The 72089-nt window shown below is 35.0% G+C and overlaps 4 protein-coding genes and 1 long non-coding RNA gene across 11 annotated transcripts in view; 3 read left to right on the plus strand and 2 right to left on the minus strand.

Annotated features, from left to right (window-relative positions):
- Positions 1 to 2464: 2464 nt before the first annotated feature.
- Positions 2465 to 5916, minus strand: LOC147838449 (uncharacterized). Its single transcript, XR_015521726.1, has 3 exons — positions 4270 to 5916; positions 4035 to 4181; positions 2465 to 3827 (listed from the first exon to the last, which is right to left on the minus strand). It is a non-coding gene; the product is annotated as an uncharacterized LOC147838449 (long non-coding RNA).
- On the plus strand, positions 5056 to 21844 carry hyal2b (hyaluronidase 2b). 2 transcript variants are annotated; one of them, XM_087303963.1, is made up of 4 exons: positions 5056 to 5145; positions 10079 to 11066; positions 16341 to 16430; positions 18633 to 21844. In XM_087303963.1, exons 2-4 carry the CDS (start codon positions 10086 to 10088, stop codon positions 19017 to 19019), a joined length of 1458 nt encoding a protein of 485 aa, XP_087160089.1. In that variant the 5' UTR covers positions 5056 to 5145; positions 10079 to 10085; the 3' UTR covers positions 19020 to 21844. The 2 variants fall into 2 exon arrangements, with proteins under 2 accessions (XP_087160089.1, XP_087160088.1); XM_087303962.1 differs by lacking the exon at positions 5056 to 5145 and adding an exon at positions 8660 to 8872.
- Positions 21845 to 27845: 6001 nt separating this feature from the next.
- On the plus strand, positions 27846 to 41544 carry abhd14a (abhydrolase domain containing 14A). 4 transcript variants are annotated; one of them, XR_015521099.1, is made up of 6 exons: positions 29407 to 29516; positions 29790 to 30067; positions 32017 to 32132; positions 34785 to 35020; positions 36763 to 38382; positions 39113 to 41544. XR_015521099.1 is itself a non-coding variant. In XM_087302523.1 (5 exons), exons 1-5 carry the CDS (start codon positions 29060 to 29062, stop codon positions 36943 to 36945), a joined length of 894 nt encoding a protein of 297 aa, XP_087158649.1. In that variant the 5' UTR covers positions 27846 to 29059; the 3' UTR covers positions 36946 to 41544.
- A 2465-nt stretch (positions 41545 to 44009) lies between these two features.
- Positions 44010 to 64884, plus strand: slc71a1-1 (solute carrier family 71 member 1-1). 2 transcript variants are annotated; one of them, NM_213527.2, is given in 12 exon segments: positions 44013 to 44279; positions 47428 to 47523; positions 50486 to 50548; positions 50638 to 50765; positions 52284 to 52398; positions 52472 to 52690; positions 56645 to 56758; positions 56875 to 56946; positions 57647 to 57759; positions 60043 to 60140; positions 60220 to 60374; positions 62885 to 64884. In NM_213527.2, coding segments are annotated over 12 exon segments (1458 nt in total). In that variant the 5' UTR covers positions 44013 to 44201; the 3' UTR covers positions 63092 to 64884.
- Positions 64885 to 65550: 666 nt separating this feature from the next.
- Positions 65551 to 72089, minus strand: part of sass6 (SAS-6 centriolar assembly protein) — a 16971-nt gene continuing 10432 nt past the window's right edge. The window contains exons 13-17 of one of the 2 annotated variants that reach the window (XM_087302563.1): positions 69718 to 69836; positions 69466 to 69603; positions 67160 to 67242; positions 66979 to 67073; positions 65551 to 66800 (exon numbers count right to left, since the gene is read on the minus strand). In XM_087302563.1, the coding sequence (XP_087158689.1) occupies positions 66736 to 66800; positions 66979 to 67073; positions 67160 to 67242; positions 69466 to 69603; positions 69718 to 69836 (500 nt within the window). In that variant the 3' untranslated portion in view covers positions 65551 to 66735. 2 annotated transcript variants of the gene reach the window in all.

The following is a 72089-nucleotide window of genomic DNA, read 5'->3' on the forward strand; positions in this document are numbered from 1 at the left end:
TTAATCCGGTGTCGAAAAAGTGTACGCAATAAACATGAAATGAAAAAGCGTGTGGATGGCAACTACTGTACAGCAAGTGAGTGTCCGATGTTTAAAAATGTACAGCGCCACCTTGTGTACTGGAGCATTTCTGCTTTTCATTTAATGACATTTATTGTCAGAAAGTGATTACATGTGCACATTCGCTCTACTCATCGCCAATAAAAACAGTTTTGGCATGAATGTCGAAAGTATGCTGGAGATACACATCTCTGTTCATTGTTCATAACAAGTCTGCTAAAGACCATAGCCTTCAGCTTCAGTTGCTAGTGTGCACGGTGTGATTCAAACCAATGTCTCTCCAATTGGAGCCAAGTACCCTGACAAGCGTTGTAAGGAACTTAATCTACTTGCAAACTCCTACTAGTTGGTCTCCAACTCCCATCCAAGAAATTGAACCAATGTTAGCCCCTGCTTCAGCTCACAGTTCCCTAAGTAGTATTCAAACTGTTGTCTTTAGAATGGGCGACAAGCACCTTAACAAGGATGCTAAATAACATTGTCTCGAGCTTCAATTATGCTGTGATTTGTGGTCAGGAGAGCGATGTCTATCCACACAGCTCGTGTTCTACTCACCTCAAAATGCTCACTTGCATTTGGGTCAATGCATCAATGTTACCCCTCCAGTTTTAGCTCAGTCATATTTAAATACTTGCTGCCATGCTAACAAGCATGCCAAACACTAGCATTACTAGCATGCCTCTTGAGACTTAGAGAGTTAAGTTTTACCTGCACAGATCCTAGTAGCTTGCCTGATGTACTTTTACAATAAATATTCAATGTTTGCTGCTAAGTACTCCACACTTTTTCAGATGTTTTTTTTAAATATTGTGCAGTACTGTAATAATCCTTCTGAATTTTACAAGTGTGTGCAAGCCCTTTCCATCAACACGGGCTGGTCCTCTAATTGCTTTCAGATGATTCCCAATAATTGAAACCTCAGGCTCATTAAGCAACGACGATCATGTATTTCAAATATTTAGCCGTTCGCAGAGGAATGTTCCAAACTCTCAGTTGTGCCATAAATGTTCTTTTAGCCTATAAATTTTGCTTTATGGTAAGATTGTAACAGAAAATAAACATCCCCCAAATGGCTCCTATTTCATAATGGGTTTGTTTAGACAAATTCAAGCAACACTATTCAATGACGTGTCCTTGGGTATGGGCATTGACGCACAGCAGCCTGATTCTTGCTGTGCCAGGAGTCCATGTCCTGCTGGCACTGCTGACCTTCCTTCCCTTACGAACTGTCCTCTGTACTGTCCAACAGAATCATGAGCCCTGTGAGAGAAACAGGCTGATCAAGGGGAAATATTCGTCCCTGTCCTGTACGCTGAAACCTGGGTCAGTGAAAGTGTGACATTAGCTGACTTAAAGCCCACATTTTAAACCTGAAATATTTGGGCGATGTACTAGAAAAACCTTTTCTCTCTCCCTGGGGCACAAAAGGAGGTAGATTAGTGTGCAGGCTGATATTTTCCTTACTAAAAAAAGATTGAGGTAAATGTATATCTTGAAAGATTTGTTAATAATACCTCATGTCATTCCAATTCTAAAAAAGTCAAATGGAACTTTCTATCAATGTCTTTGGTTCCTTTTTTGGTATTGTTGCTGTCTATGGAGGATGAGGGAGCTTTCTGATTTAATCTAAAATATCTTCATTTGTGTTTAGAAGATAAACAAAGGTCTCGGGATTGGAGCGACATAAGGGTGAGTAATTAATAACAGAATTTTCATTTTTGTGAACTAATACTTTAATTATAGCAACAGCAATGAATTTGATTGATTGAACTATATTTTAATAAAGTATTGTTATTAAAAATGCCAAAAATTGGATCATGGTGGGGCCAAGTAGGAGCGCTCACTCTGATCCCTGAGCTCTGCGAGAGTTGTGGAAATTCCAAATTGAACAAAATCAAACAATTAAAATTGGTTTAAGATTGGCAAGGAAAATTCGGCGCATGCATCCATCAGCAGAACTTGGGAACTAAAAAAATACTAATAATTTAATATTAATAATTCTATAAGGTATACTATGTTTTAAGGAACTAAAACGTCTATTGTTTTTATGTGTCAGTTTCAGAACAGCTTGCGTGCATATAATCGGACTTCAGTGTTTTCCTATTCGTTTTTCAATAACGTAGCATGTTATTGCTGAGCTGTAGGATTTTAAAGATTCGACCTCTTTCCTGTTGTACTTACAGGTCTCTGTTCTTTGCTTTCTCTGCAAAATCCCCAGAAACTAGCTCCTGCGTCAGCAAGAGGAAACTAGAGAGAGGCATCAAGAGCAGCTCAGCTGTGTTTACTGGCTTCGTCAAACATAATGACTGCTTCGCTCAGACATAGGAGGTCCACTATCGATCTTCTGATTAGCAAAGACAGAACTGATTGATTTTTACTCAGGGATTCGTCACTTTAAACAGCCTTTTCCCAGTGATGTCACTGTTTAAACAGTGAGCTACATTTTTATTTTTAGGGGAGCATTTGTGCTACACACTTCAAATATTCAAATTTGATCAGCAATTAATAGCATTAGGGTTTTAACACCTCAAGCACCCCTAGCTATCTCTATTTTATAGCATATTTAATAAAATGTCAGTGTGTTTGATTACATTTCTGGAATTCTAAACTTTTACAGAAAAGTTAGTCTCAACTGGTAGAAGCCTTTAAAATACCATTCGTCTGTGATGGTGAAGATGTGATAGGTGGGTGGGGTTTGAGGCTCTCCCTCCTATTATGTGCAATCTTCTCACTGGTTCATTTCTGTCCATTGAGGGCAGATGTACGCAAATTTAAATATGAACACTAAAAACAGTTAAGCAACTGAATTAAAGTGAGTGTTTATACATACTGGATCAGGTCCAATAATATGTAGCGGACGTGCATGTGCCAACGGTTGTTGCTAGAAATAAGAATTATTTTTATCAGTTATTAAATTACCCATCAGTGCTATTAACGTATACAAAGGGCCAGAGCAAGCTGAACTGGCGCTCTAGGCAAAGGACGATCAAGCAGCCCTCAACCCGAAAGAGAAAACGAAAGGGCAAGGGTTGTCGTGGATGAAAGTGAGGGGTGTGTGGGGGGCGGTGTCATGGATAAAAGTGAGGACCGGGGGGGGTCGTGGACGCTGCCCTCAGCATTCTCTATGGACGCACCAGCCCTGCCTCTACACTAACACAACCCTAAACCCAACCCTCACAGTTATTAATGTCTACACCTACCTTAGCTCTAAACCCAACCATTAGTTATTAATGTCTACATCTACCTAAACTTAACTCTCACAGTTATTATTATCTACACCTACCTCAACTCTAAACCAATCCTGGGTTATTAACTTCTACGGGTACCCAAAATACCTTAAGGCAAGTAATTTCACTCTGTGGCCATCTTTGAAACGCCTCTCGGGCAGTTTGCCTGGGCATTCTGTTTGAATAGGGAAACATCAAATTCTCCAAAACTACTTGACAAGCTTACGATTAAATTCCACATTACAAATAACCAATAAAATGAAACAACGACTGTCTATTTAGTTTCATTTCTGAATTTTTGTATCACACTAAAATCTGCAGAAGCTCACATCTGATTTGAGCCCCTCTCCTGGAAAAATTGTCATTCTATAGCGATCGCTGATTGGCTCCTGTACTAGAAGGCGAGGCTTTATTCGCCATATTGACTGTTACACTTTTCCCCATTCAAAAGTATACAAGTTACATGTCTTGTGTATTCTATAGTCTTTGACGTACCCTAAACCGAACCCTCAGTTATTAAAATCTACACCTATCCCAACCCTCACAGTTATTAACGTCTACACGTACCCAAACCTTAAACCTAACCATCATAGTTATTAATGTCTACACCTACCCTGACTCTAAACCCAACCCTCAGTTATTAACTTCTACACCTACCCCAACCCTAAAACCAAACCTCAGTTATTAACATCTACACCTATCCCAACCCTCACAGTTATTAATGTCTACCTCAACCCTAAACCCAACCCTCACAGTTATTAATGTCTACCCCAACCCTAAACCCAACCCTCACAGTTATTAACATCTACACCTACCTAAACCCAACCATCATAGTTATTAACGTCTACACCTACCCTGACTCTAAACCCAACCCTCAGTTATTAACTTCTACACCTACCCCAACTCTATAACCAAACCTCAGTTATTAAGATCTTCACCTACCCCAACCCTAAAACCAAACCTCAGTTATTAAGATCTTCACCTACCACAACCCTAAACCCAACTGTGTCATTAGCGTTGCAACGTCCACATATTGGACCTGATCCAGTACATCATCATGCTATAGACTGCAGCAAGGACATCTTGCAATTAGCTCCCCCAAATTGTGCTCCTCAAACAAGAATCATTCTTGCAAAGTAGACTCACAAAAAATGGGTACTTCTGCCAATGGTTAAAGGAACTGCCAAAATGTTCTTTGGATGCAAAATCATGTAATGTTGCTGGCTCTTAATCAGCTAAAAGCAAACGATTCAACATACAGACAAGGTGTGGATTATTTTTTCTTCCTACTAATTTCTTCCTAATAATCTCAATAAAAAATAAGTAACAACTAAAATTATCAACCACTTTTTTTCCAAAGCACATTGGTTGTATATTTGTATTTGTGTCCTAAGGAATGAAAGTCTTTGCCTGCTTCATCCCTTATATTGTTTTAACTACTATTATTTTCTTCAGCTTTAAATCATTTTTATTACCTTTATCTCCACTATCTCTTCCAGTGATTTATTAGTCCTGTAATTGAAGTTCTGCTCAGAGGTGGGATTTCAGTGGAACACCTTGGCAACCAGAATCAGGCACTGATCTGAGATCGGTCTAAACTACGCGTATCCAGTCCTTTCAATGACGGTGAGATCAAAAGGCCGGTGGGGCTCTGGGGCTGGCGAGGGGTGGGTGAGACGGGCAGGAATCTGTAGGAGGTACAGGGGTGTGGTTTCTCCGTGATCAACACTGTGAGTCTCTCTTAAAGCAGCTGAGCATTCTGTGACAGGAGAGCTGAAACAGGTGTACATTTACATACAGAGACAGCTGAGGACGTCTGTCTGCTGAGAGAGAGAGAGAGAGATAACGTTTCAGTACGGTGAGTATGAGCTTTAATATTTACGTACGACATAAGACAGGAAGTGTTTATAAAAGTTCTGAAACTTAACTTTGGAGTGTTTTGGAGTAAGCTACACAATGTTGGAGATGGAGATTAGCAAAGGACTGTGTAGTACGTGTCCAAATATGTGTTTAAAAGTACAGCACACCCACATTGCTTTTAATGCACATGAATGAAAAGAAGGTGATTGGTGGAATGTTTAGTGCATTAGTAGTTCACATGACTTGTGCTTTTGAGGTCAGGCAATAGTTTTGTTTGATAGGGAATTTTAATTTACAAGATTCCTACTATGGTGTATTCGTGCCACGTTAAATATATATTCCTTTAAAAGGAGATTAAAGTAATAATGTTTCAAGAATAAAGTTGAAATTATGAGAATAAAATCTAAATATTACAAAGTCAAAGTGATATTTTATTAATAAAGTTGAAAGTATCAATATGAAGTAAAAAAAAATATTACAAGAATAAAGTCTAAATGTTTTGATAATAAAATAAAAAAAATTACAGGAATAAAGTCTAAATGTTTTGATAATAAAGTCAAAATATTACAGGAATAAAGTTATAATGTTTTGATAATAAAATAAAAAAAATTACAGGAATAAAGTCTAAATGTTTTGATAATAAAATAAAAAAATTACAGGAATAAAGTATAAATGTTTTGATAATAGTCAAAATATTACAGGAATAAATTTATAATGTTTTGATAATAAAATAAAAAAAATTACAGGAATAAAGTATAAATGTTTTGATAATAAAATAAAAAAAATACAGGAATAAAGTTATAATGTTTTGATAATAAAATAAAAAAAATTACAGGAATAAAGTATAAATGTTTTGATAATAAAATAAAAAAAATTACAGGAATAAAGTATAAATGTTTTGATAATAAAATAAAAAAAATTACAGGAATAAAGTATAAATGTTTTGATAATAAAGTCAAAATATTACAGGAATAAAGTTGAAATGTTTTGAGAGTAGTCGAAATATTGCAAGAATAAAGTCTAAATATTTCAATAATAAAGTAAAAATATTACAGGAATAAAGTTGAAATGTTTTGATAATAAAGTCAAAATATTACAGGAATAAAGTTGAAATGTTTTGAGAGTAGTCGAAATATTGCAAGAATAAAGTTGAAATACAAGACATAAGTAGAAATATTATTATGAGAGTTATGAAATTCTTAGAATAAAATCTAAATACTACAAAATCTAAGTAATAATTCAATAATAAAGTTGAAATTACAAGAATAAAGTCAGAACATTCCAAGAATACAGTTAAAATTATGAGAATAAAATCCAAATATTTCCAGAAAAAAGTCAAAATATTAGAAGAATAAAGTTCTTTTTTTTAATTTTTTTTTTCTGTACGCATTTTAACTAGAAGGTGGGTGACTTTAAATCTCTTATATGACTTTAGGAAACTTGAACATGGTGCTTAAGTTGTACAGGTCATCTTTTATGATTCCTTTGGGTTGTTTTCAGACCACCACCAGTGCCAGTTTATTTTCCTTGAACAATTTCAGTTTTTGGAGTAAATTTCAGACACCGTTAGAACAACGATACACTGAAAATGAAACTTTTTACTGTTTTGAAAAGTTTTGCGTATAGGTGCTATCTTCGCAAAAAACCTAAAAATGATTCTGTTTCTATGCTGAGCAAGTAGGTGATGATGTTACCATTTTTGCGGGGTAACGTTTTATTTATTTCAATTAATAATAATCATATGTATTGTTTTTTTTAAAAGTTTAAACACCTGTCAGGTGGAGATGTAGAGTGTTTCCTCATTTCTACCTCCCATAATTAGACATTAGCAGTGTAAATCGCTCACAGCTGTGTGATCTGTCCTCTGTTTATGAGACGCAGTACTGGTCTTTTGGCTCTTACAATACTTTATTACTACAAGATGTGTTTTAGGATTGAGGTATTCGGCCCCGGGGCAGAGACTCGGCCGGAATGCCTGCCTCCTGCTGTGGACAGAAGCAAACATACACAACGCATTAGTCATTTGTAGGACTATTGCATTCAAACTACTCACTAAATACTCATACAATTCCACTCTGAATGAAGTATTAAAGCGGTCTTAGTTTCAATATGGATGTTTTTATGACATCTGCCCTTTAAAGGTGACATCAAAGCTGACCTTTTGGCCTGCAGCTGTGGGTGGTTTTCCTCCTGTCCGCCTCCACTTTTCCTCCTGAGGCAGACCTCAGAAATCTATAGCGCTGACCGCAACTTGTCATTACACCCATCTTCGCTGAAACACATGGAAACAAGGGCTTTCTGGGAGGCCTTTATGTTCTCTAGGCGTCCTATAGGGATGTGTCTGAATGAGCTTTTGTTCTTGCGAATGACACCAAACATTAGCTTCCATAAAGAGCTACTCAGTTGATCAGATTTGCATTGTAAAATATGTGTGAAAAAAGTATTGGGGGATTTTATAAAGTGAATTTGTCCATTCAGTGGGTTCATTCACAAGCAGTCATCGGTTTCAGGTGAGTCAGCAAATAGTATGGTTACCAATGCCACAGGAAATAGTACTTCAGAGCAGTACGCTAACTTCCTGTGTGTCAAAGGTTAATGCCAGTTCTGCCAACACTACCGGGTGTTGTGCAATGTCAGTTTTGGCTTATTTTACTGTTTTATAGTACTTCTAAACACATTCTTTTTCAAGGATTGAACTTGACTTAGCTAAACTTAAAAGGATAGATTTATTTCCGTAGTATAGAAAAAAAAAACTAATATTATAGACACCAATCATTACAGGTTTTCAACATTTTTCAGTTTATGGTCTTTTATGAATCTTATTCATCAAATTGTTGTGGAACAAGTAGGCTGATGACAGAATTTTCATTTTTGTGTAAACTACGCTTGTAATCTTTAACAGTGTAGTCTAATAACTGTTTTATTAATGTAATGAAACTCAAAAACAAGCTATTGATATAATATATGTGTAAACAGTGTAGTACTAGCATGGTACCGTGTCAAACACAAAGTTGTATTGTTACCTCAGATCTGTTTGCTAGTCAGTTATGCACTTTTTAGTCATACTCTAGGCTTGTCTTCTCATAATGTGGCAAATAATATATAGAGGAATGGAAAGAAAAGTCAGAAGAGTGAAAATCTGGTCCTCCGCTATGATTTTGGAGTGAAATGTGATCTGTGTGTAATGGCTCTGGACTCCTGTAGGTCTCTCAACTCAGTTCAGTAGAAACGCTTCTTCATCCCCAGCGGAGAAATCTGGACGAAACCAACTAGCCAAGTAGGGGAGGCTCAAAGACACTAACTATAAATACAATGCATTCATTACGAAACACAACCACTTAGGCACTTACAAAGTATAGCTTTAGTTATTTATTAAGCTTGTATATAGCAGTCTAACAATATAGCGTTAAAGCACAGTATAATACGTCAACTATACGAACACGCCTCCCTCTGTCTACAAGTACATTCATCAATCTGTGGGCCGAAATTCATACACATTCAATCACTGATCCAGATGAGCCAGCTGGGTACGAGAGAGACTGTCTGAAAGCGTACGGGGCGTTTTAAAGACCCCGAAAGTATGATAATAAACTGGTTTGTTTTGAAATAGCGATTGGGATTATTAGTTATGAGGTGTTGGAATCCGCTGGATGGATGGACGGACATTACGTGGTTTAGTGTATGAGTGAACGGACCGGTGTGCTGAACGGGTTCAGTCAGATCAGGTCAGTATTTCCTCTAATAGAATACAGTTAGTTTATATGTTGCTAGAATTTAAAGAGGAAGCGGGTTTGTAGAACTGTGTCTGAACCGAAGTGCGAACGTTCCATTGAGTTTTCGAAATTGGAATCTCTATTATTAGAATGTTTGAACTCCAAAGCGGCGTTCTAACGATATAAGTGTCATTGGTTCGAATCCCAGTAAACGCGCACTGTTAAAACGTATATTCAGAGGCATAGTTCACCCAAAAATCAAAATGTACTCACTGTTTACTTACCCTCAACAAAGTGTTTCCAAACCTTTACTAGTTCTTTCTTCTGTTGAACACAGAGAAGAAGATACTTTTAAAATAAGGAGTAGATGATACTAAGGACGTCAGTGGTTAAAGGTTTCCAGCTTTCATCAGAATGTATTTTGTGTTTAACAGAAGAAACTCGTAAAGGTTTAAAACAAGAAAGGAGTAACTAATTGATGACAGAATGTTCAGTTTTGGGTAAACTGTTCTCTGTAACTGTTAACTGTAACCGTAACTTGTGTGCGAAATGTAAGTGTTCTCACTTATTATTAAAGTATGTTTGTAATTTCCTTTGAAAGTTCCTTCTTCTTCTTCTTCTTTTTTTTTTAACTTCTCAACGTTTTTTTGATTATAGCTCAGCTGGTACTAACAAAGATAAGGTTGTGTGAGTTGAGTTCCTGTGGAGCAAGCATTTAAATGTGAACTTTAAGATTCACATTGTTCACAATTGCCAGGTTATCGGTCAAAACAAATACTGGTACCTTTGCTTTTTTTTTAACTGCGGCTCATTTGAATATGCTGAAATGCTGCTGTCTTAATGCTACATTTTTTAGTAGTTTGTATTTTCAAAAGAGCAATTTTTAGTCATGTTTTTGACTCCCTTAAACATTTTATGAGCTCTTCACGAGTTCTCAGCTAATAAAAATAACATGACGCACACAAACAACAACTGCATTTAGCCAACATAAAGTATTTCTTATGTTAAGAGCAGTTACTCAATGTGTTGTAAAAGCTATTTTTTGGCTTCATCTTTAAAAATTATTTTACATTTTTGGTACGAACTAAGTGTGAAAAAATATACAGCTGTACACTTTACTCAGTCTAAATCTATTCATAATAATACAATGACCCAAACAGATTGCAAGACTTCTTACAGTATGAAATGCATTAATTTATTAGTTCTATCCATTTTCAGGTCTGAAATGAAGAATATCACCCATCTCTCTGGAACGACCCGAACTCAACGGGCCTCCTGGCTTCAAGTGTTATTACTGATGCTCTTTTGGACCTGTTTAAAAGCACAACAGTTAAAAAACACTAGATGGCCTCTGTATTCCGGCAAGCCTTTGCTTTTGGCTTGGAATGCTCCTACTGAAGACTGCAGACCTCGACATGATGTCACCTTCCAGCTGGATCAATTCCAGATTGTGGCGTCTCCAAACGAGGGCTTCACCAAGCAAAATCTCACCATCTTCTATCAGGACCGATTAGGTTTGTACCCATACTTTAAACCAGATAGCACTCCAGTCTATGGAGGTCTACCACAGGCTGCCAGTCTCACGCAGCACCTAGAAAAGATGCCAGATGGTCTCAAGAAGTACATAAAAGACCAAGCAGTCAAAGGTCTAGCTGTAATCGACTGGGAAGAGTGGCGGCCCCTTTGGATACGAAACTGGGGACCTAAACTTATTTATCGAGACCGATCGCAACGATCAGTTGCTGAGAAAAACCCAACTTGGCCTCTAGATCAAGTGACCAAAGTGGCCCAGCAAGAGTTCGAGCTCTCTGCACGAAAGTTCATGTTGGAGACTCTTCGATTAGCCAAAAGTTTACGGCCCCAGCAGCTTTGGGGATACTACCTCTTTCCTGACTGTTACAACCACAATTACCAAACTAACCTGCAGAACTACACGGGACAGTGTCCGGACATCGAGGTGGGCCGGAACAATGAACTGAAGTGGCTGTGGACAGAGAGTACAGCTCTTTATCCTTCAGTGTACATGGGGAAAATCCTGAAGGACAACCCGAAAGGACGGCAGTTTGTGAGGAACCGGGTGAAAGAGGGGATGAGATTGGCGTCAGTTGGGGATGGATCTGCTCGACCTGTGTTTGTCTATACACGGCCCACTTACCTAACCAACACGACCAGCAGCAATCCTGCTGAACTCCTGCTGCTGACTGAGGTAAGATTTCTGTCCAGTTGTGCTTCTCTTAGTGTGCAATTTTAGGGCTGGGCCATTAATCAAAATTAAATTGGAAATGCTATTAATCAAAGCTGCGATTGTCATGCGCAAATTGTCAGGGAGGCACAGTTGTGTGATAAACGATAAATGTCCTCTGATGGCTGGAGGACGCTCTTTGTTAAATTTTACTTGATGAAACACGTAGATAACTTCTTTAAATAATTTTTCCAAAAACATCTGTGTGGACCAATATGGAAACTTGTTTGTTGACCATATAAAGTAATGTATAATATAAATTAAGGTAATCTTTATTGTAAGATTCTTGGTCGTTTAGGAGATGTGCAACGTTACAACACAAGAACAAAACAGAACAAAACATAAAATAAAAAAAGATAAAAACATGGCACTTTTCATTAAGATGGTTAGGGTGTTTTAGAATGACTAAAACAACATTTCTGATGTTTTACAATGTGCTCAGTCTGCTGGTTTATCCATTCTCACATATTTTTATTATCACATGATCTCTATGCTGTGTTCACACCAGACGCAGAACGCGAGGATAAATCGCGCTATTCGCACGTAAATAGCCACGTTAACATTTGAGTTTACACGCTTCATTTGCGCATCAAACCCCGCTTTATTCCCGTGTCAAATTCACTTCAGAACAGACCAGACTCGCGTGATGGGCGGGGCTTTTGTCTGCCTGGTGACTCTAGCTTCATAGCTAAATGGCTAACATGGATTTTATTGAGAAAATAACTGTTTATGTGCTTTATGATGATGACTGAAAAACAGCGTTGATACGTTTAGGGCCGTGTCTGAGTTCACTAGATTCTTTCAGAGGTGCATCCAGCTCTGTGAGCTCATAAACTCCTCCAGAAACTGAACCTAGATGATGGAGGCTTTCAGCGGTGGTTCTGACTGAGCCAAGCCGAGTTTGATGAATTTTTTGTCGATGTCGGCTGGAGGCTTTCCCACAGGACTTCAACAACAGGTGTACGTCACCATTACGCTCCCACAAGAGCAAGCCCCTGATTGGTTAACACGGCGGGAATGTCTGCTGAAGTTCAGACTTTAGAACTCAAGCAATTCGCACGTCAAATGTGCAAAACGCTCCATTCGTGCGTATCGCGCAATTCGCACGTATGGCGCCGTAGGATGTCTCTTTAGTTTGCATTGACTTAACATGTAAATCACTCGCGCTTGACGCGCGTTCCGCGTCTGGTGTGAACGCAGCATTATAAAAAAAATCACATGACGTTTTTTTTGTGCGCATACTGGAATTTGTTCTAGAAAGTGTTTCTATTGCAGTTTATGCACATTTTTTTCTTATCGAATAAAAAGTTTATCCTACTCCGTTATGCGCATACGTTATTTTATGTGCATTTTTTCAAAATTTATGTGCATCTTTGCGTTTCCATTAACCGTTTTTTTTTGCGCATATCCAAAATGCACATAAAAATAGGTGGATTGAAACATGGCTATTTACTCTTTGTCAAAATTGTACACTTCTACCAATATGTGAACAGAAATTTTATGCACTACTCTTTAAATCCATCATGAAATGTATAGCAAATAATCATTTAGTCAGCATTTTAACTTTGTAGCTTCCTCTCCTCAAGTAACCTGAGGTAAATTTATGCCAAATGTGAATGTGCAGCCTTTTGGACACTTTCCCAGATCTTTATCCACCGAAAACATTTGCTGCAGAAGCATTTAATATCCGAATCTGAGCAGGAAGCAAGTAGCCGAACAGATCTTTGTGATGGTCTATTGGCGTTTCTGAGATCTCTATGTTTTAGGATCGCCGTGTGTGTGTTTTTCCTGGCATGGAGCGTAATTTGCAGTGGGATGTAGGTGAGGAGAATCCAAACTGACTGATATATGTCGCAGCTTGTCCTCAATATAACACACACATGCTGGATCTTCTCTGCTTTCTGGAGACAAAGACTGGTCTGTGCTCCTCACGGAGTCTCGGTGGAAGAAATCCCACAATGCCATTAGCAGCTCCGATGACACGTGAGGCCTTGAGGTTTACCAGAGCAGACGTATGATGGGGTTTAGTGAAATGTGTTTAAATAGTCTAGCTCTTTGTAAGCACAACAGGTATATTTCAGAATTGATGAAGTAATATACGTGAAAATCTATATTTATTGTGTTATTTATAGCTAATTGTCTTTTTTGGCTAAACAGTGTTATTTTAGAATAACTAAGGCTCTTTTATAGTTTAGTTTTATTTTTTCAGTAGTATTTATTTGATTTTTAAGTACCAAAAGTTTTTGAGTGTTTTTATGTTTAAAATTTTATTCATGTTTAAAGTAATAAAATGATTGTAAAAATATTTTAATTTCTATTTATTTATTTACTTTATTTTATTTATTAAATCACATTTATTTTTTATTTACTTCCAAAAAATAAGGTTTATATATTATTTTCTAACAATATATTTTATTTTTATTTCATTCAAATTGGCATTAACATTTATTTGATGTCAAAAACAGTTGTTTATTTTTTTTATATATATAATTAGAGGCATTATTATTATTATTATTATTGACATTTTCAGATATGTTTCTTTTTAATGTCTTTTTTGTTAAATAAATTTACCAATAAAAAATTAACTGGTAATTTAAATGTTAAATCAATAGAAACTAATTATTTTATTTTAAACGCCACACTTCTGGGTATTTGCTAACTGATTGAAATAATATGGGTGAAAAATCGATATTTGTTATTTGTATCTAATTGTCTTTGTTATTAAACAGTGTTATTTTATAACAACTAAGACTAAACTTTTTTTTTTTTTTTTGTAACTTTTTAGGTCTTTACATTTTCAGTTTTTCATCAGAAATATTTATTTGAATTTGAAGTGCCAAAGCTTTTAATAATTGTTTTTATATTTATTTATTTCATTTTTTCCATTCATCTTTAAAGCAACAAAAAAGTTGTTGACTGTCTGCTTAATATCTGTTGATATGCTCCTTCAACAGACATTTAACTGACGATAAAAAACTTTGCAAGTACATGTCTATTTACACTAACACTAACCCCAACCTAACAGTCTACTTCTAATGTAATAAAATTATTTGACATGTAGATGCAATGCAACTTAAATTCAACAAACGGACCATCAAAATAAAGTGTGACCTTATTATTATTAGTAGTAATAGCATTATTATTGTCCTTATTTTAAATATATTTTATTTAATATCTATTCCATTTAAACAAATTTAGTTATAAAAAATAAATTGCTCATTTAAATGAAAAATTAATAGTAACTAATTATTTTAAATGCCACACTCCAGAAATCTGTGGTTTGTCCGAGTGAGTTAACAGCTTTATATAAGAGCGCGCAGGAGGGAATAAACTCCCTCTCGTCACAGCGCAGATCAAGCCCAGTGTGTTTTATGGCTCTGTGAGTTCAACAAATGAGCACAACATGAGGACTGACTTGAAAATGAAAACTCTGGCAGTGAGACTGTAAACATGAATCAGCAGACCAGAAACTGGAGGAGAATCTAAATGAAGTGCTGCACACTGCGTTTACAAGACTAGTGTTTGAACTTTTGCTAACTATTTATTTTATTTATTTTTTTATGTTATAATTTATTTTATCTACTTGTTATGATTGATTGTTTTTTTATGTTTCTAAGAAATATTTTACTCATTATTAACTTATGTTTATTAGCAATTTTTTTTAATCTACTTGTTATGATTAATTGTTTATTGTTTTTAATTAATACTTTTCTCATGAACTTATTTTAATTAGCATATATATAAATTTTATTTAATTTAGTATTATTTTAGAATATAAATATTAATTAGGTTATGAATGTCATTAATATTTTATTATTATTTTACAATTATGATTAAAAAATTATTTTATCACAAGTAAATTCAATAATAGTAATGTTAGTATTTAAATGTTTTGCATTTTAATATAGATGTTGTTATTATTATTATTATTATTATTATAATTAGCATCAGTATTATTATTATTAGTGTTATTATTATTAATATTATTATTGTTATTAATAATGATATTATTAATTACTTTTGTTATTTATTATAATTATATAATAATACTAATTTTTATTTTTGTTAGCAATGTTGCTATTAATAATGTTATTATTAATATTATATTATTAAATGCTTTTGTTATTTATATAATTACTAATTAGAATCTGATTAATTATTATTAATATTATTGTTGTTAATGTTGCTATTAATAATAATAATAATGAAATTTTTAAATGTTATTGCTATTTATAAAATTAGTAAATACAATTTGATTAATTATTATTTAATAATAATGATAATAGTTGTTGTTGTTATTATTATTGATTTTATTATTAATGTTGCTATTATTTTTAGTAATACCAATATTATTAAATACTATTGCTATTTTTACAATTACTAAATACAAAATGTCCTTTTTTTAATTCTTATTTAAAATGTTGGTATTCAGTTTATACATGTTAATAATGTTTTGATAATAAAATAAATGATCTTATTGTGCACATTTCAAACTTGTTTAAAAAAGAAAAAGAAAAAAGGTGATACTCATGGTGTCTGTCATGGTGAACTATTCATTTATCCAGGAGAAACGGCTGCGTTATCAGTGTGGGACGTCAGTAGTGAATAAGAGGTGAAGGGTTTCAACAAAAGCCAAACAATGAATGAGTGACTGTCAGTGACGCCTTAAACCATCAAGACAGTCAAGTGTGTGCTCAAGAAACAAGCCTCTGTTGTTCATTTCCATGTCACTTTTCACAAACACACACACACATAGTAGACTTACTACTTACTACACCCACTGGAGGCTGAGAGGCCTGTTGCACAAATTTTGCTTCTAATTTGAGCAAACTATAGGCTTTGGTTAGGTTTTGTCATCATGGTAACTTGCACTACATTTCTAACAAGCTCAAAAGTAGGTTTTATTCTAGGTTTGAGCAACCCAAACTAGAGCAAACAGCTCTCAGTAAAGTGACATATGTTCGCTTTATAAAGGGACTTTCACTATACGCATTGGTCAACGTTTGAATTGGGTCAAAAAATAAGTTTATGAAAACTAATGAACACCCATTCCTGTCTTAGGGCTATTATGAAAACTTTTTGGATCATTTTAGTCTCTTTATTACTCTAAATAAAAGCTTTTTACACTAAGAAAAGTGCCTTTTGCTGCCAATAATTCATGCTTAAGCTTCATGGAACAGGCCACAGGACTGTGAGGTTTGATGCTGGTCTAATCTAGATGGTTTCTTTCTCCTGCAGATGGATCTGGTGTCAACTATCGGTGAGAGTGTGGCGTTGGGCGTCGCAGGCGTCATTCTGTGGGGCGACTCCACCTACGCCAGCAGTCAGGTGCGTCTGACACCAAAACACAGCAATAAAGACTTTAGATGATAATCTACTCACACTTACGTCATGAGAGATGGGCTTTTTTCTGTAGAACATTAAAGATTTTTAGCTGAAACTCTGGTTAATTATAAAATAAAAGTTATTTAGGAGTTAAAAAACATACAGTTGAGGTCAGAATTATTTGCCCCCTTTTAATTTTTATTTTTATAGATATTTCCAAAATGATGTTTAACAGAGCAAGAAGATTTTCACAGTATGTCTGATAATATTTTTTCTTCTGGAGACAGTCTTATTTGTTTTATTTCAGCTAGAATAAAAGCTGTTTTAAATTTTCTCAAATATATTTTAAGGTCAAAATTATTAGTTTAACTATGTTTTAAAACTATGTTAAACTAATGTTTTTTTCGATAGTCTACAGAACAAACTATCGTTATACAATAACTTATTAACCTAGTTAAGCCTTTGAATGTCACTTTAAGCTGTATAGAAGTGTCTTGAAAAATATCTAGTCAAATATTTTTTACTGTCATCATGGCAAAGATAAAATAAATCAGTTATTAGAAATGAGTAATTAAACCTGTTATGATTAGAAATGTGTTGGAAAAATCTTCTTTCTGTTAAACAGAAATTGGGGATAAAAATAAACACAGGGGCTAATAACTCTGACTTCAACTGTATAAAGGCAACACAAATTTAATACCGCTGCCTCTAGATGATTCATTGAGGTCTTAGAAAGCAAATCATGAAATTGACAATTATTGACAACATCATTGAGGATGATATTGGGAGATATTCAGAATTTAGTCATTATTATAACATACAGACAGTTTATTGGATCATATTAATTATAGGATGGTTTTTGAGGGAGGTTTTATAGCTTTTATGCATACTCGTTTCCTCTTTTTTACTTTTAGCTGTATGAACTTCTTAAAACTGTAATCATTTAATTAAATAAGTTGAATTAGTTGGTTGAATTATTATTCTTAAGTTTAGACTGAGGGCAAACAAATCCAACAACAGTACTTATTAATATTATTATTATTATTGTAATTATCATTGCTGCTGTTTTTATTGTTGGAATTTAATTTGGATAAAAAGAATACAGAGTTTAATATTTTTATTTTATAAAAAATTTATTTTAAATTTAGTTTTTTTCACATATTCGTTATCAGCCATAGTATTAAAATAACTACAATAATGAGAATGATAGAATTTCTATTACAATAACAGTTTTTTATTTCACAATAAAAAATAATGTTATTATAATTAATTGAGAAGTTATGCATATTAATGATCATTATTAGTATTATTTTTATTCTCTTGTTTATTTAGAAAATCAGTCATATATCAGTTATTTTCAGTTGGATTATAAAATAATATTTATCATTATAGTTTTTTTACTGTATAACAATAATAAAACAGAATTTTACACATAAATGTACATTATTTGCAGACAGAAGCAAAAAACAAATGATTACTTTATTAATACAGTGGTCCCTCGCTATAACGCAGTGCACTTTTTGCGGCCTCGCAGTTTCGAAGATTTTTTTCCGTGCAATTTGACATGATTTTACTACAGCGCATTGTGTTCTGCATCCTCACTGGCTGTAGACCATTGTCATCTATTTCCTCCATGTGGTGTCTCCTGTACAGTACAGAATGGGTTTAGCTTGACAAATTTACTTAAATCTTCGATGGCTTGCAGTGTGACTCTGAAGTGCTGGACTGTATGTTTACAAGTTTTCTCCGCACAACGTTGATGAAACGTTCTGCACCGACAAAGGCATCTGCGGTAGCTCCCAAAAGGCAGAGGAAGATGCTAACCATCGAACAAAAAGTTAACCTTCTGGACATGCTAAAGAAAGGTGGAAGTTACATAGCTGAAGGGTGGCATTACGGAATAAATATAATAGTGGACTTAATTTTCTTCTTAATTTTAACTTTCAGAGTGTTTAAGCAAAAGAGAAAAAGTGTGAAAAACGCCTGTCTGAGAAAAGTGTATAAAATGTGTAGTGGGCAGTTTTACAGCCTTAAAATATCTATTAATAATTGTAAGAAATAAAGCGGACTACTTTAAGGATTTCGCCTATTGCGGAATATTTTGAGAATGTAACCCCCGTGAATAACGAGGGACCAGTGTATTAATAACAATCCCCACAAAAATCATCAAAATATCTTTGTTTTTTCTTCTGTGGTGTTTTACAGGCAACGTGCTCGAGTCTGAACGAGTATCTACGCGGGCCGCTGGGTCGATATCTACTAAACGTGACGTCGGCCGCTGAGCAGTGCAGTCGAAATCTGTGCGGTTTCCGCGGCCGTTGTCTGCGCAAACAGCCCAACACGGACACATACCTGCACTTGAGTGCTAGCACACACCGCATTGAGCGACAGGCTAACACGCTAAAGCTAACGGGACAGATGAGCGAAGAAGAACTGGGACGTCTGCGTGACGACTTCCAGTGTCAGTGTTATAACGGTTACAGCGGCGATGACTGTAGTATAAAGGACAACGGGAATCGAGCGGCGGCGCTCTGGACTAGCGCTTTACAATATTGGGTGTTACCGTTGATTTTGATGGGGTTTCTACACTGAAAGCTGCAACGTGGTCAGACTTTGTGCAGATTTGAACATATGGAGGTCTTTAAAATGTATGCGTGTGGATTTTACGTGTGGCGTAGCGGCGGCTTTTTCCTGCTGCACTGGAGGATGAACTGCACTGGGCGTTATGTGTTGTTTTTTCGGTGTACGCCAATGGTCAAATTTAAAAAATGTTTTAAACGTTTATAATGCTCTCCATGGCTGCTTTTATTTGGTCAAAATTACAGTAAAGTTGTTATTAAATTGTATTGAATGTGTTTTCAAATGTAATTTATTTCTGTGATTTTATTTTTTATGCCAAATTTTCTGGGTCATTTCATCAGTTTTCTGTCACATGATCCTTCAGAAATCATTCTAAAATGATGATGATGCTGATTAAGACACTATTATTATTATTAGTATTATTATTATTATTGGTCCCACTTTATATTAAGTGGCCTTAACTGATATATACTTACACAGGAATTAATAGTTTGTTACAATGTACTTATTGTGTAAATACATGTATTTACTGTGTACTTATGCTTGAATAAATAAATGTATGTATTTACATCTGTAATTAACTTCTGTAATTACATTTGTAAATATACTGTTGACCATCCTTTACACCTTATCCCACCCTTAAACCTACCCATGCCACCAAACCTGTCCATAACTTAACCTCTATCCCAACTTAAAAGCACCACAAGTGTTCTCAAATACATTATGAACACAGTAAGTACATTGTATTTATTTTTTGATACAAGTACATAGTAGTTAAGGACACTTAATATAAAGTGGGACCTTATTATTATTATTGGCATCATCATTATAAGTGTTAAACTTCATGTTTTGTGGAAACTAAAATGGCACCAACCTTTAAAATATCTACTTTTTTCATCAAGGACACTTTACTTTTGTTGTTATCTACTTTAAAGACATTTATTCATTATCATGAAATAATGGTAAAGTTTTCATTAAAATCATGAAGCAGGAAAAAACATTTTGAACTTTGAGTGCCGAAAATAGAGTAAAAGAGCAGCTGATTATCATAAACTAAATCACAGGTGTCAAATCCAGTTCCTGGAAAGCCACAGCTCACCACAGTTTACCTTTTACCCTAATTAAGCACACCTGATCAAACTAATTGAGTCTTTCAGGCTTGAGTCCTACAGGTAAGTGTGTTAAAGCTAGATTGGAACTAAACTCTGCAGTGCTGCGGCGCTCCAGGAACTGGATTTGACAGCTAAAGGATCACGTGACACTGAAGACAGAAGTAAATCTGACGTCAAATCAAAATGATTAAATGAATTTAAACTACCTTGACAAACTAATTTTATTTTATTTTTTTGTTTTTGATCAAATAAATGCAGCCTTATCTAGCAGTATAGACTTGAAGATTAAACTAACATTGGCAGTTAGAGTACAAAATGTTTGTGTGTTTGTAAATGATTGGTTTCTTTTTTTTTTATTAGTGTAAAATGATAGATGTGGTGGTTTTAGCCGTCATTTGAGGCCTTTATTTCTGTCAATCTTTATATCTGCGCAAAAACCAGTTGTGACCTTATTGTTGTCATGTGTCACATGAGCAGCTTTTTAAAACCAACACAAATCATGGTAACACTTTAGCTTAGCCACAGTTCACAATATTAACAAATCATTAACTAACACTACTAGCTTAATTTACTGCTAATTAGCTGTTTATTAATGGTTAGTAAGGTAGAAGTTGGGTTTGGGTGGGATTAGGGATGCAGAATAAGATCATTCTTAATAGCTACTAATAAACAATTCATAGCTTAATTATAGACGGGTAATAAGACAGTATTTAATAAGATGAATTGTGGCCTAAACTAAAGTGTTAGCCAAGTTGTTATTATTTTCAACACTGCTGCCTCATCAAAACCTCGGATAGCAATTTTTTTCAATCACATTTTACTTCAAAATTAGGAGAAAATTATGTTCACTCTTAATAAATACCAACATTAGATATAAATCACAATTATTACATTACTATGCTATAAAATATTCATATGCATAAAACATTTATATGCATAATAATGATACTAAATAATCATGAAAATTTCAGAAAGATTTTAATAGTCCTGAAGTGGTTTGTTTTAATCGCAAAATATGTTGTATGTCATGTTTAGTGGTCATAAAAATGTAACTTAAGTGGTTCCACAGATCCAAAAAAATCATTTTTTAAAAATGATTTGCAGATGAACTGTGAGGATGGATGTGTTTTTATACAGGTTTTCCTCATGCACTGCTGGAAAGTGAGTGATTTTTGACCTTAAATGTCACATCAGCCTTTCAGTGTTGTTGTTTTTTCGTCTGTGTTGCACAAAACTATATTTGGAAAGAAAATTTCCCCTTACAATGCTGAACTCTGCATTTCTCTGTATTATATTTGTGTGGGATAAACTGGAAAGGTTTATTTTCGTACGATCAGCACAAGTTTGTCCAAAAAAAAAAAAAAAAAACTGTTGTTGTTGTTGCTTGTGCCTTTACAGACAAAGTTCACCAAAAACTAATACTTCCATCATCCACATTATTTCCAAACCTTGTTTGCTTGGTTTGTAAATAAAGACTTGTTAATATTTTTGGGTGAAGAATATTTTAGTGTATTGAAATGTGTGAAATTAAACCTAAAAGCCTGTTTGCATTTCAGATGATTTGTTTATTTTTCATACCATACATTTTTGATACTGGATCGTGCTTTTCTTCTTGTTGTTGTTGTTCAGACTGAATTTTCCATCAGGGTTTTTGTGACTGAACCGAGTGAGTGGATCTGAATGTGTTTTGTTTAATATGTTTACAATAAATCATATATTTAAAAGACATGTTTGGCTTGAATTGTCATTTTACTTTCAGAAAGAGACTCACTGCTTTTTATTTATTTTTTTATTTAATTTGACTGTTTTTGAAGATTTATTACACATTTTAAAACGCGAATGTACTTTATTGTGAAAATAATGAACTAGTAGTTATTTCTTATTTCTAGCACAAACTTTGTATTAGGCATGGGCTGCTATAAGAATGTGACGGTAGGTTAACATGGTATAAAAATATCACAGCTTCACTGTTGCACTGCTCTAAAGTATGTTCTTTTTAAATGTTTGGGTAAAAAAAAAAAACTTTTCCCCCATTGACATAATATATTCTATTTTAAGAATCATTTAAACTATTTTGTATCCATAGCTTCTGATGTTGCGGGTCATTTTCTGCTGGAGATACTGTTGCTCTAAAAAAAACTAAAACTAGTCGCAACAAACACGTAAAAAATACTGTACATTTACTTCTGGAACGGTATAACAAGTAATTCTGGCAGTTTTAAAATCTTGACTTTGCCAAACCAAGACAAACCTTGAAACTAATATCTTCCCATACATACTTTGTATAATTAAAAGCTTTTCTTTTAATTATTTATATGTATAATTGGATAAATGTTTATGATAGAAAAAGTATAAAAATAGGCTAATTTATTATATAATAATCATTTTTTTAGGAAATAAAAATCCAAATCAGTTAAAATTTACATTGTATTTCATTACAGGACAAGATTAAATAAACATTCATTCATTTATTCATTTTCCTTCAGCTTAGTCCCTTTATACATCAGGGGTCGCCACAGCGCAATGAACCTCCAACTTATCCAGCATATGTTAACACAGCAGATGCCCTCCAGCTACAACTTAGTACTGGGAAACATCCATACACATACACTATGGCTAATTCAGTTTATTAAATTTATCTATAGCGCATGTCTTTGGACTGTGGGGGAAACCGGAGCACCCAGAGGAAACCCACACCAACACGGGGAGAACATGCAAACTCCACACAGAAACGCCAACTGACCCAGCAGAGGCTCAAATCTGCCTTGCTGCATCACCGCGTCTCCCTCCTCAGATTAGAAAACTGTTAAAATAAAATTACTTTTACTATTAATTGAATATCATACTATTTACTTTTACTAATATTACTTTTAAATATATATGTATACAATAATTGTTTTATTCAGACCATTCCAATCCCCAGTACACACTGTCCTATCACAGAGAAAAACAAATAAATAAATCAAATTAAATATCATTTGAAACCATTTTACACGAGCAAGAACATGATTACAAAGCACTTTAGAAAAGTACACAAATATACACTAAATATATAATAATTACTATTTAAATCTATTTAATCTTTTTTTAATCTTTCAAGGTTGTGAGACACTAAATAGTCTTTATTTTTGAACCTGGTTGTCCCTCATTCTCACTGCGTCCGCCAGTTTTTGTTTTCTCTGCAGACGGACGGAGCCAAACTGAGCATAACAGGCTGGCAGCACAGAGAAAGCCTTGTCTAATAACTCAAACCAGACCTTCAGTCTCCGCTTTATTCTCTCGGACCCCCAGCGGCCCTTGAGTTCGGCTCCTTTACGCATAACACTGAAATCTGTGGCTCGCACTGCATAAAATCACACCGCAAATATGGCGTACACATGTTTGTGCGAACACGTCAGCGCTGAGATACATTACATAAGACTGGGCACATGCTATAACTTTAGAGGGCTAGAAGAGGTATTAAAACTATCCCATTGTTTTGTACTGTAGTCAAATTAGTGTTTGTGTGAGATTTTTACCACCACAGTATTGGATAATAATTACTGCAGGCTAATTATATGGTAATCGATAAGTAGTGATCAGATGTCCAGCAAATTGGTATTGTTATGCTCAAATTTTATAATCAGCACTACAGTATAATACTGCTATGTCAGTACTATAGTACCATGATGTCATCTGCATGGTATAAAAATGCATTTAGAGCCCTTAGAGATGGAAATATAGGAGAAATGGATGGATAATCTATTTTTTAATAGATTTGCAATGGTTAATTTAGGGTGGCATGGTGGATCAGTGGTTAGCACTGTCGCCTCACAGCAAGAAGGTCGCTAGTTCGAGTCCCGGCTGGGTCAGTTTGCATTTCTGTGTTGACAAAGAGGTGCTCTATAAGTGAATTGATGAACCGAATTGGCTGTAGTGTATGAGTGTGTGTGAATAGGTGTGTATGGGATGTTTCCAAGTACTGGATTACAGTTGGACATCTACTGCGTTAAACATATGTTGGAATAGTTCATTGGAATAGGTTCATTCCGCTGTGGCGACCCCTGATAAATAAGGAACTAAGCTGAAGGAAAATGAATGAATGGGTAACTTACAGTATGTTTGTATTTAGTCAGAAAACAAAAGAAAACAAAACAAGCTTCCTCATGTAAGCTTGTGTTCAATTGCAAAACTTTTAAGTTTTTTTTTTCCGCAAATGTACCACACCTCAAAGAAACTTGGTGGTATATTGAAAAACATTTTGTTTGCTTCAAAAAAGCTTGAGTTCTTCAGTAAAAGTACTGCGTTCCCCCAGAAACCTCACATTAACTAGCAAAACATTTGAGTTATTACTGCGTACGCCATGGAAACATTGTTTCTGCAGATTTGTAGCATAAAATTTTCAAAAGTACTTTATTTCCTCTAAAAACTGAATATGTTGGGGCCAATAGTGGTTGGCTCACTGACATATAGCACTGCGTTAAGCCTGGTTTATACTTGCGTAAAGTGATCAGCGTGACCCATGGCGCAAGCAACGCACGTAGTCGTGCACAGGGTCGGCGCGTCCATAGAGGCGACCTAGGCGGCCGCCTAGGGCGGCAGTATAGAGAGGGCGGCATCCGCAAATCCTCCCTTACCACCCGCGTCCTCAGTTATGTCCGCGACACCTCCCTCACCACCCGCGTCCTCAGATATATTCGCGCGTAGATGACAGAATAGAGAGGGCGGCGTCAGCAACACCTCCATCAGCACCCGCGTGTCCTCAGTTATATCCGCGCATAGGGCGGCAGAATTGAGGTCCGCGACACCCGCGCGTCCTCAGTCATATCTGCATAGTGCGCTGGAAAAGAGGTCCGCGACACCTCACTTCATTTTCATAAACGGTCACTTTCGTTTTCACATTGGGGTTGAGGGCGGCGTGATCGTCCTCTGCCTAGAGCGGCAGTTCAGCTTGCTCCGGCCCTGGCTGTGCATTTATACTTCTGCGTGCTGTTTGTGTTGCTCTGCAAAAACACTTCAGAATCGCTAGTTGGCAGTGAGGTGTTTATGTTCCTCTGTGTCCAGTTTCTTCGCTGGTGTTTTTTTCTGAACGCTTTCTTAATGTACAAGTGGCTCAAACTCGCTCATTTTGACGCAGCAATCGGTGAACATGCAACAACTTTAATCACAAAGTAAACACAAAACAACAGTCTCCATCCGGAGCTCCTTTATGGGACTACACACTTGTAACCACTCGCTGCATCTGGCTCGCGCGGCTCTCATCTCCGCCCACACTCGTCAGCGCTACCAAGTCAGCCAATCTCAGAGCTTGTGCTAAGCATCGTTGTGACGTGTAGTTACATTTTTTTGCGAGGTGTGCGTCAGCTTCATTGATGGCCACGGCGGTTGGCTGTGCCGGAGCCTACGCATGCACCTGATGCAGAAGTATAAATCAGCCTTGCGCCGTAGCTTACACGTGCGCTTTAACGCAGAAGTATAAATTTACTCACAGAGACCTGAGTTTGATTTCCGGCTCAGGGTTCTTTGCCTCTCCTTTCTCTCTCCTTCCCATTTTTTCCTTTCTTTACTTCACATTGTCCTCTAAAATAAAGATTAAAAACACCTAAAAAAAAACAATTATTAAACTAAAAACTGTTTATAAAGCTCCCCCTCCTCCTCCAAGGAAACTTTGCCGTAACGCATGTATAACTAATGTAATATTTTGTATTTTTTTGTATTGTTACTATCGTACTTTTAAGATGTTATACAAAATAAAGTTGTTCTTCTTTTTCTATTCTTTCTTTTTCACATCAACTGATGAAATAAGAGTTTGGTAAGTATTTGATTGTAATGCATGCATTTGTACATTCTGCAGGTTATAGATTAGCACTGCAAAATACAAGTTTATTAATCATGAATTAATAATACAAATGATTGTATAATAATGTACATATAAGTCAAACTGACGGTGCACCATCACTAGCAGCAGAAACTCAATTGAAAATACTAGGGTAAAATACATTTCCAAATTTGAAAGACATGGCAGGGTAAGATTGAATTTAATGCAGTGCTTCCCGTCCCGTCTGAGACTCCCTTTTAATCCTATATCAATCCGAGAGTAATGATAGTTGATTGTCAAAGAAATCAGATCTTGAACGTGGCGATTTTGTAATGGAAATTGTTCACTGGAAGCCCTTGCTCTGGCTGACTGAAAATGAAAAGTCTGTGTGCATGTACCCCCTGTATGCTGTTAGAAAATCTCTGCATTTAATGCCTGTTTTCTTTAATGATTTACATCATAATATTGAGGAAAAGATCTGTTTGCTACTTTTGCTTGATCATTTTTGCAATAAACTGGTATTTTAATGGAGCCCATGGCCGTTTTTAAACAAAATCTGCTCAATTATTTGCATGATTTACAATTTACAATTCTGTGTTGAATTTTATAGTGTGCTAAATAGGTTAGTTTTACACTAATTTACTTTTTTTTACAGTGTTTATGTGCGGTTTATTCATAAACTAATTTCGAGAGGATCACATGCTTAAAATCAACACGGCTGGCTCCTTGTTAGCTCCGTAATCAGCCCTATTAGATGATTACAGAAGCATTATAAATAACCTGAGTTTTTTTACTCCAGTTATCTTCGTCTTGAAGCTCCCCCCTTTCCACCCCTTCATCCTGCTCCTTTTTCTGATCGGGCGACACGGTGGCCCATTGGCTAGCACTGTTGCCTCACAGCAAGAACACCGCCGGTCCAATCTTTCGGGCCGGTCGGTGTTTCTGTGCGGAGTTTGCATGTTCTCCCCGTGTTCGCGTGGGTTTCCCCCGGGTTCCCCGGTTTCCTCCCACCATCCAAAAACATAAACCATAGCCAATCGACTAAAACAAATTATCACCCAATACAACCTTAGTTTACACTTCTCACGGTGACAAGCAGGGGAGTTCTCGAGACCTACCTGACCTCGAACTCCCCTCTCGCCCTTCTAACGGGAGGGAGCCCCGGGCTCGAGGATATTACGAGCTCAGGGCTCTTTCCCAGGACAGCATGCCAAATACGCTTTATTGATTATCAGCTAAGTGTGAACTCTTGAAGTACAAAATGTTTGCTCTCTTTACAGAAATGTATTGGGTTCCCCTAAGAAACAGCATTTCTATGCAAAATGCATATTACAGTACAAATTTTGTTCAAGTAGTGCAAAAATAATGCACTCTCAAAATAATTAGCTTTATTGTTTGTGTTTGTTTGCAAATGTCTTGCTTTCTATAGCTAATTTTATATTAATTTCAAAAACTTTCTACACTGTATAAAAAATCCAACTTGACAAATGTTGAAATTGCTTGATTTTTTTTGTTGGTTCAGCAAAAATCTGTAAAAAAAAGTCTGTACAACTACATTTAACACATTCAATCAACTTAAACAAAGATTTTATTCATTAAGTTAAAAAGATGAGTTTTGTGAGCAACACTTTGCTAGTTCATCCAAAAAAGCATCTGCCAACTTGTTTTTTTGTGTTAAGTCAATCTCTAACTTTTTTAATGCAATGAATATACAAGTACAATAACCTTTTGTTGATTGAAAAGGTTTCAAACATGTTAAATATTCTAAAAAAAATATCAATGGCAGTATAGAACCTTTTCCCAGAGATGGGTTGGGGCTGGAAGGGCATCCGCTGCGTAAAAACCTGCTGGATAAGTTGCCGGTTCATTCTGCTGTGGCGACCCCATAGCCACAGTATTGTGTTCCACCAAAACCTTTGTGTTCGCCTGCAAAATATTTGCCCTTTTTTACAAAAGTATTGTAAAAATTGGCATTTAGTCAACGACTTTTGTGTTCTTTCACAAAATATGGAAAGCACTGAAGTGGCAATTTCTCATGTTATGTCCATGAAAAAGGGTTTTAAAGGGTTTTTGTGAAAGCAAGTTATCAAAAGGGAACACAAAGGTTTTGTGAGAGAATGCAAAAGCATTGAAATATGCATTCTCATATTCATATCTCTCAGCAAATCATACATCGCTTAAAGGCTCGATAAAAATCCTCATGTGCAGTAACACGCCATAATTTCATTAAATATAATTTCGCAACAACCCAGAAAGATGTCCAAGAAAAGATAAAAGCTTCCGACCACACAACATTAATATAGCATCGACATGCTTTAAAGTTGATCCTTTTTCTTGGGGAGTTTCACATACAGACGGCAACAGTAACATTGATTACTCTGTCTTTTGTTTTCTGTAAAGCTCTAAAAACATTGTCTTTTTTTACCTCAATTACAAGAAAGAAGAAGACAAAAACTAATAATGAAACAAATAATCTGTACAATATATACTTTGTATTAATCTCTAATTGTTGTACGACTGTTACATATTATGTCGTCATACAATGCTGTATGATTGTTACTCATAATAATAATAAAAAAGATATCAATATATAGGGTGGGCCATTTATATGGATACACCTTAATAAAATGGGAATGGTTGGTGATATTAACTTCCTGTTTGTGGCACATTAGTATATTATATGTGAGGGGGCTTGTAAATATCTCATGTAAGAATAAAGTTGCGTTAAAATAAAGCACACCATTGTTTTTCTTGTGAAATTCCCTATAAGTTTATTAAGGTGTATCCATATAAATGGCCCACTCTGTAGTTTCTCAGTACTCCTGGAAGGGCATCCGCAGTGTAAAACATGCTAAAATAGTTGGTGGTTCATTCCACTGTGGTGATCCCAGATAAATAAGCCAAAGGAAAATTAATGAATGAATGACATCAATATAGCATCATTTTTAAGAGCCTATACAGAAGTATTTACTGTTTTTACACTACCGTGAGGGGCAGGTTTTAGTTTGGGTTTAGGGTAGACGTTAATAAAAGACATTGTAGGTTAATTAACTATTTAATTAATAATAACTCTCGTCATCATCAAAGCTCACAGCAAGAAGGTCGCTGGTCCGAGTCCGGGCTGGGTCAGTTGGCATTTCTGTATGGAGTTTGTATGTTCTCCCCGTGTTTGCGTGGGTGTCCTCCGGGTGCTCCGGTTACCCCCACCGCTCAAAGATATGTGGGTAAGCTAAATTGTCCGTATTGTTTGGTTTGTGTGAATGCGTGTGTATGGATGTTTCCCAGTTTTGCATTTTAGCTGGAAGGTCATCCGCTGCGTAAAATATATGCTGAATAAGTTGGCGGTTCATTCCACTGTGCGACCCCAGATTAATAAAGAGCCGAAAAGAAAATGAATGAATGAACACCAAAGCTGTATTCCTTCTAGAATTGGCGCGACAACCGGAACCATTGCATTCGGTTTCCACCCGGAACTGTTATTATGTGAGACGCATTAACGCTCCGCTTCTGACACTATAGTACATGCGAATAATGATCAATCTCAAACTTTCGCACACTCACCTCTCACTGGACATTTCGTTTACCTCTCATAATTTATAGGTACGTAAAAAAGCGCACGACACAACTGTCACATTTATGCGTTCATCAAAAGGCGGCTCGCGGATGCTCTGCGTCTGCGCACTTTAATTCAGCGACGCTATTTAACACACAATTATGAACATGTACGCTTCATTTCAACATGCGAGTGTTTTATACATCCCGACAATGCATTAAGGATATTTTTCATAATTATGAAACACCTCAATATGCAGTCTGACGAGTTAATCTGCCGTGATTAATGAGATTAGCGGGTTTTTCCCCTCTTGAACGCAGATGATGAATTTCCTCCGCAATCGGCTGGTGGTTTTGGGGCTGGTGCTGCTGGCCACGGTGCTGCTCTACCTGCTGCTGCCCTCCATGAGGCAGGGCAGTATGGAGCCCTCGCTGGAGGTGCAGCAGCGGATGGGACTGATGGCCGCGACCCCCCCTCCGCCGCCGCCGCCGTCCAGCGTCAACATCACGGTGAGGACCGGACAGCTGCCCGGTGACCCGCCGCTCTTCTTCAGGGAGGCTCTGCCCGTGGACAGCGCGGGACGACAGATTCTGCCCAGGTCTGTGTTTTATAGCTAGAGGTTTTAACAGTTATATCAATGATAGAGAGCTGTTTTGCATTTCAGTGAAAATGTACTGTCAATTCTCCCTCAGGTGCTTCCATACTTTTGAGTTTCTTGCTTTACCGTTGAACAATAAAGAAGATATTTTGAAGAATGTTAGAAACAAATACTTCGGAAGTCAACGGTTTTTCAAAATATCTTCTAACAGAAGAAACTTATAAAGTTTTTTTGGATCTGTGTTGTTAAACTAGGGGTGTCCAAACTCGGTCCTGGAAGGCTGGGGTCCTGCAGAGTTTAGCTACAACTTCAACACACCTGCTTGGAGGTTTCTAGTATATCTAGTTAGAGTTTGATTAGCTGGTTCAGGTGGGTTTGATTAGGGTTGGACCCTCCAGGACACCGGCCCTTCAGGACTGAGTTTGGACAGCCCTGTGTTAAACCATCCATTAGGTTCATAAAAAAAACTCTTTCTAAATAACATAAAAGCAGCACCTCATGGCTTGATCCAACATTTAAAAAAATGTTTTAATAATAATGATGTAAAATTATTATTATTATTACTATTATTATATTGATCTAACATAAAACAAGCATTTATTATTATTATTATTGTTGTTGCTGTTATTATTATTATTATTATATTGATCCAACATTTTAAAAAATTAAATATTTATTATTATTATTTTATTGATTCAACATAAAAAATAAGTATTTATTATTATTATTATATTAATTCAACATTTTTAAAAAATTACGTATTTATTATTATTATTATTATTATCATTATTATATTAATTAAACATTTTTAAAAATTACGTGTTTATTATTATTATTATTATTATTAAAGTATTTATTGTTTTTATATTGATCCAACATTTAAAATAAATAAATTATTTATTATTATTATATTGTAACAATCTTTTATTTATTTCCTTTTTTTTTCTATTTCCTGATTTTTTTTTTATATTAATATACATAATAAATAATTTATTTGCCCATTGTATTTTTTCGATACTGTTGTTGAGTAAAATACAAAAATGCTATTTTCAAGGGGGGAAGAGTATATATTTTAATACAAAATTTATATTATTAATATAATCAACCAACAAGTTTGGTTTCTGACCAAGTGTATCCTGAATATTTGATTTTCAACATGAAATAATACTATAGTAATTCACAGTGTTTTTGAATCCATGTATTATATTGAATATATCACACTTTGTTACCACACATTGTTAATGAAGGCTGCAGCATACTGTAATGTTAACTATAATGTACTGATTACTTGTAATCAATACTTTAGTACTTTAGTTTTTATCGTGAAAAATTGTGGTGTAAAACGACTCTATAATTGTCAAAAAATACAGTATTGGTCATTTGCTTATTTTACTAAGCCATTGTGTTACAATAGCAACTATAGAAATACCACAACAAAGTAACTCAAGCACTTTACTATTGTATGGTTCAAAATCACCAGTGTTTACTATAAATTATTGTTTTTTTTTTCACATGGGTTCAGTCGAGAATTTTCATTCCTATACATCTCAGGAAAACACCCAGAAATCAACATCTACAGGAAGCTGTTACTTAAATGATATTTTTCGCAGCATTGATTACTGTTAGGTCCAAATTTAACATGAATGTGGTAACACACACACACACACACACACACACACACACACACACAAATCGGATCAAGTGGATTCCTATTGGAATGATTGAAATTAAAAAAAGTTTCCCAATGAAACAGTAAATGCATGTTTAAAATTGGCCTGAAATGGAAACTCAGATATACATCCTAATATTGAGGACAATATCTGTGCTGTGGTATTTTAATGGAACCCATGGCCATTTTTAAACTTGCCAAAATCAACAATATGACAGAGTTTTGGGGTGTCTTTCAATATAGGTCATATCATTTACACATAATACCTTGTCTCCATCAGGTTGCAGATGGTGCTTCTTCATGGTCAGGCCTTCACCTCTAAGACCTGGGAAGAGTTGGGGACTCTCAGTCTTCTGGCCTCCAGCGGATACCAGGCCCTCGCTCTTGACCTGCCCGGTATGACCCCTAAAGCTCTGATTGTAAAATCGTTCTAAATGTAAAACACATACTTTTGCAGTGCATTGCTTTTAACTTTGAGACAATCGTTTGTATCTGGTTACTGTCACCAAAACCAGAAGAAAATTCTGTCATTATTTACACATTGAGTTGTTTCTAAACAGTTGAACACAAAAGAAGATATTTTGAAGAATGTTGAAAACCGGTGACCATTGACTTCCATTGTATTTGTTTTTACGAGTATGTAAGTCAATGGTTACAGGTTTCCAACATTCAACAAAAAAACCCCTCAAACTTGTTTGGAAGACATCAAGGGTGAGTAAATGATGGCAGAATTGTGAACTATCCCTTTAAATGTGAATCATTTAATAAAATTTAAGAACTAATCAAAAGTGAATCTTAAAAGCTGTTTTAGATTTTTTTTTTAATTGGATGTATTTTATATGTCATTGTTGATGTCTTTTTATTGTTGTGGAAATCATTTTAATTGGTTTTGCCATGAAGTAGGCATTAAAGCTAATATGGCAATAAACTCTAAACTCTCCTTTTCTCTTATAGAGCTCTGTAAATGTATAAAGGTCTGATTATACTTCCTTTTCCACAATTTTGCTCATCTATGCCCACAAAGGCCGTCATAAACACAGTAGTTTGTAGAGCAAGTAGTTTCACCATTTATTTTTTATTTACCCAATGCAGTAGATAAAACTGAAACATTAGCATAATAGAGTGCGCTTTGCATTGCAAAATAAAGTTACTATTTAGGGCTTAATTCGTGTAATAATGAGAATTTAGTCCAAAATAAAAATGTAGTCATCCTGAAGTGGCTACGAACAGGTGATTCCACAACCGAAGATATTTTGAAGTGTCTTGGAAACCGGCAGCCATTGACATTTATAGTAGAGTAAAAAATATAATACTGTGTAAGGCTGAACAATATATCATTTAAGCATTGTTATCGCAGTGTGTGTATCCACAATAGTCACATCACTAGATAATGCGACAATAAAAAGAAAAAGAGATTAAATGTATATATATTTTTTTATATTAATTATACAATGATGACCATAAGCGATTCATTCCACTGTGGCAACCCCTTATAAATAAGGGACTAAGCTGAAAGGGAATGAATGAATGGATGATGACCTTTTTTTATATTTAGTTATTCAATTTCTGTTCTTGAATATTTTCAAGATCTCAGAAAACCATAAAGCGCTGTTTATTCAACTTATATTTTTGCTCTGTTGTATTTATATATGCTTGTAGTTTATTATATTTTATGCAGACTGCATAGACGAAGCCTTGATCATTCCAGTTGATCTAAATGAATGAAATCTTTCTAAATAGAGCTATTCAAATAACCCACACAATATTATTTACATATCGCGATATATACTGCAGCAAAGCTAAACATCGCAATGTCAGATTTTTCCTACATCGTGCGGCTCTAATACTGTGGCAGTCAATGTCAGCATTTTACTATATCATCTCTTATGTTCAACAAAAGAATAGTATTAGCAGTGTTCCCACTGAACATTTTAAAAAGAGTAAATGCACTTTAAATACCCGGATGATGCACTTATTCAACCGTTAAAATAAGTGTGTAATGTTGGACACTTTATGCACTCAACTGCCACAGTTTTGCTTGCGTAGTGGATTTTTATTCTCTTATTTAATCCTCTCATATAAGTGGTTATGACACTTCCCGATAGTCCTGATTGTACTCATGACAGCTACAACCCCAAATCAGAAAAAGTTGGGACAGGATGGAAAACGCAAATAAAAAAAGAAAGTAGCTATTTTATTATTATTATTATTTTTAAATGTTTTTTATTTTTCAGGGTTTTCACCTTTATTAGATAGGACAGTAGAGACAACTGACAGGAAAGCATAGGGAGCAGAAAGAGGGTAAGGATTGGCATAGGACCGCGGAATCAACTACACCACTACACCACTGGAACCGACCAGTTATTTTATTGTTTAAACATTATTCAATGCGTTCCTCGATGAATGTCCGTTTTTGCATGTATTCCATTTTTGGTTCTTGCAACACACTTAAAAAAAGTTGTAACGGTAAATTATTTAGTATTGTGTAATGTCACCATTCCTTTTCACAGCACTTAAAAGACGTTTAGGGACTGAAGACATCAAGTTATGAAGAGTTTCAGGTGTAATTATGTCCCATTCTTCCTGCCTGCAAACAACTTTTATGGTGGGCAACAGTAGGGGGTCTTCATTGTCGCATTTTGCGCTTTAAAATGCACTATACGTTCTCTATTGGAGACAGTTCGGGACTTCAGATAGGCCAGTCAAATATTTGTATCCTCTTCCTCCACAGCCAGCACTCTGTTTTCCATACTGTCCAAACTTTTCATATCTGGGGTTGTACAATTTGGTAGTTTGTTTTTTTATACCATTAAACGTTGCCTGAGAAACAGTTAGTTAAAAATACATTCGTTTTCCACTTGGGACAACACTAAATTCCACACTACGTGGTTGAGTGAATAGTGTAAAAGTCATTGTGCATAGTGTGTCATTTGGGACACAGCTACTGTGTGAATGCATTTTTGGTGAACTATCTGTTAATATCCTTGATATCAGTGATTTATTAAGCATGTCCAATGCAGATAACCGAACCTCCTCACTCCTTCTCAGGTTATGGGAATTCTCCGGACTCGGAGTCGGTGAAGTCGGATCAGTCTCGTGTGGATCTTCTGAAGCGTTTTCTGGAGGCTCTGGGCGTCCGAGCACCCGTGTTACTGAGCCCGTCGATGAGCGGTCACTACGCCCTGCCGTTCCTCCAGAGACACAGCGCACAGTTACATGGATTTGTTCCCATTGCGCCGGTGGGCACCCGAGGCATCACCCCACAGCAGTACCATGACATACAGGTGCCGTGTTTGCTTTAAATCACAGATAGCACCAGTTAAGGTATAGTTCATCCAAACAAAGAAAATTCTGAAATCTTTTACTCAGTTTATGATGTTATTATCCGTGTTGTATTGTATTTCTATGTGCTTTGGCTTCTAGACTGTTTTTTGTTTTCGTTATTTTTATCTGACAGTTCTATTTTATATTTCTGCATATCATACTTAATTTTTTTGCATGTCATATACCAAAACGGCAACCTTAATACCGCAATACAAACTGAATCATGAGCTATATGTATCATTGCACCACTATATCAGTCATCTCATATCCTCAGAATGTTATGTATCACAGTAGAATACCCATTAATCGATTAAAGGTTTAAAAATATTGACCGCAAGCGAAGGATATCTTTTTTACATAATCACACATATACTCAATCATATACAATTATTTTCCTCACTTTATTTAAAACTTCAGGGCAATTTTTTAAGAATGTAGTAATGTTTTCAAAAACTAATAATCACACAACCAAACAAAAATATTTCTAAATAAAATCCAAAATGTAAACAAGCTGGCAACTTTCTCACCATGCTGTTGTTTACGTTTCCGCCTGTATCCCCGTGGTGACATGTTAGATCATCCAAAAGATGAAAGTACTACCGCAAACGATTGCAAATACCAATATACAGACTTTAAAACACTCCAGAGTCTGTGTATCAGTGTTTACACTGAGTGAAGAGTGGTGAACCAAGCCAATCAGTCGTTTCTGTTGAGCATGTGAACACAATGACCAAACAATAGTGTTGTACATGCTCAACAGTGTTTACATGTTAGCGGAAATGGACTATTAAAATTACAATTTCAGTACTGATTTGTGCCAAACTCGATGCTTTTGACAACCCTAATCAGAGTTGTATATGCGGTGTGCAAAATTTAATTCAGAAAATAGACGTTGTTTTAAATTTCAGTACCGATTTGTATCGAACTCGATACTCTTGACAACCCTAACTAGAGCTTTATATGCAGTGTGCAAAATTTCATTCAAAAAATGGGCATTGTTTTAAATTTCAGTAGCGATTTGTACCGAACTCGATACTTTTGACAACCCTAACCAGAATTATATATGCAGTGTGCAAAATTTAAATTTCAGTACCGAATTTTACCAAACTCGATACTTTTGACAATCCTAACCAGAGGTGTATTCGCAGTGTGAAAATTTTAATTCAGAAAATAGACGTTGTTTTAAATTTCAGTAACGATTTGTATCGAACTTGATACTCTTAACAATACTAACTAGAGCTGTATATGCAGTATGCAAAATTTTATTCAGAAAACGGACATTGTTTTAAATTTCAGTAGCGAATTGTAACGAAATTGATACTTTTGACAACCCTAACAAGAGATGTATATGCAGTGTGCAAACTTTCATTCAGTAAATGGACGCTGTTTTAAATTTCAGGACCGACTGGTGCCAAACTAGATACTTTTAAAAACTTTACCAGGGTCGTATATGCAGTGTGCAAAACTTAATTCAGAAAATGGTCGTTGTCTTAAATTTCAGTACCGATTTGTACCGAACTCGATACTTTTGACAACCCTAACCAGAAATGTATACGCAGTGTACAAATTTTCATTCAGAAAATGGGTATCGTTTTAAATTTCAGTACCGATTGGTACCAAACTCGATACTTTTGACAACCTTATCCAGAATTGTTACCACCAGTAACAAGGTTTAAATTCTCACTTTTTGCTTGTTTGGCAGACTCCTACACTGATCATATATGGGGAACTAGACACCAACCTGGGCGCCCAGTCTCATAAGAACCTGATCCAGCTGCCCAATCACACCGTGGTGAAGCTGGCAGGAGCACGACATGCCTGTTACATGGACAAACCCCGCGAGTTTCACCGTGCCCTGCTCGACTTCCTCAGTAAACTCGACTGACGCGACGGCACAACATAAAGCTTGTGTGGAAATGACTTTGGAAGAGACTACGAGAAGAAAAAGAGAGGTACAAGTAAACAAAAAAAAGGTGAACAGGACTGCAGCGTAGCCGAAAGAAAACTGTCCTGAAACCTAACAACACTGAGCTTTCAATCGACCATCCACATCAGCTCACTTGTTATTATTTCCCCGCGTGCACCATCATGAGACTTTATAAAATATCGAACAAATGCAGAATTATTATAGTACAGATTCCTTTGTAGATTCTATGCTGTTCCTAAGGATGATTCCGGAACACTTTAAATATCATTCTCTAACAAATCTGAGGGATGTTGTTAAAATGCTATTATTAAAAACAGTGAACATTCAGAAGTTATATTGGGCGAGTTCTTAATGGTGTTTTTGCACCATTGAAAGGCCCTTTGGGATTAGTGCGCCGTTTGTAGGGGCTGATTTTCTCTTCATGAAGGGCCCTTTCAGAAGTTTGTTAGCCAAGGGTACATGCGATGGTCATTTTTGAGGTCTGGAGTTTGTCGTTAATGGGCATGTGGGATGTTGTTTTATATATTACACTTATTTTCATTTTGCGTTTCTTCATATGAATTTTATATTTCATAGGACGTTGCATAGGTAAGAAATGTGTTTGGTGATAGATAATATGTTAGGGGAAAATTGACTTAATAAATGGATTAAAGGAATAGTTCACCCAAAAATGACAATGTGTCCTAATTTCATCACTCTTTTATGTTTGAGTTTCCACATTGACCTTCATAGTATTTTTTGTTTCTACTATGGATGTCAATGGTTACTGGTTTCTAACATTCTTTAAAATATCTTCTTTTGTGTTTAACAGAAAAAAATGAAACTCAAAGTTCTTGAACCACTTGGGGGTGTGTAAATAATAAGTGAATTTTCATTTTTGGGTGAGCTATCACTTTAAGTTCAGGTAGGGACCTCGCACAAATACATAAAGCATATTTTAATATAGAATGTGAATTTTTTTCAACAATAATGAACAGCAATAATGAGATATTCTTAGTATTGCTGTGTTGCATCGTGTTAATGTTTCAGGAGAAGATAAATAGGAAATTATATATTGTTCACTTCGACAAGTGTGGCCCAAAATTCACTATTATAAAATGCAAGCGCCCTGCTCCCTCCTAAATACCTACTTTAAAGGAACACTAAACTTTTGTAAACAAGCTAATTTTACAACTTCCCTAGTATTAAATAGTTGAGTTTTATCATTTTTTGAATCTATTCAGCTAATCTCCGGCTCTGGCGGGAACACTGTTAGCTTAGCTTAGCATAGATCATTGAATTAGATTAGACCATTAACATTTAACTCAAAAATTGTCAAAACGTTTAGATAATTTTCCTAGTTTAGTTACACCTTGTACTAAGACCGGCTTAAAAAAAACGATTGCTATTTTCTTGGTTGATATGGCTAGGAACTATACTCTCATTCTGGTGTAATAATCAAGGAGCTTTGCTGCTGTTCCATGGCTGCAGTAGGGACAATGATTTTAACTTTAAATTATCGAAACTCTTATTTTGGCGTAATAATCGTGGAACTTTTTTAATCATCTAATTTTTTGAATGAGATGCTTATGGTGTAATCCGATTCAATGATTATCAATAAGCTAAGCTAAAGTGCTCAGAGATCACATTATAAAAGTGACCACATGATAAAAACGTTTTTTTTTTTAATATCTATTAAAGTTGGCACAGTGTCAAACAGCGCCTTGTTTATGAATGTGTTGGATTGGATTAGACCATTAGCATTCCACTTAAAAAGTGGCAAAACATTTTGATAATTTTCCTATATAAAACTTGCCTCGTCTGTAGTTACACCTTGTACTTAGATTGGCAGAAAATGAAACGATTGCTATTTTCTTGGTTGATATGGCTAGGAACTATACTCTCATTCTGGCGTAATATTCAAGGAGCTTTGCTGCTGTTCCATGGCTGCAGTAGGGACAATGATATTAACTTTAAATTATCGAAACTCTTTGATCATTTTTGAAAAAGATGCTAATGGTCTAATCTGTTCCAATGATCTATGCTAAGCTAAGCTAAAGTGCTTAGAGATCGCATTATTAAAGTGACCACATCATAAAAACAGTTATTAATATCTATTAAAGCTGGCACAGCAGCTATTTTCTAGGCTGATTTGGCTAGGAACTATATTCTTATTCTGGCGTAATAATCAAGGAACTTTACTGCCGTTCCATGGCTGCAATAGGGGCAATGATATTAACTTCAGAAGGGTCAGGCTTTGAATGTAAGAATTATCAAAACTCTGGTCGTTTAAGCAAGATGCTAATGGTCTAATCTGATTCGATGATCTATGCTAAGCTAAGCTAAAAGTGCTCTCGCCAAATCCAGAGATCACATAATAAAAGTGACCACATGATAAAAACAGTTATTAATAATCAATATAGTCGACACAGCATCATCTTTCTGGAAATTTAGCGTCAAAATGTGCCTTGTTTGTAAACAAATTCATGGAAAAAACTAGGGGCCTAGTTCTTACTGACAAGTTAACTCCTTAATAATGCTGAGATCAGAAGAAAGTCAATAGCTGACTGTATTGTTTTTATTCATTATCGTTTGGTTTCAACATAGTCCTCCATTTTTGTTCTCACCTAATTTACCTGCTACACATTGGTGGATGGAGCTAAACAGGCATGTTTTGAGTTATAAAACCTACAAGATGATTTTATAGCACAATGACCTCATAATCTTATAGGTCAAAAGACAAAGCAAATATTGATTTTACACTACATGACCACTTTAAAAGTATCGTTCACCCAAAAACCAAAAGAAATCATGTTTTAAACCCTTTTGATTGTCTTTGCACACACATTTGGAAGCTTTCTTGTCTCATTGACTTGTTTCGCTACTATGGATATCAATGGGTGCCATCAACCAGCATTTTTCATAATAACTTCTCTCGTGTTCAGCAGAAGAAAGAATCTCAAAGGTTTTAAAACCACATGAGGGAGAGTAAACAATGAGCTTATTTTCATTTTTGTTTTTTGGGTGATCTGTGCCTTTAACATTTGGTTGGTCTTGCTCCAATAACATGGCTGCCATTTTTCCAAATCTGCAATTGTTTGTGTGGCTCAGCTGGAATGTTTTCTGGAACAGACCTGCCATGGTTTTCCAGGCTGAGAAGTGTTCCTGTAAATTCATGTTCCCTTTATTTTTCCGTTGTATTAGTGTCACAATTGTTATGGTTGTGTTTTTTAGCCAAGTAGCCATGTTTATTATAGTCTTGGGTTGTTCATATGACAGGGTTGCCATTGTTTCCGGTCTGAATATTGTTCTTATAACACTATTGCAGTGGTTTTCTGTTACAGCAAGAGTCATGTAAAGGCAAAATCAACATTGTTAATGGAATCATGTTTTTTTTTTTTAATAAATAGGCTAATTTTACTACTCCCTTAAAGTTAAACAGTTGAGTTTTACCTTTTTTTTTAATCCGTTCAGCCAATCTCTAATTTTGGCTGGGGCACTTTTAGCTTAGCTTAGCATAATCATTGAATTGTATTAGACCATTAGCATCTCAGTTAAAAATGACCAAAGATTTTTGATCATTTATTTATTCAAAGCTTGACTCTTTTGTAGTAGCATTGTTTTTTAAGATGAACAGAAATGCAAAGGATGAAAGTATAGTTCCTATAGGCCTTTAAAATACCAACTTTTCATTCTTCATCAGTTTTAGTACACAATGTTTAGTCATTTTTGAGCAAGATGCTAATGGTCTAATCTGAACCAATGATTTATGCTAAGCTAAGCTAATCTAAAAGTGTTCCCGTTAAACCCAGAAATCGACTGAATGGATTAAAAATCATAAAACTCAACTGTTTACCTCCAGATTTAAGAGTTGTAAAATGACACTATTCGTTAAAGACGTGAAGTATTCCTTTATAATTTTTCTAAATCTTCAATGTCGAAGGTTTTTGGTGAATAATCAAAGTCACTAGTCCTGCAAGAATTTATCAGACACACTGCGAGAGAGTATTTCTTGTTTTCTGTCTGTATCTCTTTGCGTGAAATGGTTAACACCAGCAGTTAGCACACATGTATAACTGTGAATAGCATGTCAATGTGTGAATGACTCAACATATGGTTTGGAAGCTCCGAAGGACTGTAATATTGGACGTTTATCATTCATTATCAGTAGTTCTCAGATTCGTATGGGCTGTAGATTATTCCTCAGAATAAACAGAACATTTCCCGAGGCTGCAGAGGAAGAAAAAAAATAAGTGTTCATTAAAAGATGCTGGTATTAAATTACCTCACCTAAAAATGTAGGTGTTCATCACATATTTATTATTTATTGCCTAAAGCTTTTTTACATGACAGAGACTGTAATGTTTGTGGTATTTCTGTGCTGTGGTCTTTTCTTTATAGCTTGTAGATATGAGTCTGTTGTTGAGGAGAGTGCGGCACCTCTGACCTGTGAATATTTCCAGATCTTCAGCCTGAGGACATTCGTCATTGGGACTGAATTCAGATTCGGTGTGCATGGTACCGCAGAGACATGAAACATGCTTTTGTTCAATGCTTAATAAAGGTCGTTCAGATTAATTGTGTTTGTCGGTTAATAGACGTGTGCCCTACAGGGTGCCTCTATCCTCTGTAATGTGGACAAAACAGACTATTTTTTGTGTGAATGTATAAAATAGATTATTGTTAGTCTAATTATTGGACATCAGAACAGGTCTGGCTTTAAGGCTTATCTTATCTGTTATTGTTAAAGAAAAAAAGGAAATTTTAAAGTAGAGAAAGTTTGTTTTTACTTGCTTTGTAAGAGACTGAAGGTTCAAAAGTGGTCTGAAATAAATCAAAGTAAATAAATTCATATTAAGACATGCACAATTAATGTCTGCTCTGATATGATACATAAAAAAAGAAAAATATTTGTATAAAATAAGAAAGATGCCATGCATGGTTATATTCATGTAACACATTCATGTCTTTAGTTATAACTTCAGTAGAGCTTTGAAATCAATATTTAGTGAAAAAAGCAAAAAGTTTAAAGCAAAAAAAAATTTTTAAGCAAAAACAATTATTAGAAATTTGGCAGATTTTAACATTTTTACTCAAACCCATATCTAATAATTCAGTGTCAAAATACAATTAAATTTAAAAATATACACACATGACTTGATTATTATAGTAATATTTTGACCTGGTTAGCTTCCTTATTTACTGACAAATACATATTTAATGGCTGCCATCTCCCCATCTGTTGCTGCAATGATTGTAATTGATTTAGTTTAAATTACAATTCTGCAGAATTGAGAAATCTTCATTACCTGTTTTTCTGTTTTTACACATACCCTTGCAATAACAAGCTTTACTATAATGTTTGCATTAATATTCCATGGTAAAATGAAACAGAAATAACTGAATGTTCTGTGTAAAACTTCATTTCGCATTGACCACTTATTATTACTTGCTTAATATTTACTTTTCAACTAAAAACGTAAAGAATGTGATTACTGATTATTGTAAATTTTTAGGTAATTAGTGTGTGTTTTTTGTCAATTGTAAATGCGTAAGAAACAGTTATTTAAAAAAAAAAAGTTAAAATTCCCAAAATTCCACAAAAGGCATAAATATTTGTGCCGTACAATGGCAATCCATCACTATTCACACATTTTCATCAACTGTGTGTATATTTTACCCATGTGAATACTTAATTAGGCGTTAGGTGTGAACCCAGAAAACTTTGTATAAGCCTTAAATAATTTTCTTTTTTGCTAAAATGATATAATACAAAGTTTTATAAATGTACGTAATTATATAAAATATTGCATCAAAAGGATCTATTTCAGTTTTCTATTGTTAGTAAAAAATAAATTAACAAAATTGAAAATAGGGTCCTGTCCAAAAGATGGCTGCCTGTGTTTAGGAAATTTTTACTTTCATCATGGCAAAGATAAAATAAATCAGTTATTAGAAATGAGTTATTTAAACTATTGTTTAGAAATGTGCTAAAAAAATTATTCTCTCCGTTAAACAGAAATTGGGGGAAAACAAACGTGGACTAATAATTCAGGGGGTTTAATAATTCTGACTTCAACTGTATATAATAATTTTTTAATGCAAATTTAAAAATTTTATTCATTCATTTTTTGGCTTAGTCCCTTTATTAATCTTGGGGTCACCACAGCAAAATGAACTGCCAACTTATCCAGCATATGTTTTACGTAGCTGATGCCCTTCCAGTCGCAACAGATTAGAAATCTAACAATCTTTAAACACTTCACAGGGGCCATATGAACAACATCTCGGAAAGAAATAAAAGTGCATCACAAATTATCATAAAGACAAGCTAAATTATTTTTTTGAAATGTAGGCTATACCGTAAATTTTAAAATGTTAAATGTTTCAGAAGCTTGTTAGCGCTGAAGTTTGAACATTTTTTAATTGATTTGAAGAGCAAAGTAAATTGAGAAGGGGTGACGAGGTGGCTCAGTGGTTAGCACTGTCGCCTCACAGCAAGAATGTCACTGGTTTGAGTCCCGGCTGGGTCAGTTGCCATTTCTGTGTGGAGTTTGCATGTTCTCCCCGTGTTGGCGTGGGTTTCCTCCGGGTGCTCCGAATTCCAAAGACATGCGGTGAATTGAATAAGCTAAATTGTCCCTAGTGAATGAGTGTGTATGGGTATTTCCAAAACTGGGTTGCAGCTGGAATGGCATCCGCTGTGTAAAACGTGCTGAATAAGTTGGCGGTTTATTCCACTGTGGCGACAAGCTGAAGGAAAATGAATAAATGAATGAATGAAGCAAACTTGAGAACATTTCTTTTAACAATGAATAGTACATGGTGACATTTAGGTTATTTAGATAAATTAAAATGATAATCTAAAACAAACAAAATAGGTACTGGGTATTTTATTTTATTTTAAATAGAGCAACTTTAATTAAACCGCCTTTAAAAGCAAAACGACTTTTTTTTCATAGTTTTCCTGTTTTGACCACGTGTGCGCGCACTGTGCGAGGGCGTGGCCAAGCGGGAATCGAATGATTCCTACGTCATCGCGCACACCATGCGTCTCTCCTCGGGAAGATGGCTGCTGTGTACATGATGCGAAACTGAATGGACGCAAAACAGCCCGAAATTGTTGAAATTCACCCCTTTTTCCCCTCCTCGGTTGCCCGCTCCTCATCCACACACATGCGTTTACGGTAAACCGCGGCCGTTTTCAACCTAGTGAGGAGAACTAGGATGATAATATGACCCAGAAAAAGAAGAAGCGAGTGAATCGCAGTTTGTTGCTGGCGAAGAAAATCATCATCAAGGATGGAGGAACGGTGAGTTTTAGCCACAACAAACACTCACAAACACCCAAAAGACAAAGGTTTAAGCCTTAAATAGTCATATTCATAATTTGTATGTTAGTATGTGAGTATCAATGGAGTGTAATCTGTCTGTCGTGGCTGTAAACATCAACGTTTACTTCCCGTAAGCGTCAATAAATCACATCAGGGCACGTAAATCTGAAGATTAACCTTTTAGATGATTATATAAGAGATTTTTATTGCTTTGACGACACATTATGAGGGTTTAAAAATGCCCAGTTCATCTGTCATTATTATTAAGTGTGGCGGTAAATATTATAATTTGTTCTATTTTTAGTCATGTGAATCAAGCATATAGGAAAGGCTTAAATTGTTTTAAAATTATTTTTTTAATTGACTATATAGTCATTTATATACACAAGCTTATACTCCGTACGAAAAAAAAAATGTTTTGTAAATATTAACTTTCATTTAGGATGTTATTAATCGTTTAACTAATAAAATCATAACATAATCGCAGAACTAATATGCTGGTTTGATATTTGATACAAACAAAAGTGTTTCTAGAAATTGTATATATTTTTTAGTTTAGAAGGTTTAGTTTCACTTCTGTTATTTAAAATGAGTAATACGATATATGATTGTGGTAGTCTGTTAGTATTATGAAATCAAAGTGCAGTGTTGATTTCATCTGTGGTACCGCCTCAGTGTTAATGTGATCTGCATCTTTGTAATTTAATATTGAGCCTGTCGGATGCTTAATGTTATATATTAATGCATGAAATGCATCTCTTGAATGCCCTGCAGGATGTTCTTTTGCTTATATTTTTACACTTACAACATTTATTTTTATCTTTTTGCACTTACCTGTCCCTGTTTTTAATATATATATTTTTTGTATAAACTTTGAAAGGCTTAGTTTTAAATATGGATCCAGTTAAAAAATATATGAGCAATTCCATGCTAATGTCAACCTTACCATGAAAAAAATTAGGTTTTCACCAAAATTTGGAAACCGTTTGTAAGTTTTTTGTGTAAGCAAGTATTTTACAGTATTTTAGAAAAACTCAAAAATGTTTTTGTCAATGTTTTCAAACTATTATATTTGATTTACCAAACAGGCTTCAACGCTAAGCATTTTTTTCTACTTGCCTGATCGGACCAGTGGTTCAGATTTTTACTTGCCCTGCCAATATTTTCACTGGCCCTACCAAAAAAAGTTAATAGCTATTTCTTAGCCACAAATAAAAAAATAAATAAATGTGTCAAAATGTTTGTAAATCTAGAATTTAAATATTTCAAAATTGTTACTAAATGTATAATAAGTACAATTCAAAGTGTTTAGCAAACAAAAGTAGCAAAATGTGCAGGTATTTTATTGCAAAACAAAAGATGGCTGACCTGCCCAAACTGACGGCAAACTGTACACAACATTACTTCATGTTTTAGTCATGGTGTAGTGTACCCTCGTAAATGTCAGCTTCCAAGACATTAAAAACAAATGATTTCCTTTAGCATCATCACTTGATGTTGCCGCCATGTTGCTGTCTCTTCGCTGAACTGGTTGTTGCGGAAAAAAATAACATTCTCACAACATCCAATCAGATAAGAGGAACTGAGAAGGTAGCATTTGAAGGCTTAAAAACACAAACGCTTTCTCAATTCTGATTGTTTTTGCATGCAATTGACAGATAGTCACAGGCAAATTAAACTTTAGTGACAGCGCATTAGTGGCCTGATCGGGCCAGGAACGATCCTGTCTACTGTCACGAGCATCTCACTGCTGGTCCCGGGCCATCGGGCAGTCCTTATTGTTGAGCCCTGCCAAAGTTGCACAAGTGACAATTTCATGTCACATTTATAACAACACTTTCCTCATAAATGCAAAAATATTAAATAAAATAAAATCAATCATTTTTGTTCTAGACAGCCGACTCATTCTTTTGATTATCATAATTTCTTTTGGGTTGTGCAGTTTAATTCACAGAGTTTCCACAAAGCATGTTGTATGCTCTAAACTCGCACATTTTTTTGGTCACATCCATAACGCATGTTTGTTTTTCTCATCTAAAGTACAAAACATGTTTACAGATTGATGTTTTCCCATAACTCTGTGGTCAGTTGTTCTGGAATATGTAAACAGATGTTTCTATATAATGTTAACATATACTTCTACGTGAATAAATGTTTTGAGTTTTTACTGCAAATGTCACATCCATAACGCTGGAATTGCTCATATAGAGTTTCTATCAATGACTCTATCAAAATTAAATTGTAAAACTTTTATTTAGTATTTTAGATTTATTATTATTATTATTGTTGTTTCAATATTGTATCATCTTTTATTTTGATAAATCTTTATATTGTGAATGTGTTTTTTATAAACGCTGTCTAATTTTAGTTTTAGTTTTATTACAGTTACCCCCCCAAAAACGCCTACATTATGCTGTAATTTGTTTAAATTTGTCATTTTTGTTGCCATCTCTTAACTTTTATTATTATTGTTATTTTTTTATTTGATACAATTCCGTTCTTTATTCATTCATTTTATTTTCGGCTTAGTCACTTTATTAATCAGGGGTCGCCACAGTGGAATGAACCACCAACTTATCCAGAATATATTTTAAGCAGCGGATGCCCTTCCAGCCGCAACCCAACACTGGGAAACAATTCTATTCTTAGTTTTACTAAATTTAGTACTTTAGTTTTAAATTAAATGTATTAAAAATTATGACTGTTTAAATATTTAGGTTTAAGTAATTGGTGTAGGTGTATGATTTCTAATTACATTTTTAATCTTTATTTTAAGCTTAGTGTTATTTAAATATAAAGTAGTAGTTGTCGTTCCTCATCTTAAGCTTATTTTATTTCAGTAAAGTCAGCAATTCAGGTTTCAAGTCAAAGACCAAAATAAATTACAATTAACAGCACAATTAGACTAAATACTTTTTCCACAAAAAAAATCAGTGTTTTTCTGCGTAGCAAACGAACAGATGCATGCGTCATATTGCATAATGGTCTCGCTTATACACTAGTTTGATAGATTAGGCCACAAACAGTGCTAATGTGTAACCAAAACCAAACCACAGCTCTAATGATGGGCATTAATGCTGCCTCATTTTCTCCTGATGATGTACATCTCTGTTTTTTCTCTCTCCAGCCTCAAGGCTTTGGTTCCCCCAGTGTTTATCACGCCGTTATCGTCATATTTCTGGAGTTCTTCGCTTGGGGTTTGCTCACAGCGCCGACTTTGGGGGTAAGGTGTACTATTGCAGGCAAAAAAAGCAGTATCTGTTAACTTGAGGCTTTCATTTCAGTCTAATGTAAAGAAAGCATTCAAAATACACGTTTTAAAGGAGTTTTTGCAGCACAGTAGATTCAAACAACAGTTTATAAATCTATATTCTGATGGTTTATACAGAGGCATTTACATACAGCTTTTTATTCTACAGCAAATTGTGAACATTTATTTATTTTTTGGCTGCCAATTTTCTTTTATATAAATAAAGTCTTTGCTTGACATAAAAATGCAGTCATTAATCATCAACCGAAATCAAAATATCAGTAAAAAGTCAAGTCAAAGTCAGCTTTATTGTCAATTCAACCACTTATGCAGGACATACAGAGAAAGGAAACTGCGTTACTCTCAGACCCTAGGTGCCTTACAGATAATACTAATACAAAAACTAGAATTTAAAAAAGAAATGACAATAAATACAATCACACATGTAATATAATCTAAATAAATAAGTAAAAATAAGATTGTAAACAATACAATTACACTTAAGGGCACATGGCAAGGAGTTCAAACTAGTGTCGTGCAAAACATATCGTATAATGCAAACAGTATATAGTGCAAAACATACAGTATAATGCAAACAGTATATAGTGCAAAAAGCTTGTGAATATAAAGTGTCAGTGTCTTAATAATATATATACATGATACAAAATGATAATACAGTGGTGGCAGCAAGCAGGTGAAGTAGTCCAACCAGTGGAAATAATACATGATTTTGGCCATAGGAGAAATGGTCGTGGCCAACTGAGCCTGGTTTCTCAAGTTTTTTTTCTCCTTCACTTTCGTCAATTGGTGAAGTTTTTTTCTCATTGCTGTCGCCACTGGCTTGCATGGTTTGGGACTTGTACATCAATGGATTCCTTGTCAGTGTTTGGACTTTCAGCAGTGAATATTTAACCACACAGAACTGAACTGAACTTCAACACTGTAAACTGGACCGACATAGTTTCAATCTACTATAATCTTCTATATTAAGCTGCTTTGACACAATCTGCATTGTAAAAGCGCTATAGAAATAAAGATGAACAGTATTTAATAATTTGTTGTCATTAAGATATCAGCCTAAATTTGTTATTGGATCTACTACAAAACCATTAAAAATAGCATTTATCGACATTGCCATTATTTGCTTTACTGCGATATATATTCAGGGTGTCCGCGGGGTTAGAGCTGATAAATCATTGTAGAGAAATTTAAGGCCCTTTAAAAGTATTAAAAGGTCTTAAATGCTATTTTGCCAGGTATTAAATTTGATTTTATTTTTTTATTTTTTTAGAAATGTATTTATAATTTTTTTAAGCAATACAGATACAACAACAAACAAGTGAACAGAACATGGGGAGAAAAGAAGAAAAAGAAAAATAAGAAAAAGAAAAAGAAAAAAAAGGGAGGGGGGGTTGGGGGCATTAATTAAAGTAGCGATATTGCATATTCATGCACCACAAACCTTTACAAGATCTGACCTTGTTAAATCAACCCTCTGATGATTATGGAGGTTATGTTTAAACCCATATGTAACAAAAATGGATCCCACCTCTCATGAAATAAAACATCTTTGCCATGTAAGACACAAGTTAAGTAGTCCAGTGGTACATATTCCAGTATTACCCGGTGCCATAAAGACTTTGTAGGAGTTTTGTCCGTTATCCAGTTCAGGAGAATACCTTTTCTTGCACAAAATGTCAGGAACTTGCAAAGTGTTTTTTTATGCTTGTCCATATTAATCTTGTTGAATATCCCAAGCAGCATATGCTTGGGGTCACATTGATATCATTTTTGATTATGCAATGTATAATATGCTAAAGTTTGCCTGAATTAAATCTGCGGATATCAGGAGGCTGTGTTGTTTATGAAATCAATAAAATCCTACCAGATATGACATCATGCTGCTTTTTTATACTGCATTAATAAAGGCAACACCATTATTTATGCAGCTCTATAAGTGCCAACTTGCAGAATTAGCTAGATTTAATAGATTTTTATGCAGTATATGAATAATGTTTTAGTTTTAGATTAGTTTCTTACATTAATATATAGTAAATATACTGCAAGTTAAAATCTGTTTTTGGTTGAAAAGTGGTTATAAGGTCTTAAAACTTATGAAGAGTCTTTAAAAAGGACTTAAAAGGTATTGAATTTCACTCTCTGATTCCTGTATATACGCTGATATTGCGATATGATTACAATTTCACCAGATTACTTCAATATTGTAAGATGTTTCCGTAGGGGAGTGAATAATGCATAAAACAATAAAAAACAATCTTCGATCAATGTTAAATACAATAGAGAAAAGAAATAAATGAAGTCTAACCGCATTCAGGTACAGTAATTAATTAATCAAATGTAAAATAATTCTGCATAGTCTTCATTGAATAAATAATGCAATTAAAGTTACAAATTGTACAATTTCTTATGTTTGAATGCTTTTAAAAACTTCAAATGCAAATAAACATGCAAATAATCAACTATAATCCAGACCTGACATTGCACATGCTGCGGTGTAACTTTTGCAAATAATCACATTATTATATTGATTCCCTAAAGAAGCATTGTGCAGCCCTAATATTGATATGACTGCTGATATATTGTGCATCCCTATAATAAATGTGTTAGTTTCAGTTTGTACTGCAGTGTAAACTTAAATAATTTCAGCGAAGGCAGCATATTAAGTTTCAAATCATAGATGGAAAAATGGATTTCATGCCTAATAATACAAAGAAAATTGAACTCAAACCAAAATAAAAATTTTTTTTGTTTCAAAAGCAAAATTATATATTCCTATCAGATTATTGTCACATTTATTACAGGTGCTACAAACCATATTGCGTAATACGATCAAGTGTGAAAGCTTCATAGATCATGAAAACACTAGAGTGGTTGTCATACCTGACATAACTGTTTTGTCTGTTTTTGACTGCAGGCTCTTGACGAAACCTTCCCCAAACACACGTTTCTGATGAACGGCCTGATTCAGGGAGTGAAGGTGTGGTGTTCTGTGTGATATTCTCACTTGTGTTTTGTTGATGTTGGTCATTGTTGATCAACAGTGTTGCTGTTCGTTGTCCTCCGCAGGGTCTGTTGTCGTTTTTAAGCGCTCCTCTGATTGGTGCTCTGTCAGATGTTTGGGGAAGGAAGTCGTTTCTTTTGCTTACAGTCTTCTTCACGTGTGCTCCCATTCCTTTAATGAAGATCAGCCCATGGTTCGTTACGCTCCTCACTTTTTCGGTCTTTTACACCTCATACAATGTTACTATAATTATTATATATTAAGAAGTTTTTAGTTCCCTTTATTTTATGTGTTTGCGTATGTATGTATATGTATATATGTGTATGTATGTATATGTATATATGTGTGTGTGTGTATATATATATATATATATATATGTATATATGTATATATATATATATATATGTATATATATATATGTATATGTATATATATATATATATATATGTATGTATATATGTATATATATATATGTGTATGTATATATGTATATATATGTATGTATATATGTATATATATATATGTGTATGTATGTATGTATATATATGTGTGCGTGCGTGCGTGCGTGCGTATGTATATGTATATGTGTGTGCGTGTGTGTGTGTGTGTGTGTGTGTGTGTGTGTGTGTGTGTGTGCGCGTGTGTGTGTGTGTGTGTGTGTGTGTGTGTGTGTGTGTGTGTGTGTGTGTGTGTGTCCAAACTCGGCCCTGGAGGGCCGGTGTCCTGCAAAGTTTTGTTCCAACCCTAATCAGACACACCTGGGCTAGCTAATCAAGCTCTTACTAGGCTTTCTAGAAACATCTTTGCAGGTGTGTTGAGGCAAGTTGGAGCTAAAAACTGCAGGACATCGGCCCTCCAGGACTGAGATTGGACACCTCTGGTGTATACGTATAATATAAATTATTTATATATTAATATTGATTTTTAGTTTAGTATCTTTTCATGTAGTTTGTTTCAATTTTTTTTTAGTATGTTTTTATTTTATACTTATTTTATTTTACTTAGTTGTCGAAGCAATTTTCAGTCATTTTGTTATGTGCTTTCATCATCATCATCATCGTTGTTTTTGTTGTTATTATTAATTATTTACACTCTTAAGTTTTTACTTTTTTGTCAGTTTTTTCTTTCCCTTCGTTCAAACGGATAACCAAGCTTTTTTTTTATAGAACAATTTGAGAAATTTAGTTTTTTTGTTTTATATATGAAGTTTTTATTGTTGTTTTATTTTTTTCTACATACAATTTTATTTTACTTGGTTGCAAGTCAATGTCTCTTATTTTGATTTTAAGTTTTAACAATTATATTGTTCTGTGTTTTTGCTGCATTTTGTATTATTATTATTTTTAAATTTTATATATTTTTTCATAACTTTTTCATTTATTTGCTAAATATTTATTTGTTATTATTATTTAATTTTATTATTATTGTTATTAATGTTGCTAACATTTTTCATGTTTTGGTTGGAAAATAAAGTACTACAAACTACTGTATTTCAGATACTTTCCAAGGCCTTTTTTACTTTAGCAGTATTAATTTGATATGTAATTTATATGTAAATCCATTTAATTATTTACTTTTTTTGGGAATTCAATTTTAAACTTATTTTATTCAAATATCAGATGACATGTACACAAAATTGATGATGTCAGACCTTTATCAGTGTGAATTATTAATAAAAAAAGATTTCAAATGTCTCTTTCTCGTGTTTCAGGTGGTATTTTGCCATGATCTCAGTATCTGGAGTGTTTGCTGTCACCTTCTCTGTTATATTTGCCTATGTGGCCGACATCACTCAAGAACATGAGCGCAGTATGGCGTATGGCATGGTGTGTATTACCATCATCATCATTTCTGTAGGCTCATATCTTGGTATTAATCCTGCTGTTGTTTCTCCTCCAGGTCTCAGCCACGTTTGCGGCGAGTCTGGTGATCAGTCCAGCCATCGGTGCGTATCTCAGTCATGTGTACGGAGACACTCTGGTTGTGGTTCTGGCTTCTGCCATCGCCATGCTGGACATCTGCTTCATCCTGGTGGCCGTGCCGGAGTCACTGCCCGAGAAGATGAGACCCGCGTCCTGGGGTGCCCCCATCTCATGGGAACAAGCAGACCCTTTCGCTGTGAGTCCAGCAGAGCTTTCTCTACTCATTTTTCAACATGGATGTGAAAATGCAAAGATCTTACATGGTTGTGTGTCATAAGCGCTTTCAAATAGGAACCTTTTACGGCGCAATAGCCTAGTGGTTAGCGGGCCGAGATATGGTGCAGTAGCACGTCAGCGCGTCCCGAGTTCGAATCCCGGCTCGACAACATTTCCCTACCCTACCCCCTTTCTCTTTCTCCAACTTCACTTCCTGTCTCAATACTGTCCTGTCTAATAAAGGCAAAAGGTCAAAAATAAATCTTAAAAATATGAACCTTTCAAATACAGTTAAAGTCAAAATTATTAGTGATTTATTCTTATGATTTTCTTTTTCAAATATTTCCCAAATGATGTTAATCAGAGCAAAGAATTTTTCACAGTATTTTCCATAATATTTTTTCTTCTGGAGAAAGACTAGTTTTATTTCGGCTAGAATAAAAGTTTTTAATTTGTTATTTATTATATTTAAAACCATTTTAAGGTCAAAATTAGTAGACCCCTTAAGTATTTTTTTAAATTGTCTACAGAACAAATCACTGGTATACAATAACTTGCCTGATTAACCTAACCTGCCTAGTTAGCCTAATTGACCTAGTTAAGCCTATAAATGTCACTTTAAGCTAAATACTAGCGTCTTGAAAAGTATCTATTAAAATATTATGGCATCATGGCAAAGATAAAAGATATCAGTTATTAGAGATGAGTTATTAAAACTATTATATTTAGAAATACGTTGCAGAAATCTTCTTTCTGTTAAGCTGAAACGGGGAAAATATACAGGGGAATAATAAATCAGGAAGGCCAATAATTCTGACCTCAACTGTATGTCAGTTAATTTCAAATATGTTCTAAAAAATCTAATATTGCTATTAAAATCATGTCTAAATGTAGATTCCAAATGTGATTTTTCTTATATACAGTAGAAAACATTTTTATAATGTGAGGTCCAGCCAGTCTACTGGTGGACGAAGGTTCACTGCAGGTTTGGTCTTTCCAGTGCACAATGTTGATTTACTTTAAATTTGACTAAATTTTATTAGTAGGTGGTTTAGAATATTAATATATTTATCCTCGTTTTATCTGACTCCAATTTTAAAACATTGACATGATTATTTAGTTTCTTTTAATATTACTTTGGATTATGATTGAATGTTCTCTTCGATTCGTTATTGTATATTATTCTCGTTCATTCGGATTCCTATAACATCCTGAGTCTTGTACTGGTCGAGTATACAATCTCTTCAACACAAGCATGTCAGTCTTGGTCATTAAACAGAGTCGATTAACCACTATTCTAAAAAGGCAGAACCCTACTTACTCTACTTTTTTTAGAATATTTGTTGTGTGTTGTGCATGAGAATAAATGTTAAACAGTGTCAGTATAACTACTCTAGCCTATGTAATGTTGAATATAAAGCAATAGGGAATGTGACAATGACAAATGTCTTATTTTACCATTAGAAAAAAATTGGTCTAATTAAGTTGTCAATGACAGATTGCAAGCATATGTCTCAAACATAATAATTCAACATCAGAAATATGAATAGTAATATTCTGATGTCATCACTTTGATGTGCATTAATGACCAGGACAAATTTTATGTCTGTTCAAGTCTATTCATAATTTAACATACAGTAGATCTACACGTAATATTATTATAGTTTTTTTTACCATTTGTTTGAGAAATAATAATAATACCCCACTCATATAACCTATATTTTACATCTACAGAATCGTGAGAAAATTGTGATCTTTATTTTAAGCAAAAAAATCTCAATTCTCATATCAGCCAGAATCGTGCAGCTCTACTTTACTGCACATTTATATTATGTAAAATCTGTTTTTACAAAATATTCAGTTTATAAATCTATATAAAATCGTTATGTTCCTAATTTGAACTTGACGTGACATATGTTAACATTTAAACATTTTAATTGTATATAATATATATCAAATTTAAACCAGTTTTGGACTCTATATAGTTGCTGTTAAATCAAAGTTATGTTCCAAATTTGAACATGATGCCACAAAAAATTAGGTTCATATGAGATTTTATTTAGGTGCTGTACCGAAAAAAAAGCTAATAGGTGATGTTTAAAATTTCTGTCATGATACTTCTTCAACCTTTAAGTCTCGGACTTGAAATATGTTTTATCAGTATTGACATATTAGTGCTTTTTTAATGATGTGAAACAATGCCGCCTGCTAGTGAGAGGAGCTTGTGAAGATCTTGTAAAGCACAGATTTTATTACTTTCGCAAATGGTCATCGTAGAACCTTAATACAGAAACGAATGCATTATTATTATAAAAAGAGGAAATGGCACTGAAATGAATGAGTGATGGTGAAACTGAGGCAACGCTTTCTTCATTTGCACTGTGGTTTTTCTATAGGAAACTATAGGGTATTTAAAGCCTGACGTTGTTTTAAGCTGTTCTTTATCTGTACGCGTGTCATATCCGTCACTTTTGACATGTGGTCTGGTCTGAAGTTTCCCTGAAGCCTGATGCCGTTTCCCACCACGTTTGTTCTTGGTGTTAATGAGGAGTTTTTTCATGCCTTATTTAGAAGCAACATTTACAGTTTGGTATGTTAAACGTGTCAAACACACAAACCAATGCAAAGCCTTTTCTAACTGAATTAGTGTAGCATTAGTCTCTCATTATTACAGAGCTTTAATGACAAACATGCCGTGATTTCAGATTTGTTTTATATGGCAGTTTTTGTAATTGCCTAATAAACAAACAAATTTAATGTAGAACTTAAAAATTTATCATGAAAAAATATCTCTTCGATTAGGATTGAGTATTGTTTGGGGTTATTTCAGTGCTAAATCAATATTTTTAAAACTGTTCCTGTGCCTGAACCGATACTTTTGACTGTAGAAAAATCTTTTATTTGACAAAAAATATATATATTTTATTTGATCAATATAATTAAAGTTTAAATTTTACATCAATTCATATTTTTATTTATTTGAATTGAATTGCATTAATATATTTCGTCTTGTCAATGGCCTCAACACTTAATTTTGTTGTGCATTTAATATTTATTAACATTTAATTGTTCATTCAAATAAATTAGAATTTTACAGTTATGATCGAGATATTAACATGATAAAATAATCTTTTGTGTATTAGCAGTCAATAAACTAATAACAGGCTTCCTAAGGGTCATTAAATTTTAGAAATATCATGTAATTTAAAATTGTGAAAATGATCAAATCAAACCATCACATAAAAAGTGTAGGTTGATATTTTTTTTTTATTTGACTGCAGATGATTTACTGCTGGTTTTGTCTGACCACAGGAGAACTGCACAATGTAAAGCTGCAGTTGACGCAGTAGCATTGTGTAAAGCGCGATATGATACAGCATGTTAAATCCTTGCGCTATTTTAAGTGACTGTAAATGGAGCCGATTCTACCGACTTCAAAATTAGTCGACTCCAATAAACCCGGAACCGAACACCCATACTGATCTGTGTATATTATTTGTAACGCTTTGCATTTTAATGAACAAATTTAACAATGTAAGTAAAATATTATTATTTTTAAAGATTATTTTGAATCATGTGTTCAATTAAAAAACCTGACTAAAGGATTAAAGGAAGTACTTTTACAACCTTAATCATAGTTCAACATTTACTAATGTGTTATTAAACTCGAAGATAATCCACTCTGAGTTAACCTGAACTAACAATGAACAACTGTATTTTCAACATAAAGATGAATAATACTGTAATAAATGCATTGATCATTATTTGTTCATGTTTGTATACACTAACATTAAATTGTACCTTATTGTTAAGTGTGTAATAATTACATATATAATATCCACTATAGGCTCTATACATCAGAAATAAACATGTTTGCAATAGCACACAGTTCTGCTATAAGCTTGTGTGTGTGTTTGTGTGTGTCTGTCTGCAGTCTCTGAGGAAAGTGGGTCAGGACTCGACGGTTCTGCTGATCTGCATTACAGTGTTTCTGTCGTATCTGCCCGAGGCTGGTCAGAACTCCAGCTTCTTCCTCTATCTGCAACAGGTGCGTCACTTCACCTTTAACTCCCTGTCATTAATCCTCCTGTTTACTGCCTCGCGTCTGTTCCCGATAACACACAAGCGGCGCTTTCATCCCGTCTGCTTTCTCCTCCTCTGCAGATAATGGGATTTTCATCTGAAAGTGTTGCAGCTTTCATCGCTGTTCTAGGTTTGCTGTCTGTCGTTGCACAGGTCAGTGATTTCATGTTCACACTTAGGCTATTTCAGTCAATGAAGAGTAAAACTATTAGGGATGTGTGATATATCAGTGGTCGTGTCCATATCGGTTTTTAATGTTAACGTTATCGGTATGATAACAATACCCGCAAAATATATTTGAACCGATAAATTCAGAATTTTCCCTGGTTGAACCAGTTCTGCCTAGACTGCTAAAAAAAGATTGCTCTTGATCACTTACTAAGGAATTTTCCTGCCTGAGCATGAGAATATTTCTCAGCATATTTGCATATTGCTCATCATACAAAGATATTTCTGATGCTTGCATGTAATATGTACGCATATACTATCAATGTTTAGCCCAGCACACAGTATTGGTTTGGATTTAGTTGGCTCTATTTGTATGAAGACAAAATTATTAGACAAAATGATATTTCTTTTCAAATATTTCACTTTTTTTTTACTGTTTAATTAAGCAATAATTAAAATAAACATTATAAAAAGCCAATTATTATGTTTAAAAAATCTTTCGATTTGTTTGTTTAATGTCTATGTTTAGGTTTGATCTGTGATTTCTAAGTGAAACAGGACTAGTTTTGTAATTTGGTCCAAGTTACAAGTGTAAACAAACTTAATTGATCTTAATTACATGCTAATACTGTAAAAAACAGTCATTTTTAATCATGAAGATGATCTGCTTTTTTTCCGCCTGCAGACTGTAGTGTTGAGTTTACTCATGCGTTCCATTGGGAACAAAAACACAATTTTGCTGGGACTGGGATTTCAGATTCTGCAACTCGCCTGGTACGGGTTCGGATCAGAGCCATGGTAAGATCTGTTTTGTTAAAGAATAATTTAAGCAATTAATTCAATTACAAATGTTGAGCAGTAATAATATAATGTGTATACTGTTTACTGAAACTACTTGCAAGTAGGGGTGTCAAAATTAATTGTTTCTTTGGTGCACGGCGATGCAGACGCGGACAATTCGGTATCGGTTCAGTAATAATCATAACCGGTTATTATACTGACGTCATTTATCTCCTGTGCGCTCTGTTGCGAGGGAGGTGAGCGCGAGTATTTACAACACTCAGCCAACTCAGGGCCGGCCCGTGGCATAGGCAGTATAGGCATATGCTAAGGGGGCTGTATATCCAGGGGGGCGCCAGAAATGAGCGCGCTTCAGTTGGTTTTGTTTTCGATATTCCTGACACACATTCAGTTACAGACGGCAATAACTCAAAAACCCTAAAAAGTTTTAAAGTGTGTTTCCTACAAAAAAACAAAGCTGGTTATGTTTCACAGCTGTCTTTCTTTTATTTCGCTCGACATTACGATCACTGCTCTGTTTAAGCCCTCGCAATATGTGTTTAGCCGGGAGAGCTTACGCTGAGAGGAGCTCTCAGTAAGGGACCGTCGGAAAAGTGTTTTGTTTTTTTTTTTTCGTTTTTCTGCTCCGCTCAGTGCGAGCTCTCCCTGTTGCGAGGGCTTTAGTGTGTGTGTGTGTGTGTGTTTGTTTGTTGCTGTCTATGTTTGTGTATGTGTTTGAATGAGAGACAGTGTGGTGCTGTGTGTTTATACAGACAGCTTGTTATAGCCTCCCCCCTAAAGTATAATACTGTATATGGAAAGCATCGTCGATGCACCGTGATGCACTGAGATATCGAATTGAACCAAATCGAAGGCATGATAATCATAACCGAACCGAACTGTGAGACCAGTATAGGTTCACACCTCTACTTGCAAGTGTTCATAAAATCAAAAATTGTTGGTAAAAGTGTTTGGAAGTTATTTATGATGGAAAAAAAGCCTGCAGCAACGTCCTGTTCATGTGGAATTTAAATTGCACCTATTGTGAAAAATCTACTTTTTAAGCTGTTCAGACAGACGTGTGTAGGTATAGTTTATAGACCAGGGGTGTCCAAACTCGGTCCTGGAGGGCCAGTGTCCTGCAGATTTTAGCTCCAACTTGCCTCAACACACCTGCACGGATGTTTCTGGAAAGCCTAGTATGAGATTGATTAGGTTGGAACTAAACTTTGCAGGACACCGGCCCTCCAGGACCGAGTTTGGACATGCCTGGTATAGACCGTCAGATTGGGGTGGTATAAACACACCCAGTCCTTTTTTATTTTTATTTAACAGTGGAGAAGATTCAGTACTCCACCAAGGGTTGCAGCCAAAAATGTTCTCTAATTTGGCAGCCAGTACTGACATATATAAAGCAAATGGATTCAAACCTAATATTTTCAGTTTGATCGTTGTTTATTTGTTTCTCACATTTTTTTCCTTCCCTTCATTTTATTTTAGCTATCTAAAATTATTTAATTTCTTTATTTTACATTTGCTAAGCCTATTGTGACACGTTGTGTATATGTACAATAGATGAATGAACATATAATGGAACGTGTATATCATGACATGATGTAAAACAGAATAAAAATGGGCACAACATATCGTATAGAAATGGTGCAGTGGGCCGGGGACTCTGTTGGAGCAAAGATAATTTGTTTCTGTTTTTCAAATACATTTGAAATTGATGTTTTTTTGACCAAAATGTTATTAATAAAGTTATAAGCATCATTGATGTGGAATGTTAGTGATGGCCTGATTAAGTAGCTATACATGAACAAAGGAAAATTAAGACCCGTTATCAAAGATTTGACCTACAACACAGTATTTCAGTAAATTTAAGACTTTTTAAATTTCAAATTGTTTTTGAGATTTAAGACATTTTAAGACTCTTTAAGACCCAGCATATAGTATCATTTCTGTACATTAAATCAATTATTAGTATATATCGACCTCATGTAGAGGACTATTTCTTTTTTACATCTTAATGTATACGTTTCTCACTTTATTTTCAATTATGGAAAGTAAATGATGAAAAAGTGTTACCATAAACAATGTATTTTACGACACCACAAAATAAACGAAAGAGCATGGACTATTTATTTTGTCTATACAATATATATTATCATTTTGCACAGCCCTAATTCACAGTCTCGACAAACAAGCATGTTTGTATCTGGAGAGCCTTTAAATCTCTTGTTTTAAGTCTCAGTTATATAATATCACACACATCTTGACGCTATAATGTGCTTCTTCTAGGATGATGTGGGCCGCTGGAGCCGTGGCAGCCATGTCTAGCATCACCTTTCCCGCAGTGAGCGCTCTGATTTCCCGCACGGCGGATCCGGATCAGCAGGGTGAGCTGACGGACGTGAGCTCAGGTGTTCAGTGTTGTTGTTATTTGAGCTGCGGTGGCTGATGCTCTGGTTTCCGCAGGTGTGGGTCAGGGAATGGTCACTGGGATCCGTGGACTGTGTAATGGTTTGGGTCCGGCTCTCTATGGCTTCATCTTCTACATCTTCCACGTGGAGCTGGACAAGGTTCCGGAGAAAGGGCCCGATGTACAGCATCACAGAGATCTCCATCAACAGGTCAGCGCATGCTTTTAATCAATTCGCTTGCTTGATAATTAATTGATAACAATTTAGTTTAATTGGATGATTGGTCTTTATAGTAATCACTAATATTGTGAAACTTAATTACAATACGTCATCAAGACAGAAATGACATTTTTGGGTGAATTATACCTTTATAAATACAATATGTGACCCTTGTATGGTGTTCGGGTCTGTGAGACCCGTTTTCAGTTTTTTCAAAATAAAAATGAAACACTGAACTAGTTTTTCAACCTGAAATTCTCTAGCTTTGGCTTATTTTCTGTGAAGAACATAAATCCGAACAAGTTTCAACGACCGCATAACTGTACCTCCCCCCACACATTTACATTACATACAAGGTGTTTGGGTCCACTAGACCCGGGTCTAATAAAAGTCTTGAAAGTGTCCAGTGTTCCTACACTCTGTCCCCCTCCTCTCTGGTGCTGCTGTTTTCTTCCCCTTCCTCTCCTAACAAAGTTGCAACATTGTTGAAAATTCAACTATCAACACTGTCTGCTCTTAGGGTGCTTTCACACCTGTGAATCGAGTCAGTTGTTCCGAAACAGAGATTACAAATGTTACATTGTTGCTCTTTGCTCTTGGAGCGGTTCGCTTTCACACTGCAAAGTTTCTAAACGGACCAAAAGAGCTAAAACAAGTCACGTGTGAGTAAACTCTCCTCACATTGGTCAGGGTTTATTTTGCAGAGTCCAGCTCAGCTGTCAGGAAAGGTGGTGGTGTTTGACAAGGTGCGCATACGTGTTTGAGGAGAGATGCGGTGGGGAGGGGTGAGAAGGGTGTGGGACGTAGCCCAATTGAGGACAGGGAGGGAGACGTGAGATTACCGGGAGATTATCACTCGTTTGCGGGCATCCGGAGACTCTCAAAACTTCCCGCCCTACTCATAATTTATATCCATAAAACACTGTGATATAACCTCGCTCGGATAGGATCGCTTTCTCACTGCAATCGATCCGCTCCAGAGTTTGTTTCAATCAAGCCGAGACCACCTCATTCAAGCGATCTCGGAGCGATTGATTTGGCACGGATCCGAGAGCGATTGGTGCATTCACATATGCCAAACGAACCGTGCTAACGAGACAGGTTCCAAAATAAAAGTCTAGGTGTGAAAGCACCCTAACATTCCCGCACATTTTACCCTCTCTTGCGGGAATCAAGCTTTATTTTCTCATACCCTGTTCCATCTGCGAATTAGGGACATAGTACTATAAATAAGACTTTGCCAGTGTGGTTCCTTATCACAACTGATCAAGATGGCCAAAAGATTATCTGCTGCGAGGGCCTTGCAATTGATTATGGAAGAGAGAGGGGCTTCTGATGATGATATCCATGGCCATGGTGGGAACAATATGAAAAAACAAATCTGTGGGTTTTATTTATTTCATAACATTAATAATAATAATAATAAAACAAGAAGCAGATTAATTCATCAATATGATCTAACATAGGTAAAGGGGAAAATTAACCATGTTTGCTGTTTATTTGGCTTGTAATTGGGATTAAGTAAACATTTAACGTTTTTTTTTACATCTAGCGGGTCCACCAGACCCATGAGCACTGGCTGAGTAACCAAAATACGAACACCACACAAGGGTTAATGCCATTTGGGTGTGTCCATGTTGCTGAGCAATGTATATTAAACAATGTGAAGACTCGTGCGACCACCTTCCTCTTCTCTCCTGACCCCGAATATATAATTGACTGAATCGTAGAAAAGCAGAATTAGGATCGTGTGTAAAGTCGAATCGAGATCGCAATCTTTTTTTTGAGTAATCGTGCAGCCCTAATAAAAGATCATAACTTTACACGAGTCTCTAACAACAGAAAGCAACACATGTATTGAGTGAATGAATGAATGTATAAATTTTACCTATACAAATGACATTTTATGATGATTTTTTTATGCTGCAATGTTTTGTTAGCACGCTGAAATGTTAAAGTTTTTAAATCTTGTGATGCTGATGTAACTTTATAAATAAATAAGATATTTTATACTGCTATGAAACTTTGACTGATTCTAAATATTCTTAATATTTCTTCATAATCCGATAACAAATATAGACTTATGAAAATCAAACTTCATATTAACTGATGATGCACACCCTCCGAGGACAACACAATCTTAAGCAATACGCAAATACTTTTCATTGTAAATGTATTATACAGACATCACCCTTTTAAAAAGCACATTATATATTATATAACTGCAGGTTATGTATATTATTCTGTCCATCCTACACAGAACAGCTTCACTTTCTATTTTTTACTGTAATGTAATACCGTGCACCTTTTCTAATGTGCTTTGGAGCAGTAATTATTGTGTAAAGCGCTGTACAAATAAACCTGAATTAGAGTTTTATCAGCAAAAGTCAAATAGATACAGGGGAGAAGCGTCACCATGTTAGTTTGTTCAAAATTAGCATCCGCATCTTTTTTTATTTATTTAAATAAATAACTTTGCATTAATCTTGTTTCCCCGACAGAGTGCAATAATCCCAGGCCCGCCGTTCCTCTTCGGCGCGTGTTCTGTGCTGCTGGCGCTGTTGGTGGCTCTGTTTATTCCTGAACACCCTCATATGGGCACTCGCTCGGGCAGCTGGAAACACCACACATCCCCGCACGGACACCCGCACAGTCCACACCCCCCAGGAGAGGCCAAAGAGCCCCTTCTACAGGACACTAATGTCTGATTGGCTGTTCCATGTTGGCCACGCCCCCTCCATCATTTGAGGAACGAACTGCGCATGGAGGCTGTTGTCATTTATTGAAGCGTAAAGCTATATATCAAAGGCGTGCTCGGTTTTGTGAATAGATCTGTGCTTTCTTTCTTACTTTGAAGGTAAGTTTCTATGATCAAGACTAGCGTTCCTTACTGTATCACGAATAGAGCACCACTTTTTAAAAGTAATGTGTATATAGAAGAACATATATTTAATGATGGTTCTGTCCAACGGCACTATTACAACGGCTTGTATTTATTCTGTTTTTTTTTTTTTTACGACTTTCTACTTCTTCATTATGCTAGCTCACTCAGGGACATAACCTGGTCAGGAATGTTTCCACATTCAGAAGGGCCGCTTCACAACATACATGCAAACACTGGGTTTCATCTTATAAACTCGAGAAGAATCAATTTGTAAATTGCTTGTCAAACTATTTGCTGAATTTGTGTTGAACGAACCTTTTTTTTTTAGCTATTCATAATTTTTTTAAATTGTAAAATGTTTGAAAAACGACACTTATTAAACTGTTTGCAAGAATTAACCCTGAACAAACTTAAACTTGTGCAGAAAATTTGAGAGATTTTTTTTTAACAATGTAAATAATTGGTAAGAGTATTCGCAAGAAATTGCATAAAGCACACTTTCATTTTTCTGTAAAACCATTCATAAATTCTGTAAGTAATTCAACTGTTTGCAAAAAATTCCACAGAAAGCATGTGTAAATTTAAATAAAATACGTTTTGACTATCATTCTTAATGTAAAATTAGAGACGACAAAAGAATTACCACTTGATTATTTACAGAGAACAAATTCACAAAACCCAAAACTGAATCTACTTGGGAATATCTGCAAATTATTCGTAAATCGGTTCAAATTAAGCCAATTAACATAAAATGTTTGTAGGACTTTTTGTTGAATTTCGCTTGTTTGTTTTTTTTCTATAAACCTGCTGCATTGATAAGAAGCGTTCATAAGGAAACTTTACACTCGACTGTACGGATTTCTATATGAGAATGGCCTTAACTGATACTTCATTTTCAGACTTCGATAAACGAATTTCCGTAACGGAATGATTGTGGTTCAGCTTTAGTGTTTCATTTTCTTTCTCTCACATGTCTAAGCTGATGCCTGTTTTTATTTATACCACTTAGAATCAATGGTGCCTTCCCCAGCTTACATGGTGTCGTTGATTAGCGACGCATGAAACTTCCAATCGCAAGATCTGATCTGCGTCAGTATTTGAATAGTTGAGTTGCGTCAGACGACAGTAGAGCTGACTCCAGATCAGTAGTGAAACTGAAACACGTGACGCGTCATTTGTCTGGATTCGCTTTGGCCTTGTGTAGAAATATTATTTTACGAAACTACGTATGTTTACGCAGAACACTTTGTAAATGCCAACTGAGAGTACATTTAAGCAAAAGGGGTGATATTTTTTTTCTTTTTGCCAGTGGCCTTTCAATTTTTGTTTTGTTTTCATTAAGACAAACATACAGCTTGTTTTTAAGATACATAATGACCAAATTTATGTATATTTAGTCAAATTAGTTTGTGTGCTTTGGATATTTATGAGATGATCTCCTGTAATATATTACCTTTGTTTCAGAATACAGTGTGCTTTTTTTAAGTTCTGTGGTTCTGTTGTGCCGTCGTCATCATAAGTTTTAACATGTTTTTTTTTTTTTTTTTGGACCCTAAAATGTAAATGTCACAAAGTATCTAAACATGCATTTCAATAAAAGTTCAATATTTTGATGTATGTGCGATTGTGTTGGTTGATTTTTATTTTATGTTCATATATATCGTCACCTTGGCATTATAAGCATCTATCTGCATTCTGAATGATTGAGATATTGAGCTTCAAAGTTTTTGCATTCCTTAGCACACAGTGTTTCTAACATTTGTTTTTTAAATAAAAAGTCTTAAAATGTGATCAACTTATACAAAAACATCCCATAATGTAAATAAGATGTCATTTAATAACAATAAGTCAATAACTCAATTTTGACAAAAATGTCAGATGGAAACTTACAAATCTAAGGTGACGATATATTTATATATTTTTATGAGTACTTACAGGGTTCTTACACTAATTACCATCTTCTAATTCCAGCACTTTTTTTAAGCACTTTCAAGGTGCATTTGTATGCTTTTCCAGCACCTAACAACCACAGTAAATTAACTATTTTATCCCCTCACACATATTTTGAACTCACAGATAAACTTTCAGGTGCATATTTGACCAAAATGGTAAGAATTTGGAGCTATGCAATTTCAAATTTAAGCAGATTCAAGCACTTCGGATTTTGGACAAAATCCGAACACTTTCCTAACCTTGAAACCACTATAGTAAAAATTGTGCATTTTCCAGGATTTCCAGCACCCGTATGAACCCTGTACTTAGTAAAAACGCAAGTTCTCCAACTGTGTTTAATATTTTATTAACTTAATCCTAAAATACCGCTACTGATGAACAACTAACCCATGATGGAGAACACTGTCAAACCATAAATACAAAAATATGAATGTACACAATGAATTCTATACAGCTGTACAGATCTCATGTCAGGCACTTACATTTGCCAACTGAATGATCAATGCAAAATGGCAGCTCTACCAGTGTAAATCATGGAGAGACTTTTTTATATTTGGCACTGAAATAAGAACTTGAATGTAGACTTCACAAAAAGATGAAACTAAAATCATTTACTCACCCTGGTGATGTCCAAATGCTGTATGCATGCCTATTTTCCCTCATCACACCATGTGCTTATGATCAGCGCTTTATAAAAATAAAGTCTTCTTTCAAAAGTACTGAGGGACGTGATGCTTTGAAGGGGCAAAAAAAAAAAAAAAAAAAAAAAAGGTGGTTTATTCCAACGAAAAATAATCCTCCGTTTTGCATACACGCGTCCATTTTTTTTACCTAAATGTTATTAACTTTAAAAATCATGACTACAAACGCGATGAAAAGTGTAACCTTGAATCTAGCGGTTTCTTAACAGATTTCAATATCTCGTAAGATGACACGTGAACGGTTTGCGACGTACAACAATTATATTTACCTCAAAACAAAAAATAAAGTACTTTAACAGTATTTGAGGAGCGCTAATAATAATAATAATCTCGATTTCTTTTGCCGGGGCGCTTGGGACGAGTTGTTGTCTAATGCTCGCGCCTCATTTAAAGAGACCAGCGGTCAAAATTATTATTCCGTTAAATAATTAATACAGTTTTGTTTCATTTTCCCCCACATAACTATAATTTACAAGTAATATACCTCTTTCTGGACGCAGTTTTGTGACTCTTCGGCACCTTTATTAAGCTTGACTACTGCTGTTACATGGACATTTAAAAAGAGGAACGGATAAAAAAAAGCTTCCTCACGACACCAAGGTGAGTAAATGACAAAATAATCTCAAAGTCTGACTGATCCTCTTTCCAAACAGACTGCAAAATCATTTTAAATATATATATATTTTAATAAATAACTGAAAACAAACTATTAAAAATATAATCTGCACTGAGACTTTTCAATGCAGACTCTTCCATTTAACAGTAGCGTTCACACAGAAAACCCAGTGATGAATCTGGATTAACCTGCTGCTCGTCATCCTGGAAAAAACGCTGATGGTGTTGCTTTCGCTGCAGCTGTGTTCAGTGGCTTTGGAACTTCTGCAGGTAGAGATGGTTTGTGTTAGATATTATACTTACTCATGATTTATCAATATGAAAAAAAAAAAAAAAAAAAAAAAAAAAAAATATATATATATATATATATATATATATATATATATATATATATATATATATATAATTATTATTTATTTTTTTTTAAAGATAAGTGGTTTGCCTCTATTTAGATGCATGCTGGGTAGAAGGCCACGAAGAGGAATGCTGTCATCTCGTCTCTCAAAGTACTTTGAGTCCAATCCTACAGGTTCACTGCTGTTCAGATCAGAGATATGTGATTTATTGGAGACTGATGGTTTTATTGGAGAACAGGAAGTCAGAGGATTAAGAGAGGAACTTACTTCTCTTTATTGGCCGGCTGGGTGAAAGCAGCTGGACTCACCTCTGCTGCTGAAGGTTTGACACTCATCGGGTTAAACTGGACCTATGATGGAGTTTAGTTGCAAAAAACATTCCGTTACAAACATTCATAATTAATGACTATCAGTCAAACAAACAAACAAACCTAATGTTGTTCACAAAGACTGCTACACTCTGATTTGTAGATTTAGATTTTTAAAAAGATGTATTATCATTATGAATCTGATATGAATTGCAAATGTGCATTAATACAGTAATTTACATATTTTCACCAATTATATGCGTTTCTGTTAATAACAATAATGTAAATTATGGTGAACATGTTACAAATGTCAATGAATGTATATTTACACTTCCTTTATCCTTAAAACTTAAGAATAAAGTAAATTTGTTAATTTACAGCAAGGTTGTATTATTAACTAAACATTAGTTAATGAAAATATAAGTTACTTATTGTTACTGTTGACAAGTGTTGGATTTTAATATTGTGTTAGTAAATGTTGAGCTATGGTTAATAAATGCTGTACTAGTATTGTTCATTGTTAGTTCATGTTAGTAAACTCATTACAGTAAGGTTTCATAAGTTATTGTTAGAAAGCGTAATCGAAAATTTAACAAGACAACATTTTCAGCCAAGAACAGGACTACGTTTTGCATGTTTACACGTCAACGTTATTTTTGGGACTGAAAATACGTTTCAAAGTAGAAGAAGAAAAAAGCATGAGCAAAAAGCGTCTAGGGGCCTCATGTATCAACGCCGCGTACGCACAAAAAATTTGTGTACGCCAGATTTCACGCTCACGTTTATATTTACTAACGATGAAATTAACATGAGAGTGTGCTTTGGTCCATGCCAACTTCATGCCTGGCGTACGTGCATTTCTTGTGTGTTTGTTATATTTCCATTGGCGACTCCTAGAGGCAGTTGTAATAAATTGCACACTACAAAGTACCTTTGAGTCGTGCAATGGCAGCTGTATGGGACTGGATCATCCGCATGTCTAGCAGGTATATAAGGTTTCCATACCATACAGTTGATCAGCCGAACATTAAAAGCACAATTTGCAGCAATCGGCGGTTTTCCCAATGTAATCGGAGCTACACCTACATTGCTATAAGGACGCCATCTGAAGAATTTGCATACGTGAATCGGAAACATTTCCATTCAATAAATGTGCAAATAATATGTGATGCTCAAAATGCGCTTAACATAACACACACACACACACTTATTAATGATTCCTACTTGTCTTCCTCTAGGCAAAATCTGATAGATGGCGGGGGGAAAAAAGATGAATGAGTTCAGCAGACGCTGGATTCGAACAGAGTTCATGATCAAACGTGTCAAAACATGTTATCAAGCGCTTTACGAGCTACGCCACTCGCGCTGCTTTTCGCCACTCTCTTTAGTTATGTTGTCTCTGTCAAACGGTGATGGGCGGGAATCACTCAACTAGCTCATTCCAACAAGGTGTGCTATTTGCATTTAGCCTAAATAAACACTACAACATTTTACACCTTTACATCGGACCATTTCTTTTTTAATTAATTCACAGTGCGATGTTCAGACCTCACTGCGTTCACCGCGTCAGCTAAACTAGTCTATTTTTTCTTTTGATATTAATTCTGGAGGACACACTTGCAAATAACACCGTTTTTCTCCGGTCCATCGCTGAAAGGAGCACCACCAATTTACATTCTGTTCAAAGTTTCTCTTTTTGCCATTGCTTTTTTATTTGGTTTTGCCAAAGTAGAGTCATTAGCATATTGATTAGGGGAAGGAGGCAGGGAGGGGTTTTGCGCTCGTGCACGTGCGCTGTTTCACGTTAATTTGGATGTACAAAAGAATATGCGTGGGATTCAGCATACGCAGAGTTGCATACATTTCATTTTTGTTTACTGTGTACTCACATTTACAGCTTTGTCCGTACGCAATGTTTTAGTATGAGTTCGACGCAAGTCTTCGTACATGAGGCCCCTGGTCACTTCACATTATATCCAACAGCAGAGACGCATCTTATACACACAGCAAAATCTGTTTACTAAGGGGACAGTGGCAAATACCGGCCTGGCATACATAAGAGTGTTTTTGAATATATTTTACAGATGGGCAAACGTGTATAATTTGAAAAAGTCACGAAAAGTCAGTAAAACTTTTTCAAAAGGCAAATTGAAAAAAAAAAAAAAAAACAGTTGTTTTTGGCTACATTGTTGTCATGTAAAGAGCTTGAAACACTCAAAGCACAGAACCAGGAGAAACAGAAAGAGAAATAGAAGAAAGGCCTGCCTTGGGTCCATTGCTGCTGGTCAGGACAGATCGAGATCCTGAGCTCACACATGAGAGGGCAAGAGGATATTTGGAGTTTATGGTAGAGGTGATGGGGAAAGCCTGTCCCAAAGACGACAACAAACCTTTACTATCAAGCTGGAGAACAGGAGGAGGACTACATCACTCACACATGCAGATCATCAAACTACAGCTGAAGGCATGATTTACAGTCTGCTGGATTTGGTGCGTGTGTGTTGTGTGATTGGTCACCATATTGTGCGGGACAGGGGCTGATCTCAGTGCCGCTGCAGGCGTCTCAAACATGGCTACAGTTTCCTGCTTTCTGGAGAGCTGATTCTCATTCAGCTGCTTGTTCAGCCACGTTATTACTGAGGGACAGAAAAACAGAAAATACACATGAGAAAAACCACAACGCTCTAATGAAATCATTTATGATCAGTTATATTGCACTAACACAAAATCTCATTTCTTCTAAACGTAATAACTGTAAAAAACTAACAAAATAAATAAAAATACAAATAATCGAATATAATTTAATAAAAATAAAAAGACAGTAAATTGCCTTAATATAAATTTTTATTTGAATATTTATAATCAGTTGTGTTGAAATGAATTCTCTTTCATTTCATAAAATTAAAAACAAAAGTAAATGAATAATTAAGAGGAATACATTAAATTCTAAATAAAATAGTACTAAATGATACTCTAAATGAAAAATAATAATAAATTATTAAAGAACATAAAACAAAGACTAAACTCACAGCTTTAAGAAAAATGTTAAAATGAAACAAACTATTACATTTAAAATGCATAAAAAAAAATAAATATCATTTGAATAATTTTTTTTTAACATTTATATAAACAAAAAAACAACAACAATGATAATTATAAAGATTTAAAAAATGTCAAACTAAATAAAATATTTTCAATTATATTTAAAAATTTTATTATCAATTTATATTCTCAAAATTATAATATCATTATAAAAACATTTTTTTTACCCAAAATGATAAGTAAAGGACGTGAAGAGATAAATAAACAAAAATACCAAATGATAAAACTCTAACAAATAAAATGATCATATACAGTTGAAGACAAAATTATTAGCCCCCTATAAAATATTTCATTATTTTTCAAATAACTCCCAAGTGCTGTTTAATAGATTAAAGATTTTTTCAACACATAATTTTTAAACATAACAGTTTATTCAGGAAGCTTCGAGTGTTTGTAATACAAACAGAAACACAATTACAACCAAAAATAAAAAAAGCTTGGAGGTCAAAATTATTAGCCCTCTGATGTTAATAGTCAATAGTGTAACCCTTTTGCTTGATAACAGCCATCAGTCATTTATTGTAGCTCTCAACAAGTTTCAAGCATGTCTCCTGAGGAGTGTTAGCCCATTCTTCCTTAACAAATCTCTCAAGCTCTTCCAGATTTGTTGGTCTTCTGGCATGAACTCTAGACTTCAGTTTCCCCCACAGATTTTCTATTGGATTCAAGTCTGGGCTTTGTGCAGGCCAGTCAAGGACTTTCACTTTGTTCTGTTGGAGGCAGTTCTTTACCAGAAGTGAGGTATGCTTTGGGTCATTATCATGCTGGAATACAAAACGTCGACCCAAACCAAATTTTGTTGCAGACTGTTTGAGGTTATTTTTCAAAATCTTCTGGTAGTCTTCCTTTTTTATGTTTCCTTCAACCCTGATAAGATTCCCAGTTCCACATGCACTGAAACATCCCCATAGCATTATACTCCCACCGCCATGTTTCACTGTGGGAACGGTGTTCTTTGGATTAAATGCCTCCCCCTTCTTCCTCCAAACATAGGCAACATCTCTATGGCCAAAGAACTAGTTTTGTCTCATCTGACCAACGGATACGTTTCCAGTATTCATTATTTTTCTCTAGATTGTCCCTGGCAAACTTCAGTCTAGCTTGGAGGTGTCTCTTTATTAAAAGTGGAGTCTTTCTTGGTCGACAACCTTTCAGTCCACTCCTGTGCTGCGCTCTAGTGACCGTCTTTGCTGAGACATTAATTCCAGACTTGTCTAAGTCATTCACTAGTGTCTTGGCAGTTGTTGTTGGGTCTTTAGAAACCTCTCTTACTAATTTTCTTTCCAAAGTTTTGGAAATCTTTCGCTTTCTACCTCTGCCAGTCACGTTCTCCACAGTGTGGATCTTATCAAACTTCTTAATAATACTTCTCACGGCACTTCTTGACACTTGAAAACGCTTTGATAAACATGTATATCCTTCTCCTTCTTTGTGAGCCTCAACAATTCTTTTTCTCAAGTCTAAACTTATTTCTTTTGTCTTTGTCATGATGACAGAATGCATTATCATACTATTTGTTTTTCAAGACACCAGTTTTAAGCTTTAAGCGCAATTTAAAGGCTTAATTAGGTTAATTACCTTAACTAGGCAAGTTAAGGTAATTAGGCAGGTCATTGGACAACAGTAGTTTTTTCCTGGAGTCAATCAAACAAATAATTACTTAAGAGGGCTAATAATATTGACCTTAGCAGTTTTTACTTTTAAAAAAATATATTATTTCACCCAAACTAAAAGAAAAAAACCCTTTTCCTGAAGAAAAATACTAAAGGAAATGCCGTGAAAACAAT

This window comes from Danio rerio, chromosome 22, assembly GCF_052040795.2.
Source record: "Danio rerio strain M-AB ecotype USA chromosome 22, GRCz13ab, whole genome shotgun sequence".
Taxonomy (NCBI): Eukaryota; Metazoa; Chordata; class Actinopteri; order Cypriniformes; family Danionidae; genus Danio; species Danio rerio.

Excerpts from the sequence above, each read along its gene's own strand:
- hyal2b (XM_087303962.1), top strand. The coding sequence starts at position 8,829 with ATGAGTGAACGGACCGGTGTGCTGAACGGGTTCAGTCAGATCAG. Across the intron at positions 8,873-10,078 it reads AACGGGTTCAGTCAGATCAG|GTCTGAAATGAAGAATATCA; the intron begins GTCAGTATTTCC and ends ATCCATTTTCAG. Across the intron at positions 16,431-18,632 it reads CCACCTACGCCAGCAGTCAG|GCAACGTGCTCGAGTCTGAA; the intron begins GTGCGTCTGACA and ends GGTGTTTTACAG.
- abhd14a (XM_087302523.1), top strand. The coding sequence starts at position 29,060 with ATGGAGTTTGTATGTTCTCCCCGTGTTTGCGTGGGTGTCCTCCGGGTG. Across the intron at positions 30,068-32,016 it reads GGACGACAGATTCTGCCCAG|GTTGCAGATGGTGCTTCTTC; the intron begins GTCTGTGTTTTA and ends TGTCTCCATCAG. Across the intron at positions 35,021-36,762 it reads AGCAGTACCATGACATACAG|ACTCCTACACTGATCATATA; the intron begins GTGCCGTGTTTG and ends CTTGTTTGGCAG.